We start from the raw sequence: 72089 nt of genomic DNA, 5'->3' as shown, positions 1-72089 counted from the left end.
TATATACACACCACTACCTGATCAGCTGGTATACGTTGATGATTTGCCCACAGTGGCCGAAATGATATGATGGGATGCCCTCAGAGGTTTGATGATGTTATGAACACATATACCTATGCATTGTATGACATTTATACACATATGCATGACATTATAAAAATGAAATGATTCACAGAGCTATGGAGGCGTACATGTCGAGTCTTTTACTCCATATTTCTCTCATGCCTATTATTTACTGATTTTCATTCCTTATATACTCGGTACATTATTTGTACTGATGTCCCTTTTGCCTGGGGACGCTGCGTTTAATGCCCGCAGGTCTTGATAGACAGGTCGAGAGTCCTGCAAGTAGGCGATCAGCTCAGCAGAAGATATTGGTGCACTCCATTTGCTCCAGAGTGGTTTGTTTGGTCAGTATAATTTAGATGTGTATGGTTTGGTATGGCGGGGCTCTGTCCCGACTTTTATGACAATTATGTACTCTTAGAGGCTTGTAGATATATGTTGTGTACATGAAATATTGTACGGCCTTGTCGGCCTATGTTTTGAGTTTATAAATGATCATGTTGGCCTATTAGGCCTGTATGTCAGGTGTATATGATGATGTAATAAGAAAGATATGCTATGTTGGTACTCGGTTGAGTAAGGTACGGGGTGCCTGTCGCGGCCCATCGGTTTGAGTCATGACAACATAGCTATCAACATGTTATTCAACTTTACAGTTTCCACAGGACAGACCAAGTCACAATCCCCTCGGTGCATGCCCACATGCTCGTCACCTAGAAAGTGCGTTACCTCCAAAATAATCACATGACACAAAAATCCGAGGTTTCATACCCTCAGGACCAGTTTTAAAACTTTTACTTACCTCAAGCCATGAAATTCTTATTTTGTAATGTCTTTTCCTCGTGAATTGGCCTCCAAACGCCTCGAATCTAGCCATAAATAATTCTATTCACTCAATAAAATTTATTGGAATTAATTCCATATGAAAATATAATTTTCCATAAAAATCTGAATTTTAGCTCAAAAATAACCCGTAGGGACCACGCCTCAGAACCCGACAAAAGTTACAAAATACGAAAGCCCATTCAATCACGAGTCTAACCATACCAATTTTACCAGAATACGACCTCAACTTGACCCTCAAATCTTCAATTTAAACCAAGATAGTTTAATCTTTCCAACTTAATTCACCCATCATTTTCAAAAACAACCATGGATTCGGGTAACTTGACCAATAATGAGTTAAGAATACTTACCCTATTGTTTTCCTTGTAAATCTTAGAAAAATCACCTCTCTCCCAGCTCCTCAAGTCCAAACTTGAAAATGGAGGACAGAACCTCGAGCTGGGGTTTTCTGCCCAGGTAAAACCGCACCTACGGTCCTAGTTCCGCACCTGCGAACCGGGATCCTCTTCTGCGGAAATTCATTAAGAGCCTGACTCCGCTTCTGCGATCACTTGACCGCATCTGCGTCTATCACAGATGCGGGACCTAAGACACAAATGCGATCTATCTGTGCCTCTCAAACCTCCTCTACGTCCGCCGCAGATGCAAAATTTCCATTGCACCTGCGGTCTGAGCCTCACCTATTTCAAACTGAAGATATGGCTCGAGGTGGGATACCTCAGCACAACGCTATTCAAGCCGGTAGGTCACCAGGTAAGCTCTTATTTTGACTTTCAGAATTTATAATAGATAGCTATGTGAGGCCAAGTGTGGCATGTATAGCATGTTTTCTGGCTGCGTGCAGGGTGGCTTTAGTCTTGTGTACGGAGGAGACTCTGGAAAAATTTTCCCAAAGTATTTAATACTACACATCCGAGGACAAATGTTGCTAAGGGGGGAAGGATGTTATATCTCACGTTTTTTCGTACGTTAAAGTTTCTTCAGTTAATTGACATAGACTCCGGGATGAGATTATCTTGAGGTTAGCATATTTATGATATTTATAACAAGTGATAAGTAAGTGACATGAAGGATAAAGGGTACACGAATTAAAGAAAATGAGTTTCGTTGAAGGTTGTCGATTTGGGATAAAATACGGTCCGAGCTATAATACCCAATATTTATGGACTAGTACCATATGACCGTAATAGTATGATGTATGAGTTATATTAAATGAATAGGATTTTAAGTAATTTGAGACAATTCTTAATTATGCGGGTAATTGGTTAATTATCGAATAACGGAACATTACCTAATTAGCTAATAAGTTGGATAAAGATTATAACCCCTAACCACCCCCATGTGGCAGCAAGCCACTACCCAAAGCAAATGACTCATTAGTCATGTTGGGTAGGTGGCGATAAATTAAAAGAAAAGCCTTCAACACTTCAAAGAAGTAAATAAATCTCTTAAACATATCTTTTAACTTTAGGAGGCTAGATATCTTTTAAGAATTAAAAGGTGTATATCTTCGACATTGAGAGAATATAAAAGGCCCATCTGAAGCTAACGAAAAAGGCATCTGAAGCTAACGTTGAAGGCCATCTGAAGCTAAGGATCTTAAATAATTCAAACGGATATTTCGTAGTATCGTAAGTAACGTGAGATTTTACAATTATAAGGGAATACAGTGTAAACCTTCCCAAGAATATCACACGAATTTTTTCCTACTCTAGGTATGTTAAGGCTAAACCTTTCCTTCATTTTGGCATGATCCCGTAATACCAAAAATCTGGAAAATTATGTCAAATTGTAATAATGAAGAAATTATTTATGTAGTGGAAAATAATGAGGGAACAATAATATGTGGATTATTATGTAAAGATTTCCTAATTAAAGGTGTTGAAATACCTTTATTACTAACACACTGATACTTTTACGATGTCGGCATAAGTTATTCCAAAGTGTAAAATAATCCTGGTTAGTTAACGAGCATAATCTTACAAACACCATATGTCATTACTTAAAAAATGAATGATTAAATAATAAGGAAATCCATTACATGAGTTGATGACGAGACACAAAGAGAAATTCATATTCCGGAATTTATGTACATTTTACTAGTCTCATAAGTTACAGTATTCTCCCTTATCGTTACTTCATATTCAATTGAGTATTGTCTTATTCTAGTCAAGATAGTCGAGAGCCTATATATGCAGTATTACAGTATTTTCATTACCATCGAGTTATAATCGATGGGCAGGCCCCTATTGGGCAACCTATGATCAGATGGTAAGTTATATACTGAGCCTACTATGGCCGAGCACCTATGAGCGAGCCCAGCATGACCAAGATACATAGCCTAATATGGCCGAGCTCCTATGAGAGAGCCTACTACGGTAAAGCATATATATACATATACCGAGCCATATAAGGCCGGACAACTATTTTACTTACTATATTGAGAGAGTTGAGTCAGTATCAGGAGGTAAGCATACCTTCAGATTATCTTTGACTCCGGTTGCTTTCAGTTATTATATTATTAGTTCAGTTTCAGCTTTCAGTTATATTATTTCCTTGCATACTCGGTACATTATTTCGTACTGATGTCCCTATTTTTCTGGGGATGCTGCATTTCATGCATGCAGGTTCAGACAGATATACGGGTAGACCTCCTTAGTAGGTATTGCCCGAATTCAGCTTTATCGGTAAGCTCCACATCTCTCGGAGTTGCCAGGTCTAGAAGTTTTGTGTACATCTTGTGTATATATGTATATAGGCTATGGGCAGGTCGGGGCCCTTTTCCGATCACAGTACATCCATCAGTAGAGGTTTGTAGACATATCCTGTCAGTAGAGGTTTGTAGACATATCCTGTCAGTTAGTGTAATATATTGGGCTTGTAGGACCTGTATGTATATTTTGTTGGCTTGCTAGCTGTAGTAGTTATGACGGCCTTGCCGGTCCAGCTTTATATTGACATTTAGTTAGCGGTAGTTTCCATTCAGTTTTATATTTTGCTTCGCAAATTATCTTGCGATGTGGCCCCTCGCCAAAGTTTGACATTATACGTCCAGCGTCCCTTAGTCGCAAGTTGGTACGCAAGGATAGATGATGCACCGGGTGCCTGTCTCGCCCCCAGGCTCGGGGCTTGACAAATGTGACCACACAGGAGTAATAGATCCGATCCACAACCATAGAATCGCCCACAAGAGTGGACTCGTAAACATGAGTACCCAAGGATTCACGAGAAATATCCAGGAAATGAGAAAACAGTGATGATACATATGAATAGGTAGACCCTGGATCAAATAATACTGAAGCATCCCTACCAAAGACAGAAAAAATACCTGCGATCACGACATCTTTGGCCATTGCATCTGGTCTGGCCGAAAAATTATAGAATCTAGCTGGTGCGCCGGCTGGATGGCCTCCATCTGGTTGAACAATAACTAGCTGACCTCCCCCTACATGGCCTCCACCTCTAGGATGGCCTCTACCCGCCTGTCCCCCACCTCTAGGCGGTCAGACGACTAGTGCTGTAATCATGGGCTGATGACCCTGCTGTACTACCTTGCCCCGAAGTCTGGGATAGGTTCTCTTCATGTGACCCAGATCTCCACACTCATAAAAACCTCTCAGCACAATAGACTGATGGCCCAAAGTCTGACCCTGATGGCCTGTATACCCACTAGAAGAACCCTGAATGGCTGGTGGGCGGTATGAACTATCTGGCATGGAGCTGAAATAGGCACTGGAAGAACCTTGATTACTTGGTGGGCGATAAAAACTCTTTGTCATAACACTGAAATACAGTCGCGCCGGAGTACCTCGAGGAGGTGGTGGTTCTGGATATGTGGGCCTGCTAGGCTGACCTCTCCCAAGCTGACCTCTACCCCTAGACGGAGCACCTCTAAACTCTCTAGAGAATTGGGCCCTCTTGTCCAGTTGTATCTTCTCTCTACCCCTCTGGCAGTAGCCTTCAATCCTCCGATCAATCTCCACTACTAGCTGATAGCCAGTACCTATCTCAACCTCCCGGGCCATACTAGCCCGAATACTGGGGTGCAACCCGTCAACAAATATCTACACTCTCTATGCGTCGGTAGGAAGTAGAGAATCTCGCCACATAATTGGTCACTGACATCTGACCCTGATCGAGCTGCTCGAACTGACCTTGCAACTCTTCCCTATAAGAGGGTGGAATATACCTATCCAAGAAAGGTTGTGTAAACTGGTCTCAAGTCATGGGAGGAGAACCCGCTGGTCTTCAAAGAAGATAAGACTGCCACCATCTACGAGCCCTGCCCTCCAGCTGGAAAGTAGTGAAATCCACCCCATGGGACTCCAATATCCTCATATTGTGCAGTCTATCCCTGCACCCGTCAATGAAGTCCTGGGAATCCTCATGCCACTCATCCCCGAATATAGGAGGGTGTAGCCTAGTATATATGACCAATAGCTTTTGCGGATCGCCGTCCGCAGCTGGTCTAGGCTCGGGTGCAGTTGTGGCAACTAGTTGGGCTCTACCCATGGGTAAGGTACTCAGAGTCTGGTATACAACAGTTGTGTGCCCAGGAGCCTGAGCAGTAGGGGTATGTGATCCCCCTCCCGCCTGAGATGTGGTTGGGTCTGCTGGAAATAAATCAGTCTGAGTCATGGTGTTAATGAACCGTAACATACGCCTCATGACCTCCTGAAAGCCCGGTGCTGACATAAAATCTATCGGGGCTGGCTCTGCGGAAGGCACCTCGCCCTGCTCCTCAATGATGGGATCCTCCACTGGATTTGCTGGTGGTGCTACTGGGGCAGATCTGGGATGCCCTCATCCCCTACATCGTGCTGGTGTCCTCCCCCGACCTCTGTCTCGGTCTCTAGCAACGGGGGAAGCAGCTCCTCCGGGGTCTGGAACGTCTGCCGTACGCGTCCTCACCATATGTGAGAGAATGAGAGAAAGGAATTTGGTACACCATCAACTGTACAATAGGATATGAATAAAGAGTAGTTTCCTAACACCATATAGACTCTCGAAGATAACTACGGATGTCTTCGCACTGATCCGCAAGAATCTACTAGGCCTTCCCATAACTTGTGAGACCTATGTGAACCTAGTGCTCTGATACCATGTTGTCACGACCCAATTCCATTATAGGCTGTGATGGCGCCCTACACCGTCGTTAGGCTAGCCAACACTGATCAAACTAGTGATCTCCCATTTGGGTAAATTACTAAGTGGATAAAAATTCTACATTTGTTGAAAAGATTTAGAAATTTTCCAAAGTGACAAAACTAAACGGAAGCAACGAGTACAAACAGTAATCAAGTATAGAATACCAAAATCATAAGTTTACTAGTGTGTGTGCCAAGACCTGGTGTCACAAGTATGTGAGAAATCTAGTAGAATATACAAAAGAGTACTAGCCTACTGCCTGAAAGGAAATAGACAGAAAATAAAGCATAAGAGATACTCCAGTTGCTACAGAACGGCTCGGAAAGCAACTCAGCGTGAAGTCTCAAGATCGGGATCAAATCTGCTCCCCAAACTGGTAACCAGATGTACCTGCCTCAGATCATGTACATTTAAGTACAGAAGTGTAGCGTGAGTACATAAATAATATGTACACAGTAAGTATCTAGTCTAACCTCGAAGAAGTAGTGACGGGGGATCGACTCCGACACTTACTATGGCCAATAACATGATAATATAAAATTCTAATTAAGCATGATATACAATAATAAGACTCAGAACAAGAAATAATTGAACAAGTCTTCACCATATTTAAGAGCTTGAATCACTTCCATCCTTTAAAACATATGATCACACAAACAATGAATTTATACCATTTATAAAAGGAACTTCCAGTTCTATTATCACACACGAATACCACCAAGGACGTTCGGCCCGATCCAACATAAATGTAACATGTGCACTGTCGAGGGTCAAACGACGCAAACCATAGATGCATCTATTACCCCGCTCGCGTATCATACATGTGACGCGGTCAAATATAAATTTAACAATAAATCATAATCCTTTCTTGATTCGTTTCAAAATAAAAACAATTTGACTTGAAGCTTTTAAATCTAAAAAAACAAATCCTCAACTAAGTTACATTTGATACAGTTAACAAATATATTCAAATAACTGTTTCCACAAGCTTGGTGTAAAGCTAAAACTACCTGGACATAAACAGGAATAGTAGCTACGTACGGACTCTCGTCACTTCGTGCATACGTAGGGCCCACAAATAACAACACATATTAATTAAGTTCACCTATGTGGTAAGTTCCCTCTTATAAGGTTAGAAAAGAGACTTACCTCGTTTCAAAGCTTACTTCCCAAATTTAAGAATGCGCTCAAACCTCCAAATTTGATGCCAAACGACTCGGAACTAGCCAAACATTATATAAATCGATCAATATATGCTCAAAAGTTCATATCTCAACTATTAAAGTCATTACCCAACCCAAATTGCAAGATTTCTAAAATTCACCCCTGGCCCACACAGCCGGATTCCGGGAATATTTGAAGAAAGTTGTTACCCATAACCTTAGGAACATAATATATGATTTTCACTAAGTTTCATAATCATTTCCGTGGTAAAATCTAATTTTTTTGAACCCTAGATGTTTTTCATCTAAACCCATGATTTTTACCAATTTTTATGTTAAAATCTACCAATAATCTATGTATTAAACTCACATTAAGGTAGGAATTACTTACCCTCAATAGCTAGATTGAAATCTCCCCTTTTGAAGCTATAAAATCGTCTAAATGTGTAAAGAATAGGAGAAAAATGCTTAAGTCCCCGTATTAAATGAAGTGCACTGCCCCAGCGATTTTCTCACCTGCAGTGCATTGGCCGCATCTGCGGTCCCGCACCTGTGGCAAGAACTTCGCAGGTGCACCTTTTCCTCGGCTGGCCGGGCTCCGCATTTGCGGACACAAAGAGCCGCATCTGCGAGACCTTTCTGCTCCTACGATAACAGTGCCCGCACCTGCGGTCGCGCAGGTGCGTAAAATCCTCTGCACCTGCGGTGCTTGGGGTTCCTTCCCATTTCCGCTTCTATGGCTTATAGCTCACACCTGCGAGCTCACACCTACGGCTGGCCAAGCGCATGTGTGGTTATGATAGAACTTGAGCTTCAACAACTGCTCCCAACTTCTAACTTAGTTCGAGCCTCGTCTGATTGATCCTCGGGGTCCCCAGGGCCCCGCCCGAACATACCAACAAGTTTGGAATCAAAAAACGGACTCGCTCGAACTCTCTGAATGATCAAAACAATATTAAAACTAAGAATCGCACCCTAAAACCAATTGAATCAAACTTAAGAACTTCAAGTTCTTCAATTTACTTCCAATGCGCCGAAACGTACTTAAACTACTCGGAATGACACCTAATTTTACGTGCATGTCTTAAATGACATTACAGAACTATTCCCAATTTCAAAATTCCGTTTGGACCTTGATATCACCAAAACCTGTTCCAAACCAAATTTAAAAAACTTTTAAAACCTTCAAAAACCAACGTTCACTATTAGGTGCTGAAACGCTCCCGGGTCATCCAAATCCGATCCGAACGTATGCCCAAGTCTGAAATCATCATACAAACCTATTGGAACCACCAAATTCTGATTCTGGGGTCGTTTACTCAAAATGTTGACCAAAGTCAAACTTGGCCTTTTAAGCCAACCTTAAGGAACCAAGTGTTCCGATTTCAACCCGAACCCTTCCAAATCCTGAACTAACCATCCCCGCAAGTCATAAAATAGTAAAAGCATGTACAAAAAGTCTTATTTAGGGGAATGGGGTTTTATAAAGTAAAATGACCGATCGCGTCGTTCCACATAAATACCATCATGGCTTGTTGAATGATGAAGATGAAAGGAATGAATTAAGAGATTGTTCCAACTTTTCAAAGGAAAAATGTGACAAAAGTAATGAATATGGAAATAGTGAAAGTAATGAACAGGGAGATGATATTGATGGAGAGAAATTTTTTAATAAAGATGTTGATCAAAATTCTTTAGGTGATGCTGGTGGATAGAAATATTCTAATAGAGATTCTGCTCATTTGTTGGGTGACAAACAAGATGAACAAGAGGAAGTTGTTGATCTACACAAACATGATGAATAGTACAATAAGGAATTTGAGCAGACAGGACCTTCTATTTCAATGCCAGCAATTATAGATATTGAGTCAGTTCGTGGAAGACCAAATAAATAAGCTGCTCATGAAGGTCGAGCATATTTTAGTTCAATTCCATCAGCCATGGATATTGATTCAGTTCATGGAGCACAAAATAAAGAAGTTACTGATGAAGTTGCAGTAGCTGGTGGAAATTTAGTGAAAGGTCCTTGTGATGAAGTAAGAGCAGACTGTAATCCAGTTGAACAAGTTCTCACAGCTGGTACAGATGTTGATGCTATCATGGATAAAATAGCTGATGGGACATATCAACTTTTTACACCACAATGCAGTCAAGATGTTTTTCAATACAGCACACCTGCATCCTCAATGTCATCAGTCATGGATATTGATTCAGTTCATGGAGGACGAAAAAAGAAGGTGGTGATGAAGGTGCATTAGCTGGTGGAGATTTACTGAAAAGTCCTTCTTGTGATGAAGAAAGAGCAGACTGTACTGCAGTTGAACTAGTTCTTTCAACTGGTACATATGCTGATGCTATTATGGATAAAATAGCTGATGGGACATGATGTTTTTACACCACAGTGCAGTGAAGATATTTTGCAAAATAACACAACTGCATCGTTAATGCCATCAGTCATGGATATTGAATCAGTCCATGGAGGACAAAATAAAAAAGGTATTGATGAATCTGCATCAGTTGTTGGAGATTTAGTGAAAGGTTCTTGTGATAAAGAAACTACTAATGAACATGCTGCAGGTGATAGAAATTCAGTGAAAAATACTTATAATGAAGAAAGAATAGAATGTAGTGCACCTGAACAAGTTCTGTCAACTGGTACAGATGTTGACGCTATCATGGAAAAAATAGCTGATGGGACATATGCACTTTTAACACCACAGTGCAGTCAAGATATTAAGCAAAATAGCGCAGTTGCATCATCAATGCTATCAGCCATGGATATTGAATCAGTCCATGAAGGACAAAATAAAAAATGTATTGATGAAGTCGCACCAACTGGTGGAGATATAGTGAAAGGTCCTTTTTGTGATGAAGAAAGAGAAGACTGTACTCCAGATAAAATCGATGTCACAAATGGTACATATATTGATGCTATTATTAGAAAAATAAATGTTGGGACATATGCGTTTTTCACACCTCAGTCCAGTCAAAATATTTTTCAAAATAGCGTACTTGCACCCTCTCAGGGAAGTGGAACGGATGCTCTAACATGAGGTACAAATTTTGAAGCTATTTTGCGCGATTTTTAAAATGGGAATATAAGTTTTGATTCACCTGAAGAGGAACAACATATTTCTATATCAAACTTGAATACACCATCTGCACCAAAGGAAAGGCAGCCTGATTTTACTGGTCTAGCAACTCTTTCTGATATATACATGCAAGAAAGTGAAGGTAAGCTGGAAGGAAATGAAAGGTTGTTGATAGGAAAAGTACCTCTTACTGTTCATCAAATTATTGAAAAGATTCAGTAGGTTAGTGTGAGCAGTTTTATTATTTTATGTAACAGTTGTAAAATATTATAATGGACCTTAATCTCTGCATTTCTTTTTTGCTTTTTTGTAGAAGCGAACATTGTCGTATAATAGAAAAAGAAAGAGGAAATCTGTGGATTTGTGACCTAATTTGAATCTTTTGACTCAGTCAAGTCAATCAAGTGATAATGCAACGGATCATGCTCCTACTAACATCACTACTTTTATTGATCATGACCCTGCTAAATAATCTATTGTTGCTGATATGGAGAAAGATGATTCTGATAAAAATATTATTTTATATTCAAGTGTGCATGAGGGAGTTTATGTTTCTCCTCTGAAAATTGTTTAGCCTGTTGCTCACTTAGATGATCATTCTGATCTGCAACCCACTTTGAAAGTAAATTTTGGCTCTTATAAAGGAAAAAAAGTTGCAGGAGGACAAGTGCCACAATTTGGACAAAGTGCATATGTAGTAGAAGAACCACTTGGTAGAGGAAAAAAAATTCGTAATGCCAGTTGGCATTAATAATCTCCATATAAGGGTACAAGTAAAGGTGTTAATTGGAGTTTGAAATATGTTCGTAGATGTTGCTAGCATTATCGGAAAGTAATCCGAAAGGTGGAGGAAAATTTTTAAACATATTTAAAAGAAAACAAGAGAAAAGCTCGTCTTCCAAAGTAAGTTTTGCTATTTGTTTATTGTATTTTTATATTATTTGGATGTTATTAATTTTTTTTTATTATTGTGTTTTTTATCTTTGTTCTATCTTTGTTTTTAGGGGAGTAAAAGATATTTACAAAGTAGATCCTTTACTACAAGCAAAGCCATATGAACTTTACAATGAGAAAATTCAGCCAAGAATGTTCTTTAAAGAGATTGTACATGATAAGTATTATTTTCATGGTGCGGTATGTATATCTCTTTTACATTGTGAATTCATGTTTTTATTTTGTATTATATTTGACATAGATTTATTTATGTTTTTTATTCAGCACATAGATGTTTTATTATATTATCTGAGGAAGAAGTATATATATCACATCAATGAGTATTTATTTGCTTCAATAACAACTGATGTGGGATTTGATGACACGTTGGATCTTGCATATAAGGATTGCACTAATAATTCAAAAGAATTGAATGAGTTTGAATTTTGGAATGACCCTTCTAGATTGGGATTTGGGCTTTGTCAGTATATATTTGGTGAGAATCGTAAATGTGGGATTCCATGGACATCTATTGAAAAGGTTTTCTGTCCGGTACAACTTCCTGCAGATTTGGTAAATGGTGAAATTCCATTAGATTCTAGCACTCATTATTTTTTGGTAGTGTTAGAGTTGAATAAGAAGACCATAGATGGCTATAATTCGGTGTACAAGAGCAAAGAGTATGATGTTATAATGCAGTAGGTTCTTCCTTATCAGCATTTCATTCCTGTGATTTTAAAGCATTGTAACTTCGGTGACTTGCATCCTACATTTGGGCATGAATATGAACCATTTGTGGTTCACTGGAAAGAAGCACCAAAATAGAAAGGAAACAAAAGTTATGGTACATTTGTTATAAGATATGTTGATATGTTGATGAAGGGTGAAGATGTTATGGCATTTGTGCCCACTACAATCAAATATTATCGTGACTATCTTGGTTTAAGTCTATGGGGACATGCAGATTGGAAACACAAATCAGGGTATTCAACTTCTCCAAAGTAGGTTGGTGATGATTATGGAGAGAATGGAAATAACTTTTGTAAATATCCTTTAGCACTTGGGTATCCTTAAGTGTAAATGCATTCATAAACTTAGTTTTGCATCATATATAAAATATCCTTTATTTGTTTAAGATCTTTCTCTTATGTTGATATGTAAATACTCTTTTGATTGATATGCAGAACAATTTGCTTGAATTAAAGACTTCAATTTTTTTGCTTCCTGTATATTGTGCTGGAGATCTATCATGTGAAAGCATATTGTCCAGTATTTTATCCTGGATATGTACAATACAGTTTTATTTTATGAAATTGAAGCAATTTATTAATTGAAATAAAGATTAATGGATTGGAGTATATATTTTTTATGGTATGTTTCTATGCATAATAAGTTAGATTTCATATTTTTTGTTGATTTAACTCTAGTATAATTAGTTGGAGTTCTTATTGTCTTTGGTTCCTGTATATTATGCTGGAATTGCTACTTATGAAGCGCTATAAGCCAGTATATTATTGTAAAGACCCGACCGGTCGTTTTGAGCTCTAGCGCATCGCTCGGTGGTTTGAGGCCATAAGTATCTTCACTTTAGGTATTGTGACTTGCACGTATAGTTGGAATTGAATTTCGGGAAGTTCAGGGCTGTCTTAGATGGAAAATTCTAATTTTGGAAGTTTTAAGTTGGAAGAATTGACTAAAGTCTGATTTTTGAGTAAACAAACTCGAAATCGGGATTTGAAGGTTCCAATAGGTTCGTATGATGATTTTGGACTTGGGCATATGTTCGGATCTAGTTTTGTATGACCCGAGAGCGTTTCAGCGCTCACTGTGGAAAGTTGGCATTTTAGAATAATTTTATAAATTTGGGTTGAAGTGTATTTTAATGCGATCAATGTCCGTTTGGAATTTTGAGCCTGGGAATAGCTCCGTATGGCGATTCTGGTCTTAGGAGCGCATCTGGATGTGGATTTGGAGGTCCATTGGTCATTTGGGGTCATTTGGCGGAAGTTGGAAGTTGGAGGTTTTTGGAAGTTTGACCGACGGTGTACTTTTTGATATCAGGGTCGGATCTCAATTTTGGAAGTTGGAATAAGTCTATAATGTCATTTAGGACTTGGGTGTAAAATTTGAGGTCAATCGGATGTGATTTGATAGGTTTCAACATTAGATGTGGAAGTTAGAAGTTCAATAGTTCATTAGGCTTGAATCGATGCGCAATTCGTAGTTTCGATGTTTTTTGGCGTGATTTGAAGCCTCGACTAAGTTCATAATGTGTTTTGGGACGTGTTGGTATATTTGGTTGAGGTCCCGAGTGTAATGCCCCAACCGGTCATTATGAATTTTAGAACCTCGTTCCCCTAAATAAAACTCCATGTATGTGCTTTTGTTAATTTATGACTTGCGGGGATGGTTGGTTCGGGATTTTGAAGTGTTTGGGTTGAAATCGGAACACTTGGATCCTCAGTTTGGCTTTAAAAGGCCAAGTTTGACTTTGGTCAACATTTTGAGAAAATGACCCAAAATCGGGATTTGACGGTTCCAATAGGTTCGTATGATGATTTTGAACTTGGGCGTATGTTCGAATCAGGTTATGGACAAACCGGGAGCGTTTTGGTGCTTAATAGTGAAAACTAACTATTTAGAGGTTTAAGGTTCTTGAAATTTGGTTTGGGGTAGGTTTTGGAGAAATTGAGGTCCGCTTGGAATTCTGAGACTGGGAATGGCTCCGTATGGTGATTTAAGACTTGCACGCAAATTTTGGTGTCATTCCAAGTAGTATAAGTATATTTCGGCGCGTTCTGAGTAAGTTTGAAGAATTTGAAAATTCTAAGTTGAATCAATTTGGGTTGAGGTATGATTCTTAGTTTTGATGTTGTTTTACACGTTGTGAGGGTTCGAGCGAGTCCGCTTTATGATTTCAAACTTGTTGGTATGTTCGAGCGGGGACCTGGGGGCCTCGGGAGTTAATCGGACAAGGCTCGAACAAATTTTGGACATGGGAGAAAAAACTGAAGCTTTCTGCTTCTGTTACGATCGCACTTGCGCTTGGACAGTCGCAGGTGCGACCATCGCAGATGCGACCATCGCAGATGCGACTTTTTCTTACGGAAGCGGAAAGGGGTGGGCAGGCCATCGACCGCAAAAGCGGAATTTTGGGCACTCTTGTGAATGTGCAGGTGCGAGGCTAAACGCGCAGATGCAAAGCTTGGTCATGCGATTGAAACTCGCACCTGCAAGGCTTTTCCGCTGGTGCGAAGCTGCAGGTGCGGTGACACCTCCGCAGGTGTGAAAGGCATGTTTGGCAGAAAGCTTAAAGAACGGGAAACAACCATTTTGCCCATTTAATCTCCATTTTTGGGTGATTTCAGAGCTTTTCAGAGGGGATTTCAACTAGCAACTTGAAGGTAAATTAATTCTACACACTTTGGGTTAAATACATAGATTATGGGTAGATTATAACTGGTAAATCTTGGAAATCAAGGGTTTAGATGAAAAACCTAGCTTTTTATAGAAATGAGATTTTAACCACGAAAATGGTTATGGAATTGGATGCAAATTGTATATTTGAGTTCTTGAGAGTATGGGTAACAATTTCCTCCAAAACCTTTCGAAATACGGGCATGTTGGCCCGGGGTAAGTTTTAGGAATATTACCATTTTGTATAGGGTAATATATTTAATAGTCAAATTTCGAATTATTGAGCATGTATGAATTATTTTATATAACTTTTGGATAGTTTTGAATTTTTCGGCATCGAATTGAGGTTTTACGTGACATTTTGATTGGAAAGTGGACTTTGAGACAAGGTAAGTCTCTTGTCTAACCTTGTAAGGGAAATTTACCCCATATGTGATTTAAATTAATAATTGTTGCTAATTATGGGGGCTACGTACGCTCGAGGTGACGAGAGTTCGTGCGTAGCTACTATTTATGCTAAAGTTCGGGTAGTTTAGGACTCAAATCATGAATTACGTGTGTTAATTGTATCCTTTATTTAATTAAAGTATTTGAACTATATTGTGAATTTTTAGGGAAAATAAGTAAAAGATTGAAATCTCATATACTTGAATTTATTTATAAATTATTTAATTATTAAAAGAAATTGTACATCCTCTTGTATTAATCTTATAATGTATAATACTCTCATTCCGGAGGTACAAAAGAAAATGTCCTCCATTCTTGTGGAGCGGGCCGAACGCCTCGGCAGTATAGATGCATCTATGGATCGCGCCACACGTCTCTCAGCAGTGTACACACCACTCTGGATCGGGCTATACGATCTCGGCAGAAATCGTGCCTAATAATAATAATTACACGATACCTTGATATTTTAATTACAGCTTGTAAAGTTAATTAATAAATTGAAAATTATCGCATTTGAAGGAATTTAACTATTTCTGCTGGTTAAAGCAAATTATTGTTAATTCAATAAATCATGTTGATTTAATTTTTTTTATTTTTATTTTATTTATTATTATTGACCCTTAGTGAGTGTCAAAGTCGACCTCCGGTCACTACCTCTTCGAGATTAGACTTGATAGTTACTGGGTACACAATGTTTACGTACTCATGGTACACTTGCTACACTTTTTGTGTAGGACCTGAGATAGGTGGTATAGTCGGACCTATCGGCGCGCACCTATGTTATCCAGAGGCTTAATGGTGAGCTGCCTTTCTGAACCGTTCTGCAGCAACTAGTGTCTCTTCTAGCAATTTTATTCTGTCTATTTTATTTGAGACAATATTTATAATTTTTGTATAATCTACTAGATCCTCATACACTTGTGACACCAGGTCTTGGCACACACTAGTAGAATTTTTGGATTTAATTATTATTTTTGGTTATTTTAATTTACCAGATCTTTTTATATTGTTTTAATTCTTGCAAGTAAGAAGAGTTTAGTTACTCGGTTAATTTTTTAAGAGTGGAATATGTGTTTAAATCACTAGTTGGCTTGCCTAGCTGTAGTGTTGGGCGCCATCACGACCTATAGGAAAAATTGGTTCGTGACAACTTGGTATTAGAGCACTAGGTTCATGTAGGTCCCAAAAATTATGAGTAGGCCTAATTTGGTCTTGCGGATCGGTACAGAGATGTCTGTACTTATCTTTGAGAGGCTATAGGGTGTTAGGAACTACCTTTATTCATCTTCCATCGGGAAATTGATGTAGTACTAAATATCTTTCCCTTATTCTCTCACAGATGGTGAGAACGCGCTCTAATGAAGTTCCAAACCAAGGAAGATCTACTCCCCCTGTTGTTAGAGGCCGAGGGAGGGCTCCAGCTCATGGTAGGGGACGAGGACATCCCAGGATTGCTCCAGATATGCTACCAGTGGGTCCAGCAGAGGATCCCATTATTGAGGAATAGGGCGAGGTGCCCATGGCAGAGCCAGCTTCGGTGGATTTCATGGCTACACTGGGATTCTAGGAGGTCATGGGCTGTATGCTGCGGTTCATGGACACCATGACTCAGGCCGGTTTATTTTCGATAGGCCCATCCACATCTCAAGCGGGCGGGGGAGCACAAACCCCTACCGCACAGGCTCATGGGCAGGCAACTATTGTATATCAGACCCAGGGTGTACTACCTATGGGTGGAGCCCAGTCAGTGGCAGCAGCTACACCTGTGCCCAGATCAGCTGCAGCCGCCGATCCGCATAAACTATTGGATAGATGGACTAAACTACATCCTCCTATCTTTGGGGGTGAGCGACAAGAGGATCCCCTGGACTTCATTGATCGGTGCAGGGATAGACTGCATAACATGAGGATATTGGAGTCTTATGGGGTAAACTTTGCTACTTTTCAGCTGGAGGGCAGAGCCCGTAGATGGTGGAAGTCTTATCTTCTTGGCAGACCAGCAGATTCTCCTCCTATGACTTGGGAAAGATTCACTCATATTTTCATGGACAGGTATATTCCACCCTCCAAGAGGGAAGAGTTGTGGTTTCAGTTTGAGCAGCCCCAGCAGGGTCAGATGTCAGTGACCGATTATGAAGCGAGGTTCTCTGAGTTATCTCGCCATGCACTTATTGATACTCCCTATTGAGGCTGAGAGAGTGCAGAGGTTTATTGCAGGTTTCCTTACTGGAATTCAAGCCACTATGGCCCGAGAGGTTGAGATAGGGACTTCTTATGAGTTGGTCGTGGAGATAACTTGGAGGATTGAGGGTGTGCGTCAGCGTAGCCGAGAGCATGTTATGAGAGATAAGTGGATTAGATATTCTGGAGAGTACAAAAGTGCTCCGTGTGGGGGCAGAGGTCAGTTCGTGAGAGGGTAGTCCAACAGGTCCCCCATTTCCAGCACCACCGCCTCCTCGGGGTGCTCCAGTGCGACCTTATTTCAGTGCTATGCTAGATATTTCTTATCGCCCACCAGCTATTCAGGGTTCTTCCAGTGGGTATTCAGGTCACCAAGGCCACACTTTTAGTTAGCAGCCCATCGCACCGAAAAGTTGTTACGAGTGCGGGGATCCTAGTCACATACGGAGATTCTACCCCAGGCTTTGGGGTAGACCAGTGAAGCAGGGTCAGCAGTCTATGATTACGGTACTAGTTGCTCCACCAGGCGTCCGACCACCCCGAGGTGGAGGGCAAGTGGGTAGGGGACGTCCTAGAGGTGGAGGCTAGCCGAGGCCTACCAGTTGATGCTCCAGCTCGGTTCTATGCTTTTCCGGCCAGACCAGATACAGAGGCCTCAGAAGTCGTGTTCATAGGTATTATTTCTATATGTGCAAAGATTCCTCCGTAATATTTGATCCAGGGTCTACATATTCCTATGTGTCATCTCTATTTGCTCATTTCCTGGGTGTTTCTCGTAAGTCCTTGAGAACTCCTGTTTATGTGTCCACTAATGTGGGAGATTTTATTGTTGTGGATTAAATCTACCGGTCTTGTGTTGTTACATTCTGTGGTTATGAGACTAGAGCAGATCTTCTGCTTCTTGATATGACCGACTTCAAGATTATCCTGGGCATGGACCAGCTATCCCCATATCATGCCGTCCTAAATTGCTATGCTAAGACTGTTACTTTGGCAATGCCGGAATTTCCTAGGTTGGAGTGGAAGGGTTCGTCTGTTGGTGCATCAAATTTGGTTATTTCTTTTCTGAAGGCTCGATACCTGGTCGAGAAGGGTTGTTTGGCTTATCTAGCCTATGTCCGGGATACTACTGCAGAAACTCTGCCTATTGATTCAGTGCATGTAGTTCTAGAGTTCTCTGATGTATTCCCTTCAGATCTTCCAGGCATGCCACCACATCGTGATATTGATTTTTGTATTGACTTGGCTCTAGATACCCAGCCTATATCTATCCCACCATATTGCATAGCTCCGAAAGAACTGAAAGAACAACTTGAGGAGTTACTAGCCAAATTATTTGTCAGACCGAGTGTATCGCCTTGGGGTGCACCGGTATTATTTGTGAAGAATATGGATGGAACTATGCGAATTTTCATTGATTATCGCCAATTAAACAAAGTCACTATTAAGAACAAGTATTGCCGCATATTGATGATCTATTTGACCAGTTGCAGGGTGCTAAGGTGTTCTCTAAATCGACTTGAGGTCGGGGTACCATCAGCTGAAGATTCAGGATTCGGATGTTCCGAAATCTGCTTTCCATACTAGATATGGTAATTATGAGTTTCTGGTGATGTCCTTCAGTTTGGCTAACGCCCCGGCGATGTTTATGGATTTGATGAATAGGGTATTCAGGCCATATATTGATTCGTTTGTCATTGTATTTATTGATGATATTTTGATTTACTCGCGCAGTAAGGAAGAGCACGAGCAACATATGAGAGTGGTGCTTCAGACGTTGCGGGAACAAAAGGTATATGCTAAGTTCTCTATATGTGAGTTTTGGCTAGATTCTGTAGCATTTTTAGGGCATATTGTATCGGGCGAGGGTATTAAAGTTGACCCCAAAAAGATTGAGGCAGTTCCGACTTGGCATCGTCCCACTTTGGCGACTGAGATCAGGAGTTTCCTAGGTTTAGCAGGTTATTACCATCGGTTCGTGGAGGGATTTTCATCTATTGCAGCATCTTTGACCAAATTAACCTAGAAGGGTGCTCCGTTCCAATGGTTGTGAGGTGAGCTTTTAGAAGCTCAAGACCGCATTGACTACAACACCAGTGTTAGTGTTGCCTTCCGGTTCGGGGATGTATACTGTGTATTGTGATGCTTCACATGTTGGTTTGGGTTGTGTATTAACGCAGGAGGGGCAAGTTATTACATATGCCTCACGTCAGCTGAAACCCCATGAGAAGAATTACCGGTACATGATTTGGAGTTAGCTGCAATTGTTCAGGCTCTTAAGATTTGGAGGAATTATCTTTATGGGGTGTCTTGTGAAGTTTACACTGATCATCGTAGTTTGCAACATTTGTTCAAGTAGAGGGACCTAAATTTGAGGGAGCGCAGATGGCTTGAGTTGCTAAAAGATTATGATATTACTATCTTGTATCATCCGGGCAAAGCAAATGTGGTTGCAGACGCCTTGAGTAGAAAGGCGGAGAGTATGGGTAGTTTGGTTTTCATTTTAGCAGGGTAGAGGCCATTATCTTTGGATATTCAGTCCTTGGCTAATAAACTTGTGAGGTTTCAGAGCCCAGCCGATTTTTTGCATGTGTTGTGGCCCAGTCTTCACTATTGGAACAGCTCAAGGCTCGCCAGTTTGATGATCCACACTTAATAGCTCTTCGAGAAACAGTACTACGGGGTGGTGCCAAGGAAGTTACTATTGGCGCGGATTGTGTTCTGTGACTCCAGGATCGTCTTTGTGTTCCTAATGTGGATGGACTGAGGAAGAAAAATCCTAGAAGAGGCACACAGTTCCCGATATTCTATCCATCCAGGTGCTACGAAGATGTATCGTGACTTGAGGCAGCATTATTAATGAAAAATGACATAGTTGAGTATGTAGCTAGGTGTCTAAATTGCCAGGAAGTTAAATATGAGCACCAGAGGCCGGGTGGCCTACTTCAGCAGATGACTATACCAGAGTGGAAATGGAAACGCATTACTAAGGACATTGTAGTTGGGTTGACGCGGACCTTACAGAGGTTTGATGCAGTTTGGGTCATTGTCGACAGGTTGACCAAGTCGGCACACTTCATTCCGATTGTGACTATGTATACGTCAGAGAGGTTGGCCCAGATTTATATTCAGGAGATAGTTCGGTTGCACGGTGTGCCAATTTCCATCATATCAGAAAGAGGACCTTAGTTTACTTAACATTTCTGGAGAGTAGTACAGAGTGAATTGGGGACCCGTGTAGAGCACATCACAGCCTTTCATCTGCAGACCGACGGCCAGTCGGAGCGGACAGTTCAGATTCTGGAGGATATGCTCAAGGCATGCATGATTGACTTTGGAGTTCAGTGGGATCGTTTCTTGCCTTTGGCCGCGTTTGCTTATAACAATATTTACCAATCCAACATCGAGATGGCTCCGTTTGAGGCTTTATATGGTCGGCGATGTCGTTCGCCCATCGGATAGTTTGAGCCTGGTGAGGCTAAGTTATATGGTACTAATTTGGTGAAGGATGCCTTGGAAAAGGTACAGTTGATTTAGGAGCGTCTTCGTACAACACAATCCAGACATAAGAGCTACGCGGATCAGAAAGCGCGTGATTTATCATTTATGGTGGGTGAGAAAGTTCTCTTGAATGTTTCACCGATGAGGGGAATCATGAGATTTGGGAAGAAGTGCAAGTTGAGCCTAAGGTTTATAGGCCCATTTGAGGTGTTGAGACGAGTTGGGGAGGTTTCTTAAGAGTTGCCTCCCAGTCTATCAGAAGTTCATCCAGTTTTCCATGTATCTATGCTCCGAAAGTATCATGCTGACCCGTCACAAGTATTAGACTTTAGTACAGTTCAGCTAGATAAAAGCTTGGGTTATGAAGAGGAGCCAGTTTCCATTGTTGATAGACAGGTTCGCCAGTTGAGGTCCAAGAAGATTTCTGCACTAAAAGTCTAGTGGAGAGGCCAACCAGTCGAGAAAGCGACTTGGGAGGCAGAGGAAGACATACGGAGCAGATATCCACACTTATTAAGCTCTGCAAGTACAATTCTAAACAGGTTCGAGGACGAACGTTTGTTTAAGAGGTGGAGAATGTAATGACCCAACCGATTATTTTGACTTTAGAACCCCGTTCCCCAAAATAAAACTCCTTGTATGTGCTTTTATTAATTTATGACTTGTGGGGATGGTTGGTTTGAGATTTGGAAGTATTCGGGTTGAATCGGAAAACTTGGTTCCTTAGTTTGGCTTTAAAAGGTTAAGTTTCACTTCGGTCAACATTTTGCGAAAATGACCCCAGAATCGAGATTTGACGGTTCCAATAGGTTCGTATGATGATTTTGGACTTGGGACTATGTTCGAATCGGGTTTTGGACAAACCGGGAGAGTTTTGGCGCTTAATAATGAAAACTAGCTATTTAGAGATTTAAGGTTCTTGAAATTTGGTTTAGGGTAGGTTTTGGAGAAATTGAGGTTCGTTTGGAATTCCGAGCCTGGGAATAGCTCCGTATGGTGATTTAAGACTTGCACGCAAAATTCGGTGTCATTCCGAGTAGTATAAGTATATTTCGGCGCGTTCGGAGTAAGTTTGAAGAATATGAAAATTCTAAGTTGAATCAATTTCGTTTGAGGTATGATTCTTAGTTTTGATGTTGTTTTAAGCGTTCTGAGGGTTCGATCGACTCCATTTTATGATTTCAAACTTGTTGGTATGTTCGGGCGGGGCCCCGGGAGGTAATCGGACGAGGCTCGGATAAATTTTGGACTTCGGAGAAAAAATGGAAGCTTTCTGCTTTTGGTACGATCGCACTTGCGCTTGGACAGTCGTAAGTGCGACCATCGCAGATGCGTCTTTTGCTCGCAGAAGTGGAAAGGGGAGGGCAGGCCATCTACCGTAGATGCAAAGTTTTGGGCGCTCCTGCGAATGCGCGGGTGCGAGGCTAGATGCACAGATGCGAAGCTTGGTCAGGCGAGTGAAACTCGCACCTGCAAGGCTTTTCCGCAGGTGCGGTCACACCTCCGCAGGTGCAAAAGGCTTGTTTGGCAGAAAGCTTAAAGAACGGGAAACAACCATTTTTCCCATTTTCTCTCCATTTTTGGGCGATTTCAGAGGTTTTGAGAGGGGATTTCAACTAGCAACTTGAAGGTAAGTTAATTCTACACACTTTGAGTTAAATACATAGATTATGGGTAGATTATAACCGGTAAATCTTGGAAATAAAGGGTTTAGATTAAAAACCTAGATTTTTATAGAAATGAGATTTTAACCATAAAAATGGTTATGGAATTGGATGAAAATTGTATATTTGAGTTCTTGATATTATGGGTAACGATTACCTCCAAAAATATCCAGAATCCATGCATGTGGGCCCAGGGTGAATTTAATAGTCTAATTTCGAATTATTGAGCTTGTATTAATTATTTTATATAACTTTTGGATAGTTTCAGCATCGAATTGAGGTTTTACGCGACATTTTGATCGGAAAATGAACTTTGAAACAAGGTAAGTCTCTTGTCTAACCTTGTAAGGGGGAATTTACCCCATAGGTGATTTTAATTAATAATGTTGCCACCGTCGCTCAACAGATAAAAGTTACTCTAGGGATAACAGGCTGATCTTCCCCAAGAGCTCATATCGACGGGAAGGTTTGGCACCTCGATGTCGGCTCTTCGCCACTTGGGGCTGTAGTATGTTCCAAGGGTTGGGCTGTTCGCCCATTAAAGCGGTATGTGATCTGGGTTCAGAACGTCGTGAGACAGTTCGGTCCATATTCGGTGTGGGCGTTAGAGCATTGAGAGGACCTTTCCCTAGTACGAGAGGACCGGGAAGGACGCACCTCTGGTGTACCAGTTATCGTGCCCACGGTAAATGCTGGGTAGCCAAGTGCGGGGGCTACGTACGCACGAGGTGACGAGAGTCCGTGCGTAGCTACTATTTATGCTAAAGTCCAGGTAGTTTAGGACTCAAATGATGAATTACGTGTGTTAATTGTATCCTTTATTTAATTAAAGTATTTGAACTATATTGTGAATTGTTAGGGAAAAATAGTAAAAGATTGAAATCTCATATACTTGAATTTTTTGTATAAATTAATTAATTGTTAAAAGAAATTGGACATCCTCTTGTATTAATCTTATAATATATAATACTCTCATTTCGAAGGTACATAAGAAAATGTCCTCTTTTTTTGTGGAGCTGGTCGAACGCCTCGGCCGTATAGATGCATCTATGGATCGCGCCGCACGTCCCTCGGCAGTATACACACCACTCTGGATCGGGCCGTACGATCTCGGCAGAAATCGTGCCTAATAATAATAATTATACGATACCTTGATATTTTAATTGCAGCTTGTTAAGTTAATTAATAAATTGGATATTGTCACAGTTGATGGAACTTAATTATTTCTGCTCGTTAAAGAAAATTATTGTTAATTCTATAAATCATGTTGATTTAATTTGTTTTAATTATTATTGACTCTTAGTGAGTGTGAAAGTCGACCTCTCATCACTACCTCTTCGAGATTAGGCTTGATACTTATTGGGTACACGTTGTTTACGTACTCATGCTACACTTGCTGCACTTTTTGTGCAGGTCCTGAGACAGGTGATATAGTTGGACTTATCGACGCGCACTCACGTTATCCAGAGGTTTAGTGGTGAGCTGCCTTTCTGAGCCATTGTGCAGCAACTAGTGCTTCTTTTTGAAATTTTATTCTGTCTATTTTATTTCAGACAGTATTTAGAATTTTTGTATAATCTACTAGATACTCATACACTTGTGACACCAGGTCTTGGCACACACTAGTAGAATTTTTGGATTTAATTATTTTTCTTGGTTATTTTAATTTACTAGATCTTTTTATATTGTCTTAATTCTTGCAAGTAGGAAGAGTTTAATTACTCGGTTAATTTTTAAAGAGTGGAATATATGTTTAAATCACTAGTTGGCTTGCGTAGCTTTAGTGTTGGGCGCCATCACGACCTATAGGTGAAATTGGGTCGTGACACCGATGGCCTCGGGTGGATTCCGGATGATCAACGGATCGAGTTTGGACTTGGAAGAAGAGCTGAAGCATCTATCTTCTGGTGTAACTGCACCCATGAGGTTTTTGCCGCAGGTGCGGAGCCGCAGAAGTGGCCAACAGGGGGCGCACATGCGGATTTTGTTGGGCAGTGATGAGACCGCAGATGCGGTCATCTCGCCGCCGAAGTGAGGCCGCACATATGGAGAGGGCGGCGCAGAAGCGTGGGCGCAAATGCGCATGAGGGTCGCAGAAATGGCCAGCGACCTTGGCTTGGTTTCTTGCAAGTGCAAGACTTAGATCCACAGAAGCAGATGTTGCAGAACCGACCTTCTCACCGCAGAAGCGGAATTTGTGCTGGGCAGTGAGGCTTCTTTAAAACGGGGGTTTGGCCCAGATAAAAGGGAGGATTTTCAGGTTTGCTGGAGCTAATGTGCTCAACTGGGTTGTGGTAGCACGGTTAGGTGCACGAGGTGTTAAACAATGATTTCGGACAACTCTAGAGCAGTTCTTAGCACATTCGAGGATAAACGTATGTTTAAGTGGGAGAGAATGAAACGACCCAACCGGCCGTTTTGAGCTCTAGCATATCGTTCGGTGGTTTGAGGCCATGATTAGCTTCACTTCAGGTATTGTGACTTGCACGTATGGTCAGAATAGAATTTCGTGAAGTTCGCGACTGACTTAGACGGAAAATTCTAAATTTGGAAGCTTTAGGTTGGAAGAATTGACTAAAGTCTAATGTTTTAGTAAACGAACTCGAAATCAGGATTTGATGGTTCCAATAGGTTTGTATGATGATTTTGGACTTGGGCATATGTACGGATCGGGTTTTGGATGACCCGAGAGTATTTCAGCGCTCACTATGGAAAGTTGGCATTTTAGAAGAATTTTATAAATTTGGGTTGAAGTGTATTTTAATGTCATTGATGTCCGTTTGGAATTCCAAGCCTGGAAATAACTCCGTATGGCGACTGTGGTCTAAAGAGCGCATCCGGATGTGGATTTGGAGGTCCGTAGGTCATTTGGCAGAAGTTGGAAGTTGTAGGTTTTTGGAAGTTTGATCGGGGGTGGACTTTTTGATATCATGGTCAGATCTCGATTCTGAAAGTTGGAATAACTCCGTAATGTCATTAAGGACTTGGGTGCAAATTTTGAGGTTAATCGGACGTGATTTGATAGGTTTCAGCATCAGATGTGGAAGTTAGAAGTTCAATAGTTCATTAGACTTGAATCGATGCACAATTCATAGTTTCGATGTTGTTTGGCATGATTTGAGGCCTCGACTAAGTTCTTAATGTGTTTTGGGACGTGTTGGTATATTTGGTTGAGGTCCCGAGGGCCTTGGGTGGATTCCAGTTGATCAACGGATCGAGTTTGAACTTGAAAGAGGGGCTGAAGCATCTGTCTTCTGGTGTAACCGCACATGCGAGGTTTTTAAAACTGGTGCGGAGCCACAGAAGCGGCCAAGAGGGGGCGCAAATGCGGATTTTATTGGGCAGTCTGAGACCGCAAATGCGGTCATCTCGCCACATAAGCGGGACCGCACCTGCGGAGTTGGCGGCGCAGAAGCATGTGCGCAGATGCGCATGAGGGTCGTAGAAGCGGCCAGCGACCTTGGCTTGGTTTCTCGTAGGTGCGAGACTTAAAGCCGTAGCAGAGGATGTCGCAGAAGCGACCTTCTCACCGTAGAAGCAAAATTCGTGCTGGGCAGTGAGGCTTTTATAAAACGAGGGTTTGGCCCATTTGCATCTCATTTTCGTCCATGGGAGCCGAATTTGGAGCACTTTTGGAGTGCCATCATCATCAACTATAATGGGGTACGTGATTTCTTCATATTGTGAGTTCAATACATGATTTTTATATGGGATAAAGCATGACAATTTATAGAAATTGTGAGATTTTAAAAGAAACCTAGAAATCGGTAATTTTGGATTTTGACCACGAAATTGGACATGAAATTGAGAATAAATTATATATTTGAGTTCGTGAGGTTATGTGTGATGACCCGATAGGTCATAGTATGTTTTAGAATATAATTCTTCACTATGAAACCTCAAATACCTCATTCTAGCCTTCCTTGATTTGCGTGTGCAGTCCGAGGCTTTTTCTGGAAAGCTTTTATGTTAAAAACTGAAAAATAAAATATGAAAATTTTTCCTTAAGATCCATTTGAGTTTATTTCGGTCAAAGTTTTGAGAAAACGAACCCGGATTAGTGTTTTGACGGTCTCGGTGGGTCCGTATCGTGATTTGGAGCTTGAGCGTATGCTCGGAATCAAATTCGGAAGTCCCTAGCCCGAGTTATCGCGCTTTGTTGAAATTTGAAAGCTAAAGGCTTAATGATTTTGAAATGTTTGACCAATATTTGATTTTTTGGATATCGGGTCCGTATTTTGGTTCCGGAACCCTGTATAGGTCCAATACTATATTTATGATTTGTCTGTCAAATTTGGTGAGAAACGGAGTTGGTTAGACGTGATTCGGACGTCCGGTTGTGAAATTAGAAGTTCATGAGTTTTCATGAAACTTTCCTTTGATTTGATGCTCAATTCGTAGTTTTAGGTGTTATTTTGGCGATTTGTTCATGCGAGCAAGTTCGTATGATGTTATTAGACTTATGTGCATAATTGGTTTAGAGCCCCCAGGGCTTGGGTGAGTTTCGGATAGGCTATGGAGTGAAATTTGTCATAGCATATTGGTGGTGTGCTTCAGTTTTTGGTGCAGGCCTCAGACCTCGCAATTGCGAGGTCAGGCTCCGCATTTGCGACCTCTGATGGGGCACCGCAATTGCGAGCAACACATCGCATTTGTGAAGAGTAGATGGGGCACCTCAAGTTCGCATTTGCGAATTGGGACAAGGGGGTTCAGTGAACGCAATTGCGATCAAATGGTCGCATTTGCGGAATGGCCATTTTTTGCAATTGCGAACAAATCATCGCAATTGCGATGATAGTAGAAAATATGGGACTTCGCATTTACGAAGAAAAGCTCGCATTTGCGGGGTTCACAATTGCGACATCTGCAGCTGGGTAAAACTTGAATTAGACAGGATTTTTGCTCATTCTTCAAATTTTCAAAACAAGAAAACCCTAGAGGCGATTTTTCAAAGAACTTCTCTTCCCCAAATCATTGGTAAGTGATTCTAAGCTAGTTTCTTTCAATTTTTCACTAAATTTCCTATGATTTTAACCAAAAATCTTATGTTTTCATGGTGGAAATTGGGGATTTTGGGTAGAAATAGGGATTTTTGTAAATTGGGGATTTAGACCTCAAATTGAGGTCGGATTCCAAAACAAATTACATAACCGGGCTCGGGGATGAGTGAAAAATCGGGTTTTGGTCTGAATTTCGGGTTTGGACCAAGCGGGCCTGGGAGTTCTCCTTTGTTGACATTTTAAATAATGTCTTAAATTGAATCCTTTGCAATCGTTGGTAGTTCATACAATTTAATTTGAATCGTTTTGTTGGTAATTGGCTAAATTCTATTGGTTCGGAGGCTCATTTGAAAGGAAAAGTTGTGGTTGAGCTTTGAGTGGACCTTTGGAGCGAGGTAAGTGTCATGGTTAACCTTGACTTGAGGGATTAGGACTTGTATGCCTATTTTCTATATCTTTAGATGTTGGGTACAACGTATATGTGAGGTAACGAGTACTTATGCATTATTGTCAGGTTAAAGCATGCTGGTGGGACTTGTTTCTTGTAGTTTATTGCTTACTTTGATCTTGTCATCCATGCTTAGACTACTTACTTACTAATTGATCGTTCTTATCGTGTTTATGGGCTTTTGTGATAACTGAGTATTGATTCCAAATTTGAGATCGGTATTGTGGAACCATTGTTGAGTGTTAATGCACGAAGGGTGATGTCGTGCAATATTATGAGTGTTAATGTACGAAGGGTGATGTTGTGCCATATTGTTAGTGTTAATGCACGAAGGGTAATGTCGTACCATGTTATGAGAGCTAATTAATGAAGGGTGATGTCGTGCCGTATCTAATGATTTATATTGTGAGGTTCAGAGTAAAAGCACGAAGGGTGATGACGTGCAATTCTCTTCATTGTGTTTAGTTGTTTTCACTAGTTAAAAGCATGTTGACTATTCTGGTTATCATTTCCGCTGTATCTCTTATATCTTGTGCCCCTTTAGAATATCCCCCACCCAATAGTACATGTTTAGCTGTTATTGTTGTTTTCTTGTACGTATACTATCGTCTACTCAAGTTTATTATGTGGGTGTCTTGTCTTAGCCTCGTCACTACTTCATCGAAGTTAGGCGCGACACTTACGAGTACATGGGGTCGGTTGTACTCATACTACACTCTGCACTTCTTGTGCAGATTTTGGTACCTGCCCTAGCTGATCGTGAGGCTTAGCAGCTTGGATTTGCTTATTGGAGACTCAAGGTAGATCTTCTGGCGTTCGCAGACCTTGGAGTCCACTTCTATCTCCCCTATTTTACTATTTCTTTTCATTCAGAACATTTGTATTTCTTTCAAACTCTGTTTGTAGAAACTTTTAGAAGCTCACGAGTTGTGACTCTAGATCCGAATTGTATTAGATATTATGGGCATTATGTTATTCCGCATTCAGTTTTAGCTTCTATTTAGTTTAATTGATTATGTTATTGAAATTGACTAAAATTGGTTTAAAGAATTCGCTAACACTGGCTTGCCTAGCAAATGGACTATTAGGCGCCATCACGGTCCCGAAGGTGGGAATTTCGGGTCGTGACAAGTTGGTATTAGATCCCTAGCTTGCCTAGGTCTCACAATTCACAAGCATGCTTAGTAGAGTCTGTACTTATCTTCTAGAGTCTAGGAAGTTTAGGAACAAATTTTACTTATATTCTACTCTGTCGTGCGATTTTGTTCTATTATTACTAATTGAACTCTTCTACTCTTATTCTCTCGCAGATGGCGATAACACGTACTGCATCTTCAACTGAGCAACAGCCAGAGCCCCCAGTGGTAGCTCCTACGAGGGGTTTCTGTTGGGCCAGCTAAGGTCCCCAAGGGGTTTATCGCCACCCCAGTACATCAAGACGCTTTGGTCCATTTGGTGGGGCTTTGGTACATGTCCCATGGCACCAGCCGTCTCTCAAGATGGATTAGGAGCACAGACTCCTGCTACTCACACTCCAGAGTAGATGGCTCCCCAGTATCAGACTCCAGTAGCTCAGCCAGTCGAAGTAGTTCAGCCGGGTGTTGCGGCACAGGCCGATGATGGTCCCGCTATGTCTTCTGAGGGCTTATTTAGATTGGGCAAGTTCAACAATATCTTTCCAGTTCACTTTAGTGGTAAACCTTTTGAGGACCCACGGGATTATTTTGACCGCTGCACGAGGTTCTGCAGAACATGGGGATAGTTGACACCAATGGGGTCGATTATGCTGTATTTCAGATGACGGGTTCCGCCAAGAGATGGTGGAAGGATTCTGTATCAACCAGACCAGCTGGGTCGCCTGCTCTTACTTTGGATCAGTTTTCTCAGATATTTCTTGAGAAGTTCCTTCCTGTCACACTAAGAGAGGATTATCACAGGCAGTTCGAGCGTTTCCATTAGGGAAGTATGTCCATCACTCAGTATGAGACCCGTTTTGTAGATCTGGCCCATCATGTTATTCTTATTCTTCCTACCGAGAGAGAGAGGGTGAGAAGATTTATTGAGTGACTTTCTCAGCCAATCAAGTTGCAGATGGCCAAGGAGACTGGAAGTGAGATTTCCTTTCAGGCGGCTTCAAATGTTGCGAGGAGGATCGAGATGGTTCTTGCATAGGAGCGAGGTCAGGGGTCTGACAAGAGGCCTCGTCATTCCGGTGGGTTTAGCGGTGCTTCGTCTGGAGGCAGGGGTACTTTTGGTATAGTCCATCCTCCAAGTCCGTTTCATTCAGCGCTCCAGGCATCCCACGGTACTTCAGCTAGTCGTGGCCCTCACATGCCTTATTCCAACCAGCTAGCCTACAGTGCACCACCAGCTCTTATTAGTTCACCTCCACTCCAGAGGTTTTAGTGTGGTTACTCTATTCGACAGGGTCAGTTCCAGGGTTAGCAGTCATAATAATCAATGTCTTGTTATACTTGTGGTGATCCGGGGCACATTGCTAGATTTTAACCTCGTGCATCGAGCAGTTCACAACATCAGGGTTCTCGTGCCATAGTCCCAGCTCCCAGTGCCGCCCGCTCAACTAGCTAGAGGTAGGTGTCAGGTAGTTAGAGGCGGTGGTCAGGCCATTAGAGGTGGAGGCCAGCCAACTAGGGCCCTTCCTAGAGATGTAGTTCAGATTGGTGGAGCCCATCCCCGATGCTATGCTTTTCCAGCTAGGCCTGAGGCTGAGTCATCTAACGTTATTATCACAGGTACTGTTTCAGTTTGCAGTAGAGATGCTTCAATTCTATTTGATCTGGGTTCTACCTACTCTTATGTGTCATCGTATTTTGCTTCAGAATTTGGTTGTGCCTCGTGATTCTTTGAGTGCTCCTGTGTATGTGTCCACACCTGTGGGAGATGCTATTGTTGTAGATCGTGTTTATCACACGTGTGTAGTTACCATTGGGAGTCTTGAGACTAGTATATATCTTTTACTTCTCGATATGGTAGATTTTGATGTTATCTTGGGTATGGATTGGCTATCACCTTATCACGCTATATTGGATTGTCACGCCAAGACGGTGACCTTAGCCTTGTTGGGGTTGCCTTGATTAGAGTGGAGAGGGACTCCTGGACATTCTAACAGTAGGGTTATCTCTGACATGAAGGCTCGGCGTATGGTCGAGAAGGGGTGTCTAGCTTATTTGGCTTATGTCTGCGATTCTAGTGCAGAAGTTCCTTCCATGGATTCAGTACCAGTTGTCTGTGAGTTTCCACAGGTGTTTCCTGCAGACCTACTAGGGATGCCATCCGACAGGGATATTGACTTCTGTATTGATTTGGATCTGGACACTCAGCCCATTTCTATTCCGCCATACCATATGGCCCCGCTAGAGTTGAAAGAGTTGAAGGAGTAGTTGCAAAATTTGCTTGATAAGGCTTTCATTAGACCTAGCATCTAGCCTTAGGGTGTACTTGTGTTGTTCGTGAAGAAGAATGATGGATCTATGAGGATGTGCATAGATTACCGGCAGTTGAACAAAGTCACCATCAAGAACAAGTATCCATTGCCAAGGATTAATGACTTTTTTGACCAGCTTCAGGGAGCCAAGGTGTTTGCAAGGGTTGATTTGAGGTCTGGCTACCATCAGTTGAGGATTAGGGCATCTGATGTCCCTAAGATAGCTTTTTGGACTCGGTACGAGCATTATGAATTTCTAGTGATGTCCTTTAGGTTGACAAATGCCCCAACAATATTTATGGGTGTGATGAACCGAGTGTTCAAGCCTTATTTGGACTCTTTTATGATTGTGTTTGTTGATGATATCTTGATCTACTCCCGCAGTCGAGAGGAGCACAAGCAGCATCTTTGGATTGTACTTCAGACTTTAAGAGACAACCAATTATATGCTAAGTTTTCAAAGTGTGAGTTTTGGTTGGATTCAATCGCTTTCCTGTGGCACGTTGTATCAGCAGAGGGTATTCAGGTAGACGCTAAGAAGATTGAGGCAGTTCAGAACTGGCCTAGACCCACTTCAACCACGGAGATCCAGAGTTTCTTGTGGTTGGCATGTTATTATCGTCGGTTTGTGGAGGGGTTTTCATCTAGAGCAACCCCATTGACCAGGTTGACACAGAAGGGTGCCCCGTTCAGATGGTCAGACGAGTGTGAGGCGAGCTTTCAAAAGCTTAAGACTACTTTGACTACAGCGTCGGTGTTGCCCACAGGTTCAGGATCTTATACGGTATATTATGATGCGTCCCGTGTTGGGCTCGGTGCAGTATTGATGCAGGAGGGTTGAGTGATTGCTTATGCATCGCGGCAGTTGAAGGTTCATTAGAAGAATTACCTTGTCCATGACTTAGAGTTGGTAGCCATTGTGCATGAGCTGAAGATTTTGAGGCACTATATTTACGGCGTGTCGTGTGAGGTTTTCACGGATCATCGGAGCCTACAGTATTTGTTCAAGCAGAAGGAGGTCAATTTGTGGCAGAGAAGGTGGTTGGAGCTATTGAAAGAGTATGATATCACCATCTTGTATCATCCCTAAATGGCCAATGTGGTCAATGCCTTGAGTAGAAAGTTAGTGAGTATGGACAACGTTGCATACATTCCAGTTGGTGAGAGACTGCTTGCATTAGATGTTTAGGCTTTGGCCAATCAGATTATGAGGTCGGATGTTTCTGAGACCAGTCGTGTCCTAGCTTGTACAGTAGCTCGGTGTTCCTTGATTGAGTGCATCAGGGAGCGGCAGTATGACAACCCTCATTTGCTTGTCCTTTAGGACACAGTGCGGCACGGTTGTGCTAAGCTGGTTACTATTGGAGATGATGGAGTTTTGAGGATGTAGGGTCGTGTTTGTGTGCCTAATGTGGATGGACTTCGTGAGTTGATTCTTGAGGAGGCTCACAGTTCCCGGTATTCTATTCATCCAGGTGCCGCCAAGATACATTAGGACTTGCGGCAGCATTATTGGCAGAGGAGAATTAAGAAGGACATAGTTGCTTATGTAGCTCGGTGTCTAAATTGTTAGCAAGTAAAGTGTGAGCATCAAAGACCTGGTGGTTTGCTTTAGAAGTTGGAGATTCCAGAGTGGAAGTGGGAGCGTGTCATTATGGATTTTGTTGTTGGACTCCCACGGACTCAGAGGAAGTTCGATGTAGTTTGGGTCATTGTGGATAGGCTGACCTAGTCAGCGCACTTCATTCCAGTAGCAGTATGATGACCCTCATTTGCTTTTCCTTTAGGACACAGTGCGGCACGGTTGTGCTAAGCTGGTTACTATTGGAGATGATGGAGTTTTGAGGATGTAGGGTCGTGTTTGTGTGCCTAATGTGGATGGACTTTGTGAGTTGATTCTTGAGGAGGCTCACAGTTCCCGGTATTCTATTCATCCAGGTGCCGCCAAGATGCATTAGGACTTGCGGCAGCATTATTGGTAGAGGAGAATTAAGAAGGACATAGTTGCTTATGTAGCTCGGTGTCTAAATTGTTAGCAAGTAAATGTGAGCATCAAAGACCTGGTGGTTTGCTTCAGAAGTTGGAGATTCCAGAGTAGAAGTGAGAGCATATCACTATGGATTTTGTTGTTGGTCTCCCACGGACTCAGAGGAAGTTCGATGCAGCATGGGTCATTTGTGGACAGGTTGACCAAATCAGCACATTTCATTCCAGTGGCAGTTACCTATTCTTCATAGTGGTTAGCTAAGATTTACATCCGCGGCACTGTGATGCCAAGCAGGTTATGGTTGGAGATGATGGAGTTTTGAGGATGTAGGGTCGTGTTTGTGTGCCTAATATGGATGGACTTCGTGAGTTGATTCTTGAGGAGGCTCACAGTTCCCGGTATTCTATTCATCCAGGTGCCGCCAAGATGCATTAGGACTTGCGGCAGCATTATTGGTAGAGGAGAATTAATAAGGACATAGTTGCTTATGTAGCTCGGTGTCTAAATTGTTGGCAAGTAAAGCGTGAGCATCAAAGACCTGGTGGTTTGCTTCAGAAGTTAGAGATTCCAGAGTGGAAGTGGGAGCGTATCATTATGGATTTCGTTGTTGGACTCCCACGGACTCAGAGGAAATTCGATGCAGTTTGGGTCATTGTGGATAGGCTAGTCATTCCAGTGGCAGTTACCTATTCTTCCGAGCGGTTGGCAGAGATTTACATCCGTGAGATTGTCCGTCTTCACGGTGTGCCCGTGTCTATCATTTCTGATCGAGGTACGTAGTTCACCTCGCACTTCAGGAGGGTAGTATAGCATGAGTTGGGCACACAGGTGGAGCTGAGCACAACATTTCATCCTCAGACGGACGGACAGCCCGAGCGCACTATTCAGATATTGGAGGATATGCTTCGCACATGTGTTATAGAATTCGGAGGGTCGTGGGATCAGTTCTTGCCACTTGCGGAGTTTGCTTACAACAACAGCTACCAGTCGAGCATTCATATGGCTCTCAATGAGGCATTATACGGTAGGTGGTACCGGTTGCCAGTTGGGTTGTTCGAGCTAGGGGAGTCTCGGTGGTTGGGTACAGATTTGGTACAGGATGCCTTGGATAAGGTTAGGATTATTCAGGATCGACTTCGCACAACTCAATTTAGGCAGAAAAGTTATGCCGATCGTAGAGTTCATGATGTTGCATTCATGGTCGGAGAGAGAGTGTTTCTCCGGGTATCACCCATAAAGGGTGTGATGAGGTTCGGGAAGAGGGACAAGTTGAGCCATCAGTATATCGGGCCTTTTGAGATTCTTGAGAGAGTGGGAGAGGTGGCTTACATAGTTGCGTTGCCTCCAGATTTATCAGCAGTTCATCCGGTGTTCCACGTGTCCATGTTTCGGAAGTATCTCGCGATCCATCCCATGTGTTAGATTTCTGCTCTGTCCAGTTGGACAGGGATTTGACTTACGAGGAGGAGCCGGTGGCTATTCTAGCCAGGTAGGTTCGTCAGTTAAGGTTGAAGAGTTATCATTCGGTCTTAGTGCAGTGGAGAGGTCAGCCCATCGAGGCAGCTACTTGGGAGTCCGAGTCGGACATGCAGAGTAGATATCCCCACATTTTCACCAGCCCAGGTACTTTTCTATGTCCGTTCGAGGACGAACGGTTATTTTAGAGGTGGAGAATGTGATGACCCAATAGCTCATCTTATGTTTTAGAACCTAATTCTGCACTATGAAACTTTAAATACCTCATTCTAGCCTTTCTTGATTTGCGTGCGCAGTCCGAGTATTTTTCCGAAAAGCTTTTATGTTAAAAACTAAAAACAAATATGAAATATTTGCCTTAAGATCCATTTGAGTTGACTTTGGTCAACGTTTTGAACAAATGGACCCGAATTCATGTTTTGACGGTCTCGGTGGGTCCGTATCGTGATTTGGGATTTGAGCGTATGCTTGAAATCGAATTCGGAAGTCCCTAGCCCGAGTTATCGCGATTTGTTGAAATTGGAAAGTTAAAGGCTTAATAATTTTGAAATGTTTGACCAATGTTTGACCTTTTGGATATCGGGTCCGTATTTCGGTATAGGTCCAATACTATATTTATGACTTGTCTGTCATATTTTGTGAGAAATGGAGTTGGTATGGCGTGATTCGGACGTCCGGTTCTGAAAATAGAAGTTCATGAGTTGTCCTGAAAATTTCCTTTCGTTTGATGCTAAATTCGTAGTTCTAGGTGTTAGTTTGGAGATTTTATTACGTGAGCAAGTTTGTTTGATGTTTTTAGACTTGTATGCACAATTGGTTTAGAGCCCCAAGGGCTCGGGTGAGTTTCGGATAGGCTACGAAGTGAAATTTGACTTAGAACATTGCTTATGTGCTTCAGTTTTTGGTGCAGGCCTCAGACCTCGCAATTGCAAGGTCAGGCTTCGCATTTGCGACCTCTGATGAGTTCACATTTGCGAGCAACTCATCGCATTTGCGAAGAGTAGCTGGGGCACCTCAAGTTCGCATTTGCGAACACAACTTCGCATTTGCGAAGTGGGACATGGGGATTTAGTGATTGCAATTGCGATCAAATGGTCGCATTTGAGGAATGGCTACTGTTTGCAATTGCGAACAAATCATCGCAATTGCAATGATAACAGAAAATGTCAGACTTTTCATTTGCGAGTAAAGGCTCGCATTTGCGGGGTTCGCAATTGCGACATCTACAGCTGGGTAAAACTTGACTTAGACACGATTTTTGCTCATTCTTCAAATTTTCAAAACAAGAAAACCCTATAGGCGATTTTTCAAAGAACTTTTCTTCCCCAAATCATTGGTAAGTGATTCTAAACTAGTTGCTTTCAAGTTTTCACTACATTTCTTAAGATTTCAACCAAATATTTTATGTTTTCATGGTGGAAACTAGGGGTTTTGGGTAGAAATAGGGATTTTTGTAAATTAGGGATTTAGACCTAAATTTGAGGTCGGATTCCAAACCATATTACATAACCGGGCTCGGGGTTGAATAGGTAATCGGGGTGTGGTCCAAATTTCGGGTTCGGACCAAGCGGGCCCGGGAGTTGACTTTTTCATTAATGACCTAAATTGAATCCTTTGCAATCGTGGGTAGTTCCTAAGGATTCATTTCAATCGTTGGTTGGTAATTTTCTTGATTCTATTAGTTTCGATGCTCGTTTGAAAGGCAAAACTGTGATTGAGCTTTGCGTGGACCTTTGGAGCGAGGTAAGTGTCGTGGTTAACCTTGACTCGAGGCATTAGGACTTGTTTGCCTATTTGCTATATGTTTAGATGTTGGGTACAAAGTATATGTGAGGTGATGAGTACTTATGCATTGTTGTTGGATTAAAGCATGAAGGTGGGACTTGTTCCTTATAGTTTATTGGTTACTTTGATCGTGTCATCCATGCTTAGACTACTTATTTACTAATTGATCGTTCTTATTGTGTTTACCGGATTTTGTGATAATTGAGTATTGATTCCAAAGTTGAGATCGGTATTGTGGAACCATTGTTGAAGTAAGGATTGTTCTTGTTGATTCTATGTCCTTGCTATTATTTGTTTATTGTTATGTGGTAAGGGAGAGTGTTAATGCACGAAGGGTGATGCCGTGCCATGTTGTGAGTGTTAATGCACGAAGGGTGATGATGTTCCATATTATGAGTGTTAATGGATGAAGGGTGATGTCGTTCCATATTATGAGTGTTAATGCATGAAGGGTGATGTCGTGCCATATTGTGAGTGTTAATGCACGAAGGGTGATGCCGTGCCATGTTATGAGAGCTAATGCATGAAGGGTGATGTCGTGCCGTATATAATGATTTAAATTGTGAGGTTGAGAGTAAAAGCACGAAGGGTGATGCCATGCAATTTTCTTCATTGTGTTTAGTTGTTTTCACTGGTTAAAGGCATGTTGACTATTCTGGTTATCATTTTCGTTGTATCTCTAATATCTTGTGCCCCTTTAGCATGTCTCACTCCCAATATTACATGTTTAGTTGTTATTGTTGTTTTCTTGTACATATACTGTTATCTAAATAGGTTTATTATGTGGGTGTCTTGTCATAGCCTCGTCACTACTTCGTCGAGGTTAGGCTCGACACTTACGAGTACATGGGGTCGGTTGTACTCATACTACACTCTGCACTTCTTGTGCAGATTTTGGTACCGACCCTAGCTGATCGTGAGGCTTAGCAGCTTGTATTTGCTTATTGGAGACTCAAGGTAGATCTTCTGGCGTCCTCACCCCTTGGAGTCCCCTTCTATCTCCCCTATTATACTGTTTATTTTCATTCAGAACAGTTGTATTTCTTTCAGACTCTATTTGTAGAAAATCTTAGAAGCTCGTGAGTTGTGACTCTAGATCCGAATTGTATCAGATATTATGGGCATTATGTTATTCCGCATTCATTTTTAGCTTCTATTTAGTTTAATTGATTATGTTATTGAAATTGACTAAAATTGGTTTAAAGATTTCTCTAACACTGGCTTGCGTAGCAAGTGGAATGTTAGGTGCCATCACGGTCCCGAAGGTGGGAATTGCTGGTCGTGACAAGTTGGTTTCAGAGCCCTAGGTTGCCTAGGTCTCACAATTCACAAGCAGTCTTAGTAGAGTCTAGAGGATCGGTACGGAGACGTCTGTACTTATCTTCCAGAGTCTATGAAGTTTAGGAACAAATTTCACTTCTATTTTTCTCTGTCATGCGATTTTGTTCTCTCACTGCTAATTGAATTCTTCTACTCTTATTTTCTTGCAGATGGAAAGAACATGTACTACATCTTCCGCTGAGCAGCAGCTAGATCCCCTAGTGGCAACTTCAACAAGGGGAAGATGTCGAGGTCGAGGCCGAGGCAGGGGGAGAGCTCAGCCTAGAGCTCGAGCAGCAACACCAGCAGTGGATCCTCAGGTAAGGTATGATGAGAAGGTTGCAGCCCAGAATGTTCCTGTAAGGCCAACTCAGGTCCACCCTAGTACTTCAAGCCACTTTGGTCCGTTTAGTGGGCCTTATGGAGAGTGTGGCCTAGACTGGTACATTTCCCATGGTACCAGCCGCTCAGCCAGTCGAAGTAGTTCAGCCGGTTGTTGCGGCACAGGACGGTGATGGGCCAACTATGTCTTCTGAGGGCTTATTGAGAATGCACAAGTTCACAAAGATCTTTCAAGTTAACTTCAGTGGTGCACCTTTTGAGGACCCATAAGATATATCTTGACCGCTGCCATGAGGTTCTGTGGAATATGGGGATAGTTGAGACCAATGGGGTCAATTTTGCAATGTTTCAGATAACAGGTTCCGCTAAGAGATGGTGGAAGGCTTTTGTATCGACTAGACCAGCTGGGTCGCCTGCTCTTACTTGGGATCAGTTCTCTCAGATATTTCTTGAGAAGTTCCTTCCGGTCACACTAAGAGAGGATTATTGCAGGCAATTCGAGCATCTCTAGCAGGGCAGTATGTCCATCACTTAGTATGAGACCCGTTTTGTAGATCTGGCCCGTCATGCTATTCTTCTGCTTCCTACAGAGATAAAGAGGGTGAGGAGGTTTATTGAGGGACTTGTTCAGCCTATTAAGTTGCACATAGCCAAGGAGACCGGAAGTGAGATTTCCTTTCAAGCGGCTGCTAATGTTGCGAGGAGGATCGAGATGGTTCTTGCACATGAGCGAGGTTAGGGGTCTAACAAGAGGCCTCATCATTCCGGTGGGTTTAGCGGTGCTTCGTCTGGAGGCAGGGGTACCTTTAGTAGAGGCCATCCTCCTAGGCCATATCATTCAGCACTTCAGGCATCCCGCGGTGCTTTACGTGGTCGTGGCCCTCATATGCCTTATTCCGACCAGCTAGCCTACAGTACACCACCAGCTCCTATTAGTGCACCTCCGCTCCAGAGTTTTCAGGGTGGTTACTCAGGTCGACAGGGTCAGTTCCAGGGTCAGAAGTCACAGCAGCCGAGGTCCTGTTATACTTGTGGTGATCCGAGGCACATTGCATCGAGCAGTTCACAGTATCAGGGTTCTCGTGCCATGGTCCCGGCACCCTGTGCTTCACCGCCCGCTCAGCCAGCTAGAGGTAGGGGTCAGGCAGACAGAGGCGGTGGTCAGGACATTCGAGGTGAAGGTCAGGCCGCTAGAGGTGGAGGCCATCCAGCTAGGGCCCATCCTAGAGATGTAGTCAGAGTGGTGGGGCCCAACCCTGATGCTATGCTTTTCCAGCCAGGCCTGAGGCTGAGTCATCTGACGTTGTTATCACAGGTACTGTTTTAGTTTGCAGTAGAGATGCTTCAGTTCTATTTGATCCGGGTTCTACTTACTCCTATGTGTCATCCTATTTTTTTCTTCATATTTTGTTGTGCCTCGTGATTCTTTGAGTGCTCCTGTGTATATGTCCACATATGTGGGGGATGCTATTGTTGTAGACCGCATTTATCGTTCATATGTAGTCACCATTGGGAGTCTTGAGACTAATGTAGATCTTCTACTTCTCGATATGGTTGATTTTGATGTCATTTTGGGTATGGATTGGTTGTCGCCTTATCACGCTATATTGGATTGTCATGCCAAGACGGTGACCTTAGCCTTGCCGGGGTTGCTTCCTGTATATTATGCTGGAGATCTATCATGTGAAAACATATTATCCAGTATTTTATCCTGGATATGTGTAATCCAGTTTTTTATGGAATTGAAGCGATTTATTGATTGAAATAAAGATTAATGGATTGGAGTTTATATTTATTATGGTGTGTTTTTATGTATAATAAGTTAGATTTCATTATTTTTGTTGATTCTATTCTAGTATAATTAGCTGGAGTTTCTTATTTTGTTTGGTTCATGTATTTTATGCTGGAATTGCTACTTATGAAGCGCTATAAGCTAGTATATTATAATGGAGAAGTGTAAAACAATGTAAAATTTGTATATAGAACAATTTGATGGAATTAAGTACTTAAAAATTTTTCTTCCTATATTAATGCTGGAGGTCTATCATCTAAAAGTATATTCTACATTATTTTATCCTGGTTGTGTACAATCCATTTTTTTTTGCTGCATTTGAAGCGATTTATTGGTTGAAATAAAGATTTATGGATTGGAGTTTCTTATTTTGTTTGGTTCCTGTATATTATGCTCGAAATGCTACTTATGAAGCGATATAAGCGAGTATATTATAATTGAGAAGTGTAAAACAATGGAGAAGTTGTATCCATAACAATTTGCTGGAATTAAAGACTTTAAAATTTTTGCTTTCTGTATATTATGCTGTAGATCTATCATGTGAAAGCATATTATCCAGTATTTTATCCTGGATGTGTACAATCTAGTTTTTATTTATGGAATTGAAGCGATTTATTGATTGAAATAAAGATTAATAGATTGGAGTTTATATTTTTTATGGTGTGTTTGTATGTATAATAAGTTAGATTTCATAATTTTTGTTGATGTTATTCTAGTATAATTAGCTGGAGTTTCTTATTTTGTTTGGTTCCTGTATATTATGATGGAAATGCTACTTATGAAGCGATATAATCCAGTATATTATAATGGAGCAGTGTAAAACAATGGAGAAGTTGCATCCATAACAATTTGCTGGAATTAAAGACTTCAAAATGTTTGCTTCCTGTATATGATGATGGAGATCTAAATTAGCTGGAGTTCTTATTTTGTTTAGTTCCTATATATTATGCTGGAAATGCTACTTATGAAGCGCTATAAGCCAGTATATTATAATGGAAAATTGTAAAACAATGGAGAAGTTCTATCGAGAACAATTTGTTGGAATTAAAGATTTTATAATTTTTTTCCCCGTATATAATGCTTGAGGTCTATCATCTAAAAGTATATTTTTGTCATGACCCAATTCTCCCTCCGTAAGACGTCGTGACAACACCTAGTCTCTACGACTAGGTAAGCCTAACAAAATGCGAAAATAACAAAAATTGAAGGAAAACTTAACAACTAACTACAATAGATAACTAAATAACTGGTAATAATGCCGCTCGGCATGTACAATAACCAACACTCCAGTAATACACGGTATTCCCAAAACCCAGAACATCATAAGTCACAAGCTACAAAAGGAAACTTGTATATCTATACACCAGAGTCTAATAATAGAAGTACGGAAGGTAAATGACATAGGAGAGAATAGAGGGGGACTCTGAGGTCTGCGGACGCGACATCTGGATCTGGATGCAGGGCTGTTAAGAAGCATCTGGATCTGCACACATAATATGTATAGAAGAGTAGCATGAGTACACCACAACGGTACCCAATAAGTGCCAAGCCTAACCTCGGTAGAGTAGTGATGAGGTCAGGTTCGGGGTACCAAAAGTAAATATGTGAGGAGAACTCCTGAGGTACCGCCTCATAGTCTCAAAAGTAAATGTGCAAGCGGATCTCCCGAGGTACCGCCTCGTAGTCCCAAAAGTAAACATGCAAGGAGAACTACCGAGGTACCACCTCGTAGTCTCAAAAGTAAATGTGCAGGGAGAACTCCCGAGGAACCGCTTCATTGTCTCAAAAGTAAACACACATCTCAAACCGATAAAATACAACAGTTAACAACAAGATTTCTACAGTTAATACTGATAAAGAACAAGGAAACCCAGAAATCAACTAGTTATGCTTCACACAGTTTAAATAAGATGTTAAAGCACGTAGACATGCGATATTAGACTAAACAGGAAAACTACACATATTGGAATAGCTCAAATAAGAATGGAAATAGACTAATACTCATTAAAACGGTATAACTCAATTTAAAAGGAAAACAGATTGATACTCAGTAAATATCGGGGTTTACAACAATATAGCCCATGTACGTACTCGTCACCTTACGTACACGACGCTCACATATCACAACAGTACCAAATCCTAAGGGGGTTTACCCCCACACAAGGTTAGGCAAGCCACTTACCTCGAACCAAGCTCAATCAATCAGTAAGAATGCCCTTTCCTCGATTATCCGACTCCGAATGGCCCAAATTAGGCCAAAAACAATTACATATCATAAATACAACTATAATGGACTAATCTAATTAATGAAATAAAGACTTTAACAAAAATTTCGAAAATCGTCCTAAATGTTGACCCGGGCCCACATCTCAAAATCGGGTAAAAATTACAAAATACGAACACCCAATCAACCACGAGTTCAGTCATGCCAAAATAATCCAAATCCGATATCAAAATTCGAACCAAAACTCAAAAACTTAGTTGAAGCACTTCCAACCCTTTTCCCCAAATTTCTCACCCAATTTCCTAATTAGATGATGAAAACAGTAATAGATTCATGGAATATAGTCCAATCCGAGTTAGAATCACTTACCCCAACAATTTCCTTGAAGAACCTTCGAAACATCTCCTCAAACCGAGCTCTCAAAGTCCCAATATTGAAAATGATATTCAAACTCTCGAACTTGATCTTTTCTGTCCAGTGATTCCGCATCTGCGGACCACCAGTCGCACTTGTGACGCCGCACCTGCGGAATTTCCCTCGCAGGTGCGGAAATGACTTAAGGGGGCTGGGTCCGCATCTGTGAGCAAGGGGCCGCACCTATGCGCCCTCTCCCGCGGATATCTTCCACTTCTACGATCCTCACGCTCCAGGCCTCGTCCGCTTCTGCGGGCCAATCTCGCACATGCGCCCACAGACCAAGCTTGACCAAACCGCACTTGCGCTCCTCTTTTCGCACATGCGAGTCCGCACCTACGTCTTCCCCACCGCAGGTGAGAAAACACCAGAAACCAAAAACCTTCAGCAATTTGCATAAGTCCAAATTCAATCCGTTAAGCATCCGAAACACACCCGAGGCCCCTAGGACCTCAACCAAATACACCAACAAGTCCTAAAAAACCATACGAACTTAGTCGAGCCCTCAAAACACGTCAAACAACAACAAAAACACGAATCACCCTCCAATCCAAATTTAATGAACTTGAAACTTCAAATTTCTACAACCGATCCCAAAACCTATCAAACCACATCCAATTGACTTTAAATTTTACAAACAAGTCATATTGAACATTACAGACCTACTCCAAATTTGACTTTCGCCATTTCAAACCTAAATCAGCTACAAACCTCAAATTCATTGTCCGTACACGCTCCTAAGTCCAAAATCACCCAACGGAGCTAATGGAACCAACGAAACTCCATTCTGGAGTCGTCTTTACACAGTTCCGACTACGGAAAAATCCTAAGACTTAAGCTTCTGTGTTTAGGACAAATTGTCCCAAATCACTCTGATACCACAACGAAACCTCCCGGCAAGTGACATAAGCAGAAAAAGATACGGGGAAAGCAGTAAATAAGGAATCGGGGCTAATACACTCAAAATGATTGGTCGCGTCGTTACATCATCCCCCTATTAAAACAATCGTTCGTTCTCGAACAAGAAGAGAGACATACCCGAAGTGGTGAAAAGATGAGCATAAAGGCTGTGCATATCATGCTCGGTATCCCAACTCGCCTCCTTGACCGGCTGACCCCTCTACTGAACCTTCACAGAAGCAATGTTCTTTGACCTCAGCTTTCAAACCTGCCTGTCCAAAATAGCTACCAGCTCCTCAACGTAAGATAAATCCTTGTCCAACTGGACTGAGCTGAAATCCAACACATGAGAAGAATCGCCTTGATACTTCCGGAGCATAGAAACATGGAATACTAGGTGAACCCCTGCTAGACTAGGAGGCAAGGCAAGCTCATAAGCAACCACCTCAATACCCCGCAACACCTCGAATGGGCCGATAAAACTTGGGCTCAGCTTGCCCTTCTTTCTGAACCTTATAACACCCTTCATGGGTGACACCCAGAGCAGGACCCGCTCTCCAACCATGAATGCAACATCGTGAACCTTCCGATCTGCATAACTCTTCTGTCTGGATTGGGTTATGCGAAGTCTATCCTGAATCACCTTAACCTTCTCCAGAGAATTATGAACCAAGTCTGTTCCCGATATCCTAGCCTCGCCCGGCTCGAACCAACCCACTGGAGACCGGCACTGCCTCCCATATAAGACCTCATATGGTGCCATCTGAATGCTCGACTGATAATTGTTATTGTAAGCAAACTCCGCAAGTGTAAAGCATTGGTCCCAAGCCCCCCCAAAATCTATCACACAAGCGCAGAGCATATCCTCTAGTATCTGAATAGTGCGCTCAGACTATCCGTCCATCTGAGGGTGGAATATTTTGCTCAACTCAACCCGAGTATCCAATTCCTATTGTACAGCCCTCCAGAATCATGATGTAAATTGCGTACCCCGGTCAGAGATGATAGATACTGATACGCCATGAAGCCTAACAATCTCGCGGATATAAATTCGAGCCAACTGCTCGGAAGAATAGGTAGTCATCATAGGAATTCAATGAGCTGACTTGGTCAGCCTATCCACAATCACCCAAACTGCATTAAACTTTCACTCAGTCCATGGGAGTCCAACAACGAAATCCGGATCCACTCCCATTTCCACTCCGGAATCTCTAACTTCACATGCTGACAATTTAGGTACCGAGCAACATATTTCACTATGTCTTTCTTCATTATCCTCCACCAGTAATGCTGCCTCAAGTACTGATACATCTTTATGGAACCCGAGAGAATGGAGTACCCCGAACTGTGAGCCTCTAAGAGAATCAACTCATGCAACCATCTACATTGGGCACACATAGCCTGGCATGAATCGTCAATGCACCATCATCTTCAATAGTGACCTCCTTAGCATCATCGTGCTGAACCGTATCCTTAAGTACAAGAAGATGGGGGTCATCATACTGACGCTCCCTGATACGATCATAAAGAGAAGACCGAGAGACCATACAAGCCAATACTCGACTCAGCTAAAAAATATCCACTCTCACAAACTGGCTGGCTAAGGCCTGAACATCAAACACCATGGGCCTCTCTGTTGCTGGTAGATATGCTAAGCTCCCCAAACTCTCTGCTCGGTGACTCAAAGCATCCGCCACCACATTGGCCTTCCCGAGATGGTATAAAATGGTAATATCATAATCCTTAAGCAGCTCCAACCACCTCCGCTGACACAAGTTAAGATCCTTTTGTTTGAACAGATGTTGCAAACTTCGGTAATCAGTGTAAATCTAACAAGGGACACCGTACAAATAGTGTCGCCAAATCTTCAAGGCATGAACAATAGCTGCTAACTCAAGGTCGTGGACAGGATAGTTCTTCTCATGCACCTTCAGCTGTCTGGATGCGTAGGCAATCACCTTACCATCCAACATCAACACCACGCCGAGACCAATCCGTGATGCATCACAATATACAGTATAAAACCCTGAACATGTAGGAAATACCAATATTGGGGTTGTAGTCAAAGTCGTCTTGAGCTTCTGAAAGCTCTTCTCACACTCCTCTATCCACCTGAACGGAGCACCCTTTTGGGTCAACCTGGTCATAGGTGCTGCAATAGATGAGAAACCCTCTACAAATCGACGGTAATACCCTACCAAACCAAGAAAACTCCGGATATCCGTAACTGAAAACGGTCTCGGCCAACTTTGAACTGCTTCAACCTTGATCCCCTCACCCGATACTACATGACCCAAGAATGCCACTAAGCCTACCCAAAACTCACACTTTGAAAATTTTTCATATAACTTCTTTTTTCTCAAGGATTGAAGCACATTCATCAGGTGTTGCTCATGATCCTCCCGAGTTCGGGAGTACACCAGAATGTCGTCAATAAACATAATGATGAATGGGTCAAGATAGGGTCGGAACACACTGTGCATCAAATGCATAAATTATGTTGGGGCGTTGGTCAGCCCAAATGACATCACAAGAAACTCGCAGTGACCATATCAAGTTCGACATATCTGGCTCCCGAATCTTCAACTGATGATAGCCTGAACGTAAGTCAATCTTGAAAAACACTATCACCCTGTAACAGATCAAATAGGTCATCAATATGAGGCAATGGATACCTGTTCTTCACTGTGACTTTGTTCAACTGGCAGTAATCTATACATATCCGCATAAAACCATCCTTCTTCTTCACAAATAAGGCAGAAGCACCCCAAGGTGACACACAGGGCCGAATGAAGCCCTTATCAAGCAACTCCTGTAACTGCGGCTTCAACTCTTTCAACTCAGGAGGATCCATATAATATGGATGAATAGAGATGGGTTGAGTGCCCGGCAAGAAATCAATACCAAAAATAATTACGTATCATAAATACAACTATAATGAACTAATCTAGTTAATAAAATAAAGACTTTAACAAAAATTTCGAAAATCATCCTACAAAGTCGACCTGGGCCCACGCCTCGGAATTGGATAAAAATAAAAAAATATGATCACCCAATCAACCGCGACTTCACTCGTACCACAATTATCCAAATCCGATATCAAAATCCGAACAAAAACTCAAAACATTAGTTGAAAAACTTCCAACCTTTTCCCCCAAATTTCTCACCCAATTTCCTAATTACATGATGAAAATAGTAATAGATTCATGGAATATAGTCCAATCTGAGTTAGAATCACTTACCCCAACAATTTCCTTGAAGAACCTTTGAAATATTGCCTCACACCGAGCTCTCAAAGTCCCAAAATTGAAAATGGGAATCAAACCCTCGAACTTCATCTTTTTTGCTCAGTGATTCTGCATCTGCGAACCACCAGTCGCACCTGCGGAATTTCCCTCGCAGGTGTGGAAATCACTTAAGGGAGCTGGGTCCACATCTGCGAGCAAGGGGCCGCACCTGCGCGCCCTCTCCTGCGGATATCTTCCGCTTCTGCGATCCTCAAGCTCCGGGTCCCGTCCACTTCTGCAGGCCAATCTCGCACCTGCACCCACAAACCAAGCTTGACCAAACCGCACCTGCGCTCCTGAGGTGCAAAAACACCAGAACCAGAAAACTTCAGCAATTTGCATATATCCAAATTCAATCCGTTAAGCATCTGAAACACATCTGAGGCCCCCGAGACCTCAACCAAATATACAAACAAGTCCTAAAATACCATCTGAACTTAGTCGAGCCCTCAAAACACGTCAAACAACAACAAAAACACGAATCACCCTCCAATCCAAACTTAATGAGCTTGAAACTTCAATTTTTTACAACAGATGTCGAACCCTATCAAACCACGTCTGATTGACCTCAAATTTTTCACACAAGTCATATTCAACATTACAAACCTACTCTAACTTCCGGAATCGGAATCCGACCCTGATATCAAAAAGTTCACTTCTGGTCAAAATCTCCAAAAATTCGACTTTCGCCATTTCATGCCTAAATCAGCTACATACCTCAAATTCACAGTCCGAACACATTCCTAAGTCCAAAATCACCCAACAGAGCTAACGAAACTGACGGAACTCCATTCTGGAGTCGTCTTCACACAGTTTCAACTATGATCAAAATCCTAAGACCTAAGCTTCCGTTTTAGGGACTAAGTGCCCCAAATCACTCTGAAACCATAACAAAACCTCCCGGCAAGTCACATAAGAAGAAAAAGATACGGGAGAAGTAGTAAATAGGGGATCAGGATGAATACACTCAAAAAGACCGGCCAGGTCGTTACAATTTTCCAGTATATTATCCTATATGTGTACAATCTAGTTTTTTTTGAAGCACTATTATCCATTATATTTATGATGCAGAAGTGTAAAATAATAGAGAAGTATAATTTGTTGCACAATTATTTTTACAAGCTGTATAATCTGCTGCATTTCATGATTTTTGATCGTTCTATCGTGGAGTTGTTATTTCATATAATATTGTTTTTTTTTTCTTTCTGATTTTTTTTTATTCCTCTATATGATGTTAGGAATATGATTTGTTAACGGTTATTATCCAGTATATTTTACTGGAGAAGTGTAAAATAATAGAGTTTTTTAATATTTCTATTTATTATCCAGATTTCATCATTTTTTGTCATTCTATTCTAATAGAATTAGCTAGATTTTTTATTTCTCATAATTTTGTCATTTTTATTTTCTATAAAAGAGTTTTTGATACTATGTGGATCCTATTCCGTAAATATCAGAACATAAAAGAAATATGATAAAAGAACGATCAAACCTAAACATAATACAAGTTAAAAAGCACCCAAAACAAAAAAAGTGCCACACAAAACAAAAGAAAGCATAAACAAAAACACATAAGAAAAACATAAAAAAGGATTAAAAAAACTAAGCATTATCTCCATCATCAGAACAGTACTCCTCAATTTCTCGATATATCTCATCATTATCGGAATCAGAGATAATTATAGGATACTCGGACAAAAGACCACAAAGTTTCATGAGATTAAACTTCAACTTGTTCAATTGATCACATTACTGATTTTGTTCAATTATTACTCTGTCCATAAGATAAGGAAGACTATTCAAGCTATTTTCCAGCTTGGCATAGTCGACCCTGATGGGAAACTTAAAAGAATCAAACTGCTGGACAACCTTGTCGAACGAGGTTGAATACAATTTACAACTGCAGTTGAAGTTCAGCCTGTTCTTGAATGTTTCATCAACAAAAAACTGTGGTCTGATTCTTTCCCAATCAGCCTTTATTTGCTCCCACTTTTGCATAAGATTAGCCATTGGTACGTTACTATTCCAATCAGACTTTAAACTCTCCCACTTCTAAATAAGTACATTGATGAATATAAATTTAATAAAATATGATAGAAGTCTATGGATGACTATGAAATTTTCAGGTGAAGAGATTGTTAATATAGCCAAAGTGTGCATCTAATCAATTTAATACCTATAAATGCAAAGGTAACTTTTCAGGTCTGTTTGTTGTTTTACGTTCAGAGAAATTGAATGTAACAAGAAAAGTAGGTGGTAAAAGACAACAAGTAGGTGATAAATGCAAAAAGAAAATAACTTCAGCTTAATAAGTCCACAATTTTTATATAGTAAAAAAATAACTTCAGTCTAAAAAGCATACGTCGTCTCTCTTTTCCAAATGACGCGCCATTCCTTAAAGCGTACATTTATACCACGTGTGCCCCACATATTTACGTCCAATTTTAAAATACAAAACCGTTAGGATTTAATCGGATATTCTCGAACTTTAATTTGTTAAATGTCAAGTTTACTTTCGAGTAAAAAGTGTTAAAGTTTTATGGGTTGAAAGCACTCTCTCAAGCGTGGAGAACATATTCATCCAATCTCAGCATCACCAGAATTTTCTGATTTTGTTATGGATGTTGAAAATCGGTTTGTTACAATGGCAGAGTCTTATATGAAAGATGCCCTAAGTGTGCTTACAGTTGAAGAATCATCTTTAGCAAGTGGAACACAAGCTGTTAGTTTGGGACAGACGTGTTTCCAAAGGGCTAAGACACGAAATACTTGTGGTTCTTCAAATTCAAAACAACAACATACTGATGTTTGTCAAACTGATCCAAATAGATCATTAAGTGGTCATAAAAATGGAGAATCAGCTTCGAATGCCTCTGGATCAGCTAGTCTTAGAATAACGCGTTCTCAAAGTGCTAAGGAATGCGAAATTAGTGGTTCTCAAAGTGCCAAGGAACCAGAAGTTGATGTTTCTCAAAATAATTTAAAGCCTACAAAAATGAGGAAGGTTGCTGAATCAACTATTCATCAGAGAAGACATTCCAAATTCCCTTCAAAGGTAAATTATATTACACCTTATTTATTAATAGATACTTTGTATAATGTATACCCATGTGATATACTTATTTATGTGTGTCTATTTTATTGCAGCTTAGTGCAAGTGATAGATCGAAACTTGGCAGTGACTTCAATTCTGAGATTGTTAGCAATTTGAAAACAAAATTATCAACAATACAACTTGAACTTTTTAAGTCAACTTGTTTTGGCTATTTGTTGGAATTTCCTAGTACAAATGGTGTACTATTTGTTAACCAAGGAGGTTGAAAAGGGGAATGGGAATGAAATGGTGTTTCTTGTCAATGTGGTTAAGCTACGTTTTGGTTTGGATGAGTTTGCTTGTGTGAGTGGATTAAATTGTACCGCTGATGTACAACTTTCTAGTGACGCTATGCAAAATAATAATTGTTTAATTGAAAAGTACTTTGTGGATTACCCTTCTGTTTTTGAAAAACACCTTTTGCGTTATTTTCTTACAAAAACATTTAAGTCTGATGAAGATGTTGTTAAGATGGCAGTGCTATTTGTTATAAATTCGTTCCTTTTTTCTACAAAGAACATAAAACTGGTTGATAGGAAGTACTTGGACATGGTTGACGAGGGTGATTACAATAGTTATCCATGGGAAATAGATGTATATGAGGACACCATGAGAACAATGTCAGGTATTTTTGATAAGCAACGACAATATTATTGGATTTCGGGATTTTCTTATGCTCTTCAGATATGGTTCTATGAATGTTGTGGATATTTGCAAAATTCTATGGTTACAGCGACAATACATCTCCATGAATTCTTAGATGGAAGGTTACAGGGCAGCTAAAGTTTGAGGAGTTACATGAGAAATTATATGGCTTACCTTCTGAGAAGGTAAATTAATTTTTTTTTGTTTTGTCACGTATTAGTATTTACCTTTGCTATATATAATTTTGTTAATAAAATTTACTAAAATGTATGTTTATGTAGTTCAATTTAAGGAATATGTCTCTTCAAAATGAAATTGTAACAATTCCGACCGGTAGCTTTGAGCCCTAGCGTGTTGTTAGGCAGTCTGAGGCCATGACTAGCTTCACTTAAGGTATTATGACTTGTACGCATGGTCGTAATTTAATTTCGGGAAGTTCAGATTTGATTTAGAGAGAAAATTCTAATTTTGGAAGCCTTATGTAGGAGGAATTGACTAAGGTGTGAATTTTGAGTAAACGTCCTCAGAATCAGGATTTGAAGGTACCAACAGGTTCGTATGGTGATTTTGGACTTGGGCGTATGTTCGGATCGGGTTTTGGATGACCTAGATACGTTTTGGCACCTGTTGTGGAAAGTTGGTATTTAGGAAGGATTTCATAAATTTGAGTTGAAGTGCATTTCAATGTTATGAATCCCCGTTTGGGATTCCAAGCCTGGGAATAGCTCCGTATGGTGACTTTGGTATTGGGAGCACGTCCGGATGTGGATTTGAAGGTTCGTAGGTCATTTTGAGGTCATTTGGCAAAAGCTGGAATTTGAAGGTTTTTGAGAAATTTGACCGGGAGTGGACTTTTTGATATCGGGGTCGGATACCGATTCTGAAAGTTGGAGTAGGTATGTAATGTCAATTATGACTTGTGTGCAAAATTTGGGGCTAATCGTACGTGATTTGATAGGCTTCGGCATCGATTGTAGAAGTTTGGAATTTCAAAGTTCATTAAGTTTGAATTGGAGGGTGATTCGTAGTTTCGATGTTGTTGGGCGTGATTTGAGGCATCGACTAAGTTTGTAATGTGTTTTGGGACGTGTTGGTATATTTGGTTGAGGTCCCGAGGGCCTCAGGTTGATTCTGGAAGGTTAACAGATCGATTTTTGGACTTAAGAATTTCTGAAGCTTAATGCTTCTGGTGTAATCGCACCTGTGTGACTTTGGCCGCAGGTGCGAGATTGCGGGTGCGGCAAATTGCTCGCAAAAGTGAGAATGGACTGGAGCTGGGGGAGCCATAGAAGCCGACTGGAGAAGCGCACCTGAGAGTGCGCAGGAGCGAGGCATCTACCACTGGTGCGAAAATATGTGCAGATGCGTGAGAGTAGGTCGCACCTGCGATGCCTGCAGAAGCGAAAAGACTTCCGCAGGTGCGCGTTCTTGGCTAGGCAGTGAGGACCGCAGGAGCGGAATTTGGACCGCATCTGTGGAGCCGTAGAAGCGGTCAGGTCACCGCAGGTGCGAGACGTCGCTGGGCAGTACACTCTTTTAAGAGCGGGATTTGGCACATTTTCTTTCATTCTCTCTTGGTTTGGGCGATTCATGGAGAGGTTCAAGTGGAGGCTTTTATCATCAATGGAAAGGTAAGTTATCCCCACCTATTTTGAGTTAAGTACATTGTTTTTATATGGATTTAAGCATTGAAATTGGTAGAAATTATGGGATTATTTTTATAGAAAACCTAGTGTTGGTATTTTTGGATTTGACCACATATTTGGGCATGGAATTAAAAATAAATCATATATTTGAGTTTGTGAGGTTGTGGGTAATGGTTATCTTCGAAAATTTTCGGAATCCGGGAACGTGGGCCCGAGCGTTGCTTTAATGATTTTTTAAGCGGAGTTGGAAATTATTATAAATTGATTAATTATGAGTATTAGAGTATATTTTGATTGGGTTGCATCTTATTTTACTAGTTTTGGAGCGACGGGCATCGATTTGAGGTGTTTGAGAGGCTTTGGATCCAGTTATGGAATTTCGGAGCGAGGTAAGTCTCATGTCTAACTCTGTGAGCGGGAAAATACCCCTAGGTGTTGTATGTTGATGTGTGCTACTTGTTGTGGGGGCTACGTACGCGTGAGGTGATGAGAGCCCGTACGTAGCAACATTCATGTTATTGTCCGGGTAGGCTTAGGTTCACATCATGATGTAGCTGCACTATTTGAGCATTCTTTCTCCTATTAAATTCCTCTGCTTTACATTACTACTTGAGACTCCACGAGTTCATGATTAGTCACCGAATAATTTTACTCCTCTTACGGCATGTTTCTGTGGTATATAGGTTTCATTGAAAGGTTTTTGTTAAAGAAATTACAACTCACATGTTTATTCCTGAGTGGGGTCAAGGACCCGTTAAAGCTTCTTATTCTAATGGGATCGGGTCGTTCGCCTCAACAGGATTATGTATTTCACTCTTATGGGATCGGGTCGTTCGCCTCAGTTGGATTTATGTACCACACTCTTGTGGGATTGGGTCGTTCGCCTCGGCAGGATTTATGTACCATGCTCTCATGGGAGCGGGCCATTCGCCTCGGCAGTTTAATAGATGTATCTATGGTTCGGGCCGTTCGACCCTCGGCAGTGCACAATTTAAATATTTATGTTGGATCGGGCCGAACACCTCAGCATTTCCTATATCATATCCTCACAGATTCGTGCATAATATTTGGCAAAAAGCCAGTGTATCTGTGAGTTTTCCCGATTTGAGTTATGCCAGTGTATCGGTGAGTTTTCCCAATTTGAGTTATGAAAATCTATCTGATAAGATCCACTATATCTATATATATATACTCCGGTTAAGGAGGGAATTTCTAATGGAGAGCTTGAGTTGCTTGTAAAGAGGGGGATTTGTACCACGTGATTTATACTTATTTATTTTATTTATTTACTCTGCCTTATAATTACTTATCTCTTTACTATACCTGATGTTATTGGACCACTAGTGAGTGTCTATGTCGACCCATCATCACTACTCCTCCGGGGTTAGTCTAGATACTTACTGGGTATACGTTGATTACGTACTCATGCTACACTTGCCGCACATTTTTGTGCAGGTACATATGTGACTAGTGGCCTTGTGAGATTCGAGGCATGTATGTATGCGGGGATTTACGTGAGTTGCATTCCACATTACGACCCGCAGCCGACAGAGTCTCCTTTAGAGTATTTATATTTCTCCTATCCAAATTTATATTCCGGACATATGCTGTATTTTATTTTACATTCCTAGTTGATGCTCATGCACTTGTGACACCGGGTTTTGGGGTGATTATGAGTTATTCTGTATCAAAATTGTTAAAAATATTATTATTTACTCCGTAAATTCCATCTTTTACTATTTAATGGAAGAAAAATATAATTTCAAAATATTAAAATGAGAACCAAATTGAGTATTTATTGTTGGCTTGCCTAACAGCGACGTCCGACGCCATCACGACCTTTAATGGTTTTTGGATCATAACAACATGGTATCAGAGCACTAGGTTCACTTAGGTCTCACGAGTCATGAGCGAGTCTAATAGAGTCATGCGGATTGGTACAGAGACGTCTGTATTTATCTTCGAAAGGATACAAGGTTGTTAGGAGCACTTCCCTTCTTGATTCCTCATCGTGTGAATTGATTCATTTGAGGATTATGCCTTCATTTCTTTCCCACTCAATCTTATGCGACGTGAAGCGCTTGATATGAATTAGGAGTCTAGGAATTTTAATGGTACTACAGATGTGGTGCATGATGTTTCTCCCTTCGCAATTTCTTGGGCTATGGTTGTCGCCTTGCGGAAGGCTGTCCTATCGTTTCAACTCAGTATCAGTAAATCCTATGGTTTTGAAGTTGGGCACTGGTTATTATGACGATTCATGAGTTGTTATCGCATAGTATTGATGTAATGGTAAATGCTTGTCTATGTGTCGGGGTAGTGAATGACTTGATAGAAGGACTTCTTACTTCACGGCTTAGAGGTTCAACATTTAGTTCCGGCAGGGGAGAGGCAATCGAACTATGAACGTTCAGGTTTGGGTTGATAAAGTAACGAGACTGGTATTTCGAGTATCCATGATGTGGTGTCATCATCCTTGAATGAATGTGTTAAGTTCGCCGGTGTTATGGCCATCTTGAAATCGCCTTTGGGGTAGAGTATTGTGAATGGTGATGGGGAAGCGGCTGTCAGAGATCGCAGTGTGCTGTGGTTCAGAATCGAATTGGTACTTCTAGTATTGATGGCTTGAGAAAGATGATATTCTAAGAGGTTTAGAGTTGGTGGCGATTCGTGTGATTGGATGTTACAGAGATGGTTTCGGGTTTGGAGCAACAATTGGGCAGCAAAGGACGAGGAAGGACATGTGGGAGGTGTCTTGCAGTGGTTGAATTGTTAGGGGGTCAAGTGTAAAAGTAGAAGTCGAGGAGTTGCTTAAAGGAGAGGGTTTGACCAAAGTAGGAGAGTGGCAGATGGGTTCTGTGGTAGGATAGCCACACGCCTTGAGGGAAGCTTAGAGCAATTTGGGAATCGTGATGGGCAGTGACTAGGACCATGGATTGTATTTGGATGCAACATGACTTCGCATTTGGAATGCATTGTTGGACTTTTAGCTGATGTCAATGGGGAAGAAGGAACCTCGGCGGGCGAGATTATTGGACCTGGAATCAGTGCGATCAAATTTATATAAGGCATATTGAAGATTAAATATTATTATTCAGTCCAGAATGAGGTAATGGTTCTTGTCGGGGGGAGAGACTCCATGAATTGTGATTCGACAGGTGGTTATGAGTTTCTACACATCCTTTGTGTTATGGCAATATTGCAAGAGTTGAAATGGGACTTATATGCTTCGTGAGATGCGTTGTGGGAGTCAGATTCATGGGATTTCGGCTGTCGTTGTCAGTGGATGTTATTATGGTCATGTGTGTTACACGGTGCATGGTATGAATTCAGTAAAGGTATGCAATAATGTATTGGTGCATCGTGTAGTGATTAAAACGGTGTTCGTATGTTGGAAGCAGGCCTAGTAGAGAATTTCGGGTGTTGGAATTTGGATCTAAGGCTTATTTTCCTAAATAAAGGGGAGGATCTTCAGAATTGTTCGAGCAAATATGCTCAGCTAGGTTGTGGTAGAACAGGTAGGTGCACGAGGTGTTAAACGGTGATTTCAGACAACTCCAGAACAGTTCTTAGGACGTTCGAGGACGAACGTATGTTTAAGTGGGAGAGAATGTAACAACCCGATCGGTCATTTTGAGCCCTAGCGCGTCGTTCGGCAGTTTGAGATGATGAGTAGCTTTACTTTAGGTATTATGACTTATACGCATGGTTGGAATTTGATTTCGGGAAGTTCGGAGTTGATTTAGAGAGAAAATTTTAATTTCGGAAGCCTTAAGTAGGAGGAATTGACTAAGGTGTGAATTTTAAGTAAACGACCTCAGAATCAGGATTTGAAGGTTCCAACAGGTTCGTATGGTGATTTTGGACTTGGGCGTATATCCGGATCAGGTTTTGGATGACCCGGAAGCGTTTAGACACCTATTGTGGAAAGACGGTATTTTGGAAGGATTTCATAAATTTGAGTTAAAGTGCATTTCAATGTTATCAATGTCCGTTTGGGATTACGAGCCTGGGAATACCTCCGTATGGTGATTCTGATGCGCAGGACCAAGGCATGCGGGTCGCACCTGCGATGCCCGCAGAAGAGAAAAGACTTCTGCAGGTGCACGTTCTTGGCTGGGCAGTGAGGACGGCATGAGCGGAATTAGGACCGCACCTGCGGAGCTGCAGAAGAGGTCAGGTCACCGCAGGTGCGAGAGGTCGCTGGGCAGTGTGCTCTTTCAAGAGCGGGATTTGGCCCATTTTCTTTCTTTCTCCCTTTGTTTGGGCGATTCTTGGAGAGGTTCGAGTGGAGGATTTTATCATCAATGGCAAGGTAAGTTCTCCCCACCTATTTTGAGTTAAATACATGGTTTTTATATGGATTCAAGCATGGAAATTGGTAGAAATTTTTGGATTTTTGATAGAAAACCTAGAATTGGTTTATATGGATTTTGACCACGTATTTGGGCATAGAATTGGAAATAAATCATATATTTGAGTTCGTGAGGTTATGGGAAATGGTTATCTTCGAAATTTAGGTATGTGGGCCCGAGGATTGCTTTATCGATTTTTCGAGCGGAGTTGGAAATTGTTATAAATTGATTAATTATGATTAGTAGAGTATATTTTGATTGGGTTGCATCTTATTTGACTAGCTTTGGTGCGACGAGCATCGATTTGTGGTGTTAGAGATGCTTTGGAGACGGTTATGGAATTTCAGAGCGAGGTAAGTCTCCTGTCTAACTCAGTGAGAAGGAAAAATACCCCTAGGTGTTGTATTTTGATGTGTGCTACTTGTTGTGGGGGCTACATACGCGCGAGGTGACGAGAGCCCGTACGTAGCAACATTCATGTTATTGTTCGGGTAGGCTTAGGTTCACATCATGATGTAGCTGCACTATTTGAGCATTCTTTCTCCTATTAAATTCCTCTGCTTTACATTACTACTTGAGACTTCACAAGTTCATGATTAGTCACCGAATAATTTTACTCCTCTTACGGCATGTTTCTGTGGTATATAGGTTTCATTGAAAGGTTTTTGTTAAAGAAATTACAACTCACATGTTTATTCATGAGTGGGGTCAAGGACCCGTCAAAGCTTCTTATTCTAATGGGATCGGGTCGTTCGCCTCAACAGGATTATGTATTTCACTCTTATGGGATCGGGTCGTTCGCCTCGGTTGGATTTATGTACTACACTCTTGTGGGATTGGGTCGTTCGCCTCGGCAGGATTTATGTACCATGCTCTCATGGGAGCGGGCCATTCGCCTCGGCAGTTTAATAGATGTATCTATGGTTCGGGCCGTTCGACCCTCGGCAGTGCACAATTTAAATATTTATGTTGGATCGGGTCGTACGCCTCAACATTTTCTATATCATATCCTCACGGATTCATGCGTAATATTTGGCAAGAAGCTAGTTTATCTGTGAGTTTTCCAAATTTGAGTTATGACGATCTATCTGATGAGATCTATCATATGTGACTAGTGGCCTTGTGAGAGCAGAGACGTGTATGCATGCGGGGACTTACGTGAGTTGTATTCCACGTTATGACCCGCAGCCGTCAGAGTCTCCTTCAGAGTATTTATATTTCTCCTGTCCAAATTTGTATTCTGGATAGATGCTGTATTTTATTTTACATTCCTAGTTGATGCTCGTGCACTTGTGACACCGAGTTTTGGGGTGATTATGAGTTATTCTGTATCGAAATTGTTAAAAATATTATCATTTACTCTGTAAATTCCATCTTTTACTATTTAATGGAAGGAAAATATGATTTCAAAATATTAAAACGAGAACCAAATTGAGTATTTATTGTTAGCTTTCCTAACAGCAGCGTCCGACGTCATCAAGAACTTTAATGGATATTGGATCGTGACAGATATGGTGGATAATTTTGATCAGAAACACTTTAGTGCAGATGATGATTTTGTTGATCATCCACCTGAGACTTTAAAAAGTCAGTGCAAAATGCAGATTAAAATGAAGGAGAAAAGGCAGTGGAAAGCTTCTAATGTTTTGGAGAAGAAGGGTAAAGATTGTATTAATTTGAAGAAGCAGGGGAAAGCTGCTAATGATCTTGTATATCGTACACGTGAAACATCAAAAATGCATAGTATAGCTGCTAATGATTTGGAGAAGCAGATGATGGAGAATGTCTCTGTCAATCCTACAACTGAAAAAATAAAAAAATATTCTAAAGTTACGGCAGCAAATAGTGACCTTGTCGATCCTACACCTGGAAAATCAAAAATGAAAACTACAACTACAAATGATTTGGAGAAGAAGGTTGTGGAGCATATTCATGACAAATATCAAAGTATAGGTAATGCCTATGTCGACCCACCACCTAAAGATAGTGAGTGGTATGTTCAGTTTATGATTTTGCAAGATGGCCAAGTGGAATTGAAGAAAGAAGTATCATTATTAAAGAAGGAATACAAGGATGAACTAGTGGTTTTAAAAATTATCTTGCTGAGAAATTTGTTGAGGTGTTCAATGTAGTTGATTCAGTGAAGAAGAGCACTTTAGAGGTATACTAGTACTTATTGTATGTATTGTTTTCTGTTTTATGGTAGTTTTAAAGCTGATATCATTTTATTTAAACTTTTAGATGTAGCATCAACACAACAGAGATGTGAAAAAAGATGAAGAAGGTGATGGTGATAGGAACCAGGATGCTGTCAATGAAAACAAAGAAGGTATACTAGTATACTGTACATTATACTGGAAGTGTAGTGTCCAAATGAATGTTGTTCAGTTTTATATACTAGATCTATATAATTTAGTCGATGAGTATAACATATATTATTTTGTTAATCATATTTTTCCATTATAATCCAGGATTTTTGTTGGATTTCTATAATAATGTGGTAGCCTTCTTAATTCAAAGTTTTGTTCTAGTATATTATAGTTGAATGCTTAGAAGGGATACTGGATGAGTATAATTTAGTGTACAACTATAATATACTGGATGAGTATAATTTAGTGTATAAGTATAATATACTTATAATTTAAAATTTGGTTACAATATATTATTTAAAATTTTGTTACATTATATCATACTCCTCCAGAATAATGTGCTAGCCTTCATTATTTATAATTTGGTTACAGTATATTATATTTGACATATTATCTCTGAAGGATTGTTGTACAGTATTTTTATACTAGTTGAGTATGATATTGTGGAGTTCTTCTTATTTTCCGATATCTTATTTTTAATGCTTCAATTTCTGGCTCTGCAGAGGATTCGCATGATATCAAAGAACATGATGTGAATAATGAAGATGGGAAATTAGAAGATTTTAATTTAGAAGCGATTAAGGAAGGGACTTCCGGTATTGAAACGTAAAGTTATATATTCAATTTTTTTTTAATCTTTTTTGACATATTAATGTATATTTTATGTAGCACCTGGTTTTGTTGATGCTGGAATTCCGGATGAAGATAAATGGTTAGAAATGTATGATTCAGAGGCTTATAAATTAATAGTTGAGCTTTGTAAACAAACAATAAATGAAGATATTTTGTCTGGTCAGATGACTAAGCAGTCATGCGATGAAGATGTTCCAAATATACAGGTTTATAAAAAATCATCAACCAGGATGATTCCAGATCATGAGATTGAGATGACTGACTCTCATATTGATTATCAGATTCATAAATTAACTTCCGAGTTTGTTAATCAGTCCATAGGTGTTGCTCCTATAACGTCATCTATTCGAAAATGGTCTACACCCGAAGATGCTGCAACTTCTTCCTTGCCTATTTTTAAAGGTGTCCAAGCTTATGAGGATTTGGACGACTCTAGTCAAGAAGACGCAACAAGAATAAGAAAACCTGTTGTACCTCGTGTTATTGTGAAAGGGGATCACCCTTTTAAAAAGTCAATTACTGAAGAAATTCCTGTATCAATTAGTGATGAGTTTAGTAAGTTTGTTCAAACAAAGTTAATTCAAATTCGCAGGTACTTTTACAGATTTCTTTATGTTTTGATTGTATTTTGTTTGTAATGATAGTTTTGACTATCATATTTATATATTTTTAAAATCTTTATATCAAGAAGGTGTATGAGAAGAAGGATGATATACTGGAGGAACAGTTTGATCTTGGAATTGCTTTTATATCTGAGTTGACTAAGAAATTAAAAGAGTATGTGCTTGGGCTTTACATTCTTTGTAACACCCCCTGATTTTTTGTTGATTATGTTCTTATGCCAATCAATGCAAAAGATGCATGGCATTGGGTGTTGGGCGTTCTATCTTTGTATGATGGCTGCATATACATATATGACTCAATGAGATCCGCAAGATATGATGGTGTAGTTCGTAAAGCATTGCACTCATTTGCTGTAATGATACCATTGTTGCTCAACACTACTACATTTTATGAGCAAAGAAGTGACATTGTAAGGAATAGATCTCATTACTTGGGAGAAGAGGATCTATCTGAACCATTTCCTCTTATATTAGTGGATGACTTGCCTCAACAAGAAAAAGCGTAAGTTGTAATATTTGTTTATATCATATTCTTCAATTTTTACTCCTTTATTGTTTATCTTATTCTTTCTTAATATGTGTTTTGTATGTAGTGATTGTGGTATATATTGTTGTGCATTTGCGGAGTATTTCATTGAAGGTAAGAAGATACATGTTGACAAGAACATCTTTGATTCTACACGTCTTCGAACTAGATGTGGAACATTATTATACAATTATGGTAAAAAGAAGCAGCTGGAATATTTGTTTAGTGAAGATGAGGCCACTGGAAGATTAGACAAACCTTGTGTTTCAAAAAGGCGCAACGTAAAGAGCAAGAAATAGATTTTTTCTTTTTTCCTGTAAGTTAAAAGATATTTTGGATTGAAATGCAGATTAATATATTAAAATATATATTTTTAGCATGTGTTTGTGTTTCTATTTTTAGGTATAATGTGGATTTGAGTTTATATTTTTTATGGTATATTTTTGTGTATAATAAGTTGATTACATAATTTTTGTTGATGCTATTCTAGTATAATTAGCTGGAGTTCTTATTTTGTTTGGTTCTTGTATATTATGCTGAAAATGCTACTTATGAAGCGCTATAAGCCAGTATATTATATTGGAGAAGTGTAAAACAATGGAGAAGTTATATCCAGAATAATTTGCTGGAATTAAAGACTTTAAAATTTTGCTTCCTGTATATTATGCTGGAGGTATATCATCTGAAAGGATATTCTGCAGTATTTTATCCTGGATGTGTACAATCAAGTTTTTTTTGTTGGATTTGAAGCAATTTATTGATTGAAATAAAGATTAATGGATTGGAGTTTATATTTTATATGGTGTGTTTTTATGGATAATAATTTGGATTTCATAATTTTTGTTGATGCTATTCTAGTATAACTAGCTAGAGTTTCTTAATTTGTTTGGTTCCTCTATATTATGCTGGAAATGCTACTTATGAAGTGATACAAGGAAGTATATTATAATGGATAAGGGTAAAACAATGCAGAAGTTGTATCCATAATAATTGGCTGGAATTAAAGACTACAAAATTTTTGCTTCTTGTATATTATGCAGGAGATCTATCATCTTAATTCATATTATCCAGTATTTTATCCTGGATATGTACAAAACTTCTTTTATTCTTTTCAAATTCACTTCCTTTATATACTGGATTTTATGGCTTTTGTTCATTCTAATGTAGTACAGTATACTGGATTAGTATAATATACTGGATGAGTATAATATACTCGATATGTATAATATACTGGATTAGTATAATATACCGTATGAGTAAAATATACTCGATCAGTATATTATACAGGATCTGTATAATATACTGGATGAATATATCATTAGTTCCAGTATAATGTTCGGGATATGCCTTTAAGATTTTTATAAAGGTATACTATAGAGTGTACCTATTATATTTGTGATGACCCGATAGGTAATCTTATGTTTTAGAACTTAATTCTGCACTTTGAAGCATTAAATACCTCATTTTAGTCTTTCTCGATTTACGTGCGCAATCCGGGTGTTTTTCCCAAAAGCTTTTATGTTAAAACTGATAAAAATATGAAATCTTTTGGCTTAAAAATAATTTATGTTCACTTCGATCAATGTTTTGAGCAAAAGGAGATGAATTCATGTTTTGACGGTCCTGGTGGGTCCGTATCTTGATTTGGAACTTGGGCGTATGCTCGGAATCAAATTCGGAAGTCCCTAGCCCGAGTTATCACACTTTATTGAAATTTAAAATTTAAAGGCTTAATGACTTTGAGATGTTTGACCAATGTTTGACTTTTTGGATATTGTGTCTGTATTTCGGTTCCGGAACCCGGTATAGGTTCATTTCTATATTTATGACTTGTCAAATTTGATGAGAAACGGGGTTGGTTTGACGTGATTAGGACATACAGTTGTCGAAATAGAAGTTTTCAAGTTTTCTTGAAAATTTCTTTTATTTTGGTGCTCAATTCATAGTTTTAGGTGTTATCTTGACGATTTGGTCACGCGAGTGAGTTCGTGTTATATTTTTAGACTTGTGTGGGTATTTGGTTTGGAGTCTCGAGGTCTCGGGGGATATTCAGATTGGACCCAGAATGATTTTTCATGAATTTGAGTGCTGGTACTGGTGTCATCGCATTTGCGATATTTCTGTCACAAATGCGACTATCGCAATTACGAAGTAGCCTCACATTTACGAAACTGGGCGACTGAGGAAAGGACTCATATTTGCAAAGAATTTTCCGCTTTTGTGAAGCCTGTTGAGTTTGCATTTGCGACTTAGTATCGCATTTGCGTTAAAGTCCTGGGCGGGGTTAGTTCGCTTTTGCGACAAACTGGTCGCTCTTGCGAAGGACCAGCATTCGCATTTGCGACCTTTTTGGTCGCATTTGCGAAGGCAACAGAGAATTTCAGAACTTCGCTTTTGCGATTAGTTGTTCGCATTTGCGGGGTTCGCATTTGCGGGGTTCGCATTTGCGAACCCCCTGTCGCAAATGCGACATCTGCCGCCTGCTAAATGCTGAGAATTCCGAGACTTAGCTTCATTTTGTTATATTTTGAACCCTAGCTTCGATGAGAGGCGATTTTGTTAAGGGATTTTCATACCAAATCATTGGGTAAGTACCTATAATCAATTCTCAACTACATTTCATGATTTTACATAAGATTTAACATCAAATTCATGAGAATCTAGGGAAACATTTGGGGATTTTGTCAAAACTTTGAAAAATAAAAATTTAGGATTTGAGAGTCGAATAGGACTCTTATTTGGAAACAAAAGACGTATTTGGACTCGTGAGGCTATGGGTAGTCAAGACCTACCCTTGGACCCGGGTTTTGATCGGACGAGCCCGGGGGTTGACTTTTGTTGACTTTTTAGAAATTGTATACAAATCACATCTTTATTAATAGAAATTATTTTCCCTTGAATTTTGTGATGTATTTAAGTCTTCTTTGGCTAGATTGACCCGAGCGGAGGTGAATATGTAAAGGAAAAAGCTAAATTGAGTATTGAGTTAGCCGAATTGAGGTATGTGTCTTGCCTAACTTTGTTGAGGGATTTTTTCCTACTATTTGACATTGTTTGCTACATGCGGGGGTGATACATATATGAGGTGATGATCATATATGCATGTGCCAAGGTTAACCATGCTCGGGGGTAAATTATATTATAAATTGTGACTTGTAGAATCACGTGACCTTCTTGCTTCATGCCTTACTTGGCTCCTAGATACTAAGAACATAGTATTAAATGTTAGAAACTAAGACTTAGCTTATTATAACTTGATCAAATTTGATGGAATTCTGAGAATACATTGGTGTGTTTAATTCGGTCATCAATATGCATATCATTAATACATTACTACAGCCGATATTCTTAAGATACTAGATTATATACTTATGTTGTAGATCATTTGTGAGATTTGTTGGAATACTTGTATAATAAGGTTCCTGTGGGTTTATTGAGCTATTATTGGCTTGGAAAGTTGTGATTGAGATTCATTTGGAATATTCATTTAAACACTCTCATTGACGTTATTTATGCTCCTTTCCTTGTTTGTCATTGATATACATATGCTTGGTAAGGAATAGTGTAAATCATGAAAGGTGATGTCGTGCCTTTAATTATACATTATCATGTGAGGGAGAGTGTAAAGCACGAAGGGTGATGCCGTGCCATATTAGTGCGAGTAAAAGCACGAAGGGTGATGCTGTGCCATATTATTGAGAGTAAAAGCACGAAGGGTAATGTCGTGCCATATTACTGAGAGTAAAAGCACGAAGGGTGATGCCGTGCCATATTATTGAGAGTAAAAGCACGATGGGTGATGTCGTGCCATATCATTTGTGAGTAAAATCACGAAGGATGATGCCGTGCCATTCCATTTATATTATCATGCTTTAAATTATCAGGAGTTCATGGCACGATGGGTGTTTCCGTGCAGGTGGGGACGAGGGACATGCATTATGTTGTGATATCTATCCTTTGTGTATATGTTCATGCAGTTACATTGAGCTGTTATTGTTGTATTTATGGTTCTTATGTGACTTTTCGTTAATTCCCTGATCTTGTTCTTTATCTTATTTGTTATTGTGTCACTCATGCCTTCTACTTGCTAAACTTGCAAATACCATGCCTACTTCCTGCCGTCATAATTATATCTTTGTCGTATCTATTTTGGTTGCACTTAGTACATGCCTCCTATTGTGTTAGTCATCCATTCTTCTACTTGTTAACGCATAAAGATCATGTGTTCCCCTCTTATTCATTATATTTGTATTTATGCCTCCACCATGCTAGATAGTTGAAGTTACATTCCTTTTCCTGATTGTTGTCATCACCTCTATGCTTTCTTCAGCTTTTGGTGCAGGCGTCATACCTCGCAATTGCGAGGTCGGGCTTCACATTTGCGACCTCTGATGGGTTCGCATTTGCGAGCAACTCATCGCAATTGCAAAGAGTAGCTGGGGCACCTCAAGTTCGTATTTACGAAGTGGGATAGGGCGGTTCACTAATCGCAATTGCGATCAAATGGTCGCATTTACAGAATGGCCATTGATCGCAATTGCGAAACATTCAACGCAATTTCGAAAATAGCAGAAAACCCTCGATAATATAGCTTTTGCCCAGCATTTCTGCATTTGCGGATAATTCATCGCATCTGCGACCACCGCTATTGCGGAAAAACATCGTATTTGCGAAAAATGGCATTGCCCAGCAACCCCTGCACCTGCGGTATTAAACTCTGCATCTGTGAAGACACTCGCACCTGCGCATCCACTCGACGCATCCGCACCTATGCCCTTTTCTTCTCTTCTGCGGGCCTCCTCATCTAATTCTCATCTCGCATCTGCGGCGCCTTTGTCCCTTCTGCGGCCATCGATACTACGCAAAACTAGACGCAGGTGCGATCACACCAGAACCAACATCATTCACCAAAAATCTAAAAATGAAATGAAATGATCTGAACCTCATTCAAAACTCATCCGAGGCCCACGGGACCCCGTACGAACATAACGAAAAGTTCCATAACAAAATATAGACCTACTCGAGGCCTCAAACCACACATAACAACATCAAAACGACGAATCACACCTCAAATCAAAATCTATGAATTTTGAACTTTCAAATTAAATAACTCGTGCTGAAACATAGCAAACCAATTTGGAATGACTTCAAATTTTGAACCAAAGTCCTAAATGACTTAATGGAGCTATTCCAATTTTCAGAATCGGATTCCGACCCCGATATCAAAAAGTCAACCCCCCGATCAAATTTCCCAAAAATTCGACTTTCGCTATTTCAAGACTAATTTCACTACGGACCTCTAAATAATTTTTTGGACATGCTCCTAAGTCCAAAATTACCATACAGAGCTATTGGAAATATCAGAATTCAAATCCGAGGTCGTTTACATAGAAGTCAACATCCGGTCAACTTTTCCAACTTAAGTTTTCAATTATGAAACTAAGTGCCTCATTTCTCTCCGAAATTCTTCTGGACCCGAACCAAATACCCTGGTAAGTCATACAATAACTGTAAAGCATAAAGTGAGCAGTAAATGGGGGAACAGAGCTGTAATACTCGAAATGATCGGCCGGATTGCTACAAAAACCAAAAAAACACCAGTATAATAGAATGGAGCTTTATGAATTGATATATAAAAATCATAAAATTCCAACGTATTTGTGATGACCCGATAGGTCATCTTATGATTTAGAACCTAGTTTTGTGCTTTGAAGCCTTAAATACCTTATTTTTGCCTTCCTCGATTTGTGTGCGCAGTCCGGGTGTTTTTCGGAAAGCTTTTATATTAAACAACTGAGAAAATATAAAAATTTTACCTTCAAATCCAGTTGGGTCTTCGGTCAATAGTTTGAGCAAACAGACCCGGATTCATGTTTTGACGGTCTCGGTTGGTCCATATCATGATTTGGGACTTGGGCGTATGCCCGGAATCGAATTCGGAAGTCCCTAGCCCGAGTTATCGAACTTTGTTGAAATTTGAAAGTTTGAAAGCTTAATGACTTTGAAAGTTTGACCAATGTTTGACTTTATTGATATCTAGTCCGTATTTTGGTTTTGGAACCCGGTATAGGTCCAATACTATATTTATGACTTGTCTGTCAAATTTGGTGAGAAACGGAGTTGGTTTGACGTGATTCGGACGTCCGATTGTGAAATTAGAAGTTCATGAGTTTTCTTGAAAAGTTCCTTTCATTTGATGCTAAATTCGTAGTTCTAGGTGTTATTTTGGCAATTTGATCACGCGAGCAAGTTCGAATAATGTTTTATACTTGTGTGCACAGTTGGATTTGAGCCCCGAGGGCTCGCGTGAGTTTCAGATAGGCTACAAAGTGGATTTTGATTTAGAAAATTGCTGCTGTGCTTCAGCATTTGGTGCAGGCGTCATACCTCGCAATTGCGAGGTCGGGCTTCACATTTGCGACCTCTGATGGGTTCGCATTTGCGAGCAACTCATCGCAATTGCAAATAGTAGCTGGGGCACCACAAGTTCGTATTTACGAAGTGGGATAGGGCGGTTCAGTAATCGCAATTGCGAACAAATGGTCGCATTTACAGAATGGCCATTGATCGCAATTGCGAAACAATCAACGCAGTTTCGAAAATAGCAGAAAACCCTTGATAATATAGCTTTTGCCCAGCGATTCTGCATTTGCGGATAATTCATCGCATCTGTGACCACCGTTATTGCGGAAAAACATTGTATCTGCGAAAAATGGCATTGCCCAGCAACCCCTGCACCTGCGGTATTAAACTCTGCAGCTGTGAAGACACTCGCACCTGCGCTTCCACTCTACGCATCCGCACCTACGCCGTTTTCTTTGCTTATGCGGGCCTCCTCATCTAGTTCTCATCTCGCATCTGCGACGCCTTTGTCCCTTCTGCGGCCATCGATACTACGCAAAACAAGACGCAGGTGCGATCACACCAGAACCAACATCATTCACCAAAAATCCAAAAATGAAATGAAATGATCTGAACCTCATTCGAAACTCATCCGAGGCCCACGGGACCCCGTACGAACATAACAAAAAGTTCCATAACAAAATATAGACCTACTCGAGGCCTCAAACCACACATAACAACATCAAAACGACGAATCACACCTCAAATCAAAATCTATGAATTTTGAACTTTCAACTTAAATAACTCGTGCCGAAATATAGCAAACCAATTCGGATTGACTTCAAATTTTGAACCAAAGTCCTAAATGACTTAACGAAGCTATTCCAATTTCCAGAATGGGATTCGATCCCGATATCAAAACTTCACATTTACAAAGTGGGATAGGGCGGTTCAGTAATTGAAATTGCGATCAAATGGTCGCATTTACAAAATGTCCATTGATCATAATTGCGAAACAATCATCGCAATTGCAAAAATAGCAGAAAACCCTTGATAATATAGCTTCTGACCAGCGATTCTGCATTTGTGGATAATTCATCGCATCTGCGACCACCGCTATTGCGGAAAAACATCATATCTACGAAAAATGGGATTGCCCAGCAACCCCCGCCTCTGCGGTATTAAATTCTGCATCTGCGAAGACACTCGCACCTGCGCTTCTACTTGACGCACATGCGCGTCCGCACCTGCGCCCTTTTCTTCGCTTCTGCGGGACTCCTTATCCAGTTCTCATCTAGCATCTGCGACGCCTTTGTCCCTTCTGTGGCCATCGATACTGCGCAAAACCAGACGCAGGTGTGATCACACCAGAACCAACAGCCTTCAGCCAAAATCCAAAAACGAAATGAAATGATCCGAACCACATCCGAAACCCACCTGAGGCCCACGGGACCCCGTACGAAAATAAAAAAATGTTTCATAACACAATACAAACCTACTCAAGGCCTCAAACCACACATAACAACATGAAAATGACGAATCACACCTCAGATCAAAATCTATGAATTTTGAACTTTCAAATTAAATAACTCGTGCCGAAACATAGCAAACCAATTCGGAATGACTTCAAATTTTGAACCAAAGTCCTAAATGACTTAATGGAGCTATTCCAATTTCCAGAATCCAATTCCGACCCCGATATCAAAAAGTCAACCCCCCGGTCAAACTTCCCAAAAATTCGACTTTCGCTATTTCAAGACTAATTCTACTACGGACCTCCAAATAATTTTCCGGACATGCTCCTAAGTCCAAAATTACCATACACATCTATTGGAAATATCAGAATTTAAATTCGAGGTCGTTTACACATAAGTCAACATCCGATCAACTTTTCCAACTTAAGTTTTCAATTATAAAACTAAGTGCCTCATTTCTCTCTGAAATCCTTCTAGACCCGAACCAAATACCTTGGTAAGTCATACAACAACTGTAAAGCATAAAGTGAGCAGTAAATGGGGGAACGGGGCTGTAATACTCGAAACGTCCGGCCGGGTCGTTACAAAAACCAGAACGAAACACCAGTATAATATAATGGAGCTTTATGAATTGATATATAAAACTCATAAAATTCCAACGTATTTGTGATGATCCGATAGGTCATTTAATGTTTTAGAACCTAGTTTTGTGCTTTGAAGCCTTAAATACCTCATTTTAGCCTTCCTCGATTTGTGTGCGCAATCCGGGTGTTTTTTCAGGAAGCTTTTATATTAAACAACTGAGAAAATATGAAAATTTTGCCTTAAAATTCAGTTGAGTCTTCGATCAATGTTTTCAGCAAATAGACCTGGATTTGTGTTTTGACAGTCTCGGTGGGTCTGTATAATGATTTGGGACTTGGGCGTATGCCCGGAATCGAATTCGGAAGTCCCTAGCCCGAGTTATCGAACTTTGTTGAAATTTGAAAGTTTGAAAGCTTAATGACTTTGAAAGTTTGACCAATGTTTGACTTTATTGATATCGGGTCCGTATTTTTGTTTTGGTACTCGGTATAGGTCCAATACTATATTTATGACTTCTCTGTCAAATTTGGTGAGAAACGGAGTTGGTTTGACGTGATTCGGACGTCCGATTGAAAAATTAGAAGTTCATGAGTTTTCTTGAAAATTTCCTTTCATTTGATTCTAAATTCGTAGTTCTAGGTGTTATTTTGGAAATTTGATCACGCGAGCAAGTTCGTATGATATTTTTAAACTTGTGTGCACAATTGGATTTGAGCCCCGAGGGCTCGAGTGAGTTTCAGATAGGCTACAAAGTGGATTTTGATTTAGAACATTGCTGGTGTGCTTCAGTTTTTGGTGGAGGCGTCATACCTCGCAATTGCGAGGTCAGGCTTCGCATTTGCGACCTCTGATGGGTTCGCATTTGCGAGCAACTCATCACAATTGAAAAGAGTAGCTGGGGAACCTCAAGTTCGCATTTGCGAACAAAACTTCGCATTTACGAAGTGGGATAGGGCGGTTCAGTAATCACAATTGCGATCAAATGGTTGGATTTACAGAATGGCCATTGATCGCAATTGCGAAACAATCATCGCAATTGCAAAAATAGCAGAAAACTCTCGATAATATGGCTTCTGTCCAGCGATTCTGCATTTGCAGACTAGTCATCGCATCTGTGACCACCGCTATTGCGGAAAAACATCGTATCTTCGAAAAATGGCATTGCCGAGCAACCCCCGCACCTGCGGTATTAAACTCTGCATTTGCGAAGACACTCGCACCTGCGCTTCCACTCGGCGCACCTTCGCATTCACACCTGCGCCCTTTTCTTCGCTTCTGCGGGCCTCCTTATCCATTTCTCATCTCGCATCTGCGACGCCTTTGTCCCTTCTGCGGCCATCGATACTGCGCAAAACCAGACACAGGTGTGATCACACCAGAACGTACACCCTTCAGCAAAAATCCAAAAATGAAATGAAATGAACCGAACCTCATCCGAAACTCACCCGAGGCCCACGGGACCCCGTACGAACATGACAAAAAGTTCCATAATACAATACAGACCTACTCGAGGCCTCAAACCAGGCATAACAACATCAGAACGATGAATCACACCTCAAATCAAAATCTATGATTTTTGAACTTTCAAATTAAATAACTCGTGCCGAAATATTGCAAACAAATTCGGAATGACTTCAAATTTTGAACCAAAGTCCTAAATGACGTAACGTAGCTATTCCAATTTTTAGAATTGGAATACGACCCCGATATCAAAAAGTCAACCCCCGGTCAAACTTCCCAAAAATTCGACTTTCGCTATTTCAAGACTAATTCCACTACGGACCTCTAAATAATTTTTTGGACATGCACCTAAATCCAAAATTACAATACGGAGCTATTAGAAATATCAGAATTCAAATCCGAGGTCGTTTACACATAAGTCAACATCCTGTCAACTTTTCCAACTTAAGTTTTCAATTATGAAACTAAGTGCTTCATTTCTCTCCGAAATCCTTCTGGACCCGAACCAAATACCCTAGTAAGTCATATAACAACTGTAAAGCATTAAGTGAGTAGTAAATGGGGATACAGGGCTGTAATACTCGAAACGATCGGCCGGGTCGTTACAAAAACAAAAAAAAATGCCAGTATAATAGAATGGAGCTTTATGAATTGATATATAAAACTCATAAAATTCCAATGTATTTGTGATGACCCGATAGGTCATCTTATGTTTTAGAGTCTAGTTTTGTGCTTTGAAGCCTTAAATACCTCATTTTAGCCTTTCTCGATTTGTGTGCACAGTCCGGGTATTTTTCGGAAAGCTTTTATATTAAACAACTTAGAAAATATAAAAAGTTTGCCTTAAAATCCAGTTGGGTCTTCGGTCAATGGTTTGAGCAAACTGACCCGGATACGTGTTTTGATGGTCTCGGTTGGTCCATATCATGATTTGGGACTTGGGGGTATGCCCGGAATCGAATTCGGAAGTCCTAGCCCGAGTTATCGAACTTTGTTGAAATTTGAAAGTTTGAAAGCTTAATGACTTTGAAAGTTTGACCAATGTTTGACTTTATTGATATCTAGTCCGTATTTTGGTTTTGGAACCCGGTATAGGTCCAATACTATATTTATGACTTGTATGTCAAATTTGGTGAGAAACGGAGTTGGTTTGACGTGATTCGGACGTCCGATTGTGAAATTAGAAGTTCATGAGTTTTCTTGAATGTTTTCTTTCATTTGATGCTATATTCGTAGTTGTAGGTGTTATTTTGGAAATTTGATCACGCGAGCAAGTTCGTATGATGTTTTTATACTTGTGTGCACAATTGGATTTGAGCTTCGAGGGCTCGGGTTAGTTTTAGATAGGCTACCAAGTGGAATCTGATTTAGAACATTGCTGGTGTGCTTTATTTTTGTGCAAGCGTCAGACCTCGCAATTGCGAGGTCAGGCTTCGCATTTGCGACCTCTGATGGGT

The sequence above is a fragment of the Nicotiana tabacum genome, chromosome 17, assembly GCF_000715075.1.
Source record: "Nicotiana tabacum cultivar K326 chromosome 17, ASM71507v2, whole genome shotgun sequence".
In the NCBI taxonomy this organism is placed as follows: Eukaryota; Viridiplantae; Streptophyta; class Magnoliopsida; order Solanales; family Solanaceae; genus Nicotiana; species Nicotiana tabacum.
This window is presented reverse-complemented; position numbering follows the sequence as displayed.